General features: G+C 50.8%; 4 protein-coding genes across 4 annotated transcripts in view; 1 reads left to right on the top strand and 3 right to left on the bottom strand.

Annotated features, from left to right (window-relative positions):
- The first annotated feature begins 1122 nt into the window (after nucleotides 1–1122).
- SLC25A37 (solute carrier family 25 member 37) lies at nucleotides 1123–13290 on the top strand. The gene is made up of 4 exons (XM_074928476.1): nucleotides 1123–1332; nucleotides 8400–8628; nucleotides 10031–10087; nucleotides 11236–13290. Exons 1-4 carry the CDS (start codon nucleotides 1123–1125, stop codon nucleotides 11754–11756), a joined length of 1017 nt encoding a protein of 338 aa, XP_074784577.1. The 3' UTR covers nucleotides 11757–13290.
- A 14716-nt stretch (nucleotides 13291–28006) lies between these two features.
- On the bottom strand, nucleotides 28007–30871 carry NKX3-1 (NK3 homeobox 1). The gene is made up of 2 exons (XM_074928682.1): nucleotides 30523–30871; nucleotides 28007–28523 (listed from the first exon to the last, which is right to left on the bottom strand). Exons 1-2 carry the CDS (start codon nucleotides 30869–30871, stop codon nucleotides 28126–28128), a joined length of 747 nt encoding a protein of 248 aa, XP_074784783.1. The 3' UTR covers nucleotides 28007–28125.
- A 4681-nt stretch (nucleotides 30872–35552) lies between these two features.
- On the bottom strand, nucleotides 35553–37830 carry NKX2-6 (NK2 homeobox 6). Its single transcript, XM_074928350.1, has 2 exons — nucleotides 37707–37830; nucleotides 35553–36151 (listed from the first exon to the last, which is right to left on the bottom strand). The coding sequence occupies exons 1-2, from the start codon at nucleotides 37828–37830 to the stop codon at nucleotides 35553–35555; spliced, it is 723 nt and encodes a 240-aa protein (XP_074784451.1).
- Nucleotides 37831–54465: 16635 nt separating this feature from the next.
- The window catches only part of STC1 (stanniocalcin 1), a 9293-nt gene continuing 2810 nt past the window's right edge, over nucleotides 54466–60948 (bottom strand). Inside the window, 3 exon segments of the mRNA XM_074928666.1 lie at nucleotides 54466–56349; nucleotides 59586–59797; nucleotides 60798–60940. Coding sequence (XP_074784767.1) covers nucleotides 56079–56349; nucleotides 59586–59797; nucleotides 60798–60940 — 626 coding nt within the window. The 3' untranslated portion in view covers nucleotides 54466–56078.

Below are 60948 nucleotides of genomic sequence, written 5' to 3'. Positions count from 1 at the left end.
TTCCTCCCGCAGACAGCCCAGGGTTAACAGCTCTGCGGTGGAGCGGGGGGCGGCGGCGAGGTGGACGCTGTGGATTCCATCTTCCCAAAATGCCTTTGCAGGGAAGTTTGGGCAAAAAAAGCTTTCCTAAGCCTTCCCATGAGTTTTCTTCATCCCACGCCAAGGCTCAGGCCCGTGCAGGGGAGCTGAGGGCACCTGATCCTGCTGCCATGGCCCTGCCAGGCAGGGCGACAGGAGAGGGTGCAGGGGGCTGTGCGAGCCGAGGCACCCCCAAAACTAAGCACTATTACAGGCAACACCCCCCTGAGACAAAGCGGCAGCAGCGCGAGGCCTGAGCTGGCCCCGTGGCTCGCGTTTTGGGGAGCATTTGTGGCTTTTTGGGGACGGGCATTGCTTTGCTCCCCGCGCTGCCGCATTTTCCAGGAGAAATATCACTTTTGCTCGTGCCGTGCTCCAATTCCCACCTTCCCCTTCCCGGCCTCGCCCCACGGCACCCAGGGCTGGGTGCAGCCGGGGATGGGGGGGGGCACCTCGGGACACCCCCCCCCGCCCAAAGCTCCAGCAGCGCGGCCGTGCCCCACGCCGCGGTTCGCACCCCGAACTGCCGAGGGGGGCGGGAGGTGCCGCGGGGTGTCCCGGGGGGTGTTGGGGGGCTCGGTCACACGCGGGGTGGGGGTGCCTGCGCGGGGGCCGCGCTCACAAGCGGGGGAAGGAGGATGGGAAGCGGGACGGGGGGGGGGCACATTCTCTTCGCCCCCCGCCGCGGCCGGGGCCACCACTCGCCCGTCCGGCGCTCGCCGCTGCCCCCCCACCCCCGCCACCCTCAGCGCGCTGTCAGCCGGCCCGCCCCCACCGCCCAGAGCCAATCACACCCCTCCCCGCCTCACCGCTGCTCCTCGCCATTCGCCGTTAACACTGCCAATCTCCCTCCTGCGACGTTACGCGGCGGGCACGCCCCCTCCCGAGGCGGGCTCAGCGTCGCTCCGTGATTGGCGGGCGCGGGGCGGGGCGGGGCGGGGCGCGGGCGCGGCTTTAAAGCGGGGCCGGGGCGGCGCGCGAGCCCTGTGCGGACCCCCCCCGCGCCCCCCCCCCGCTCCCGCCTCCTCCGCCGTTACCGGGCGGATGGAGCTGAGCTGCGGAGTGGGGGGCAGCGCGGCGGCGCCCCCGGGGCCCGGCCCCCCGCCCGCCGCCGCCGCCCCCCCCGCGCCGCCCATGGAGGGCGAGGAGTACGAGAGCCTGCCCAGCGGCGCCTCGCTCGGCACCCACATGATGGCCGGGGCCGTGGCGGGCATCATGGAGCACACGGTCATGTACCCGGTGGACTCGGTCAAGGTGCGTGGCGGAGGGGGGCCGTGGGTTGGCCCCCCGGAACCCTCGGGGGCTGCCCCGGTGTGTGGCGGTGTCGGGGGGTGCGTGGGGGGGGGGCAAGTGGGGACGGGGTGTCGTGGGGAGAATGTGCGAGGGGTGTTGGGGTGCGCAGGGCTCCTGTTGAAGGGAGCAGGGTTGTACTGGGGTGTTGTGTGCTGGATGGGGGGGTGAGGAGCAGGGGGTGTCACCCCCAAGGTCTCCGATGGAAGCTGGAGCTGCGCACCCCCCCTGCCCGGAGCCGGCCCTGCAGCCCTTGGGGTGCCGTCCCGAGCACCCTCGGACCCGTCGAGCTTTGACACAACCCGCGGTGCCAAGGTGTGTGCGGGGCCTTGCCCCCTCCCGCTGCACCGCCCTGGTGCTGCTCCCCGGTCTGGGAGATGCCACCGCCGCCCTCCTGGCACGGGGCTGGAGCAGGAGCCCCCCCCCCCCCCTCCCCCACTCGGGGTGGGTTTTCTGGAATCCCACCAGGGAAAAGCTGGTGGGATGGGGTGATCCATCCCCCTACAGACCAGGATGGCTTCGAGCGGCGTGAACCTGACCTTCGGCGTCCCCCCAGCCTTGTGGGAGCCGTGGCTTTATCGTGGGTGGGGGCTTGCACGGCTGCGGATCTGCTGGGGGTGGTTGGGTGTCAGTGCAGAGGAGCCGCTCGAGGCCGGCGAGACCCTCGGTGCTGTCGGGTACGCACAGGGAGGGAAGACTTCAGGGGGGTAGGAAGTTTCACGAAGGGTATTTCCTCCCTCTCCTCTACCAGCATGCTGCTCTGGCAGCTTAAAAAAGAGAAAATAAAATTGCGAAAAGCCAAACTCCCTCCGTACTGTGTTGCCGGTGCTGACTCTCCATGGGAAGAGGCTGCAAGCTGATGCTCTAATTTCTTCTCTTTTCAATGCAGGGTTCCCTGAGAGAGTAGAAAGAGGAGAGGAAATGCCTTCACTTTGAGGCACTGGAGGTCTTGCCAGTGTGCAGCGATAAGCACTCAAAGGAAATATTCTGTGCTTTCCCTCTGGGTCTGTGCCAGCTGGACCGGGCTCAGAGGTTCGGGCTGCTCCGTGTCACGGGTCCGTGCCCACCCCGGTGCCTCCGTACCGGCTCCTTTCACAAACGAGCCTGGTGTTTTCTGCCAAGTCACAGTCAGAGCAGCCTGTCGTCACTCTGGACTTTATGGTGGTGTTTAAGAGGGCATTTCCTCTGCGGGGAAAAGGGAGAGGGAGAAAACGAAAGTTGTGCCTAGTTTCCCGGAGCGGGAGGCGCGTTGTAGGAAGTGTTGGTTGTGCTGGGCAGCAGATTCCCTGGTTGCTTCAGGGCCGGCAGCGCCTGTGCTGGGAGAGGGCTGGAGCAATGCCTTATGCTGGGAATAATCCAGCTCAGCAAACTGCCTCCAAGTGCTCAGAAGCTGATAAAATACTCCAGCTGTTGGCTGGCTGCGGGAGAACTCCGTTGGAGCTCAGACAAGGTCATCCCTGCGGGGTGGAGGCAGAGCGAAAATCCTGAGCTGCAGGGTTTGGGTGCTGCTCCTGCCATGGGTGCTTGCTGCTCCTTTGTGCCTGTTCTGTCCGTCTGTTTTTCCGCAGGAAAAGGTGAGAACTGAACCCAAAAGGGCCTTTTTTGTAACTGGAGTAACCAAACATTCATTAAGCTTGTAAGAGCAGCTGCATTTCACTTTACCAGGGAAAATGTGCCACCCTCCTCCTGCAGAAGAGCAGCAAAGCTCCTTCCTTACTCTCTCTCTCTGGATTATGGTTACTGGGAGCGGCATGGCTGAGCATGGCCCGTGGAGGAGGTGGGAGGTTGTGGATGCTGCAGAAAGAGGTGTTTCAGGTACCTGGCTGGATAGTGCTGTAAAGGAAATGTTTAGGTTTCAGCAAGTCATTTCCTCTGAAAGAGAAACTGAAAATGTTTTAATTTGGGGAATTGTTTGCTTCAGACACTTGCACAATTCCTGAGTTTGACGAGGTTGGGGTAGGGCAGGCTGTGATGCTGGTGCCCTGTTGAGGTGAGTCAAGGCGAGCAGTTGCCCTGTGGACCTCGGTGAAGGTCCTCGATATGCCTGTGAGACGGCTCAGAAAACACCCAGAGGTGCTGGTGGTGCTCGTGGTGTGACACACGCTGGGATGTGATGAGGGAGGGTGTCAATCCGTGATGCACGTGCCTGTGTGTGGCCTCCTACAGCACCTGCCAGTGATAACCGTGCTGCAGCTTCGGGCACTGCTGGGTGTACGTGTGTTTTGCAGCAGTGTTGCTGCTTCTTTAGAGGGGGAGAAGTGTTACAGGTTGTGTTTACCAGCTAAAGCTTCAGCGGGAAGCTTGTGATCATTGAGACTTGGTGTCTTTTCCTTCCCATCATTTTCCTTCTAATGGTAAAAACGCCCTTTACAGCCTGAACTGCGCATTGGCCTCTGTCTTACCCACTTAACCCTGTGGTTGTATTAAAACACTGGTGTGAACAGGCTTTTAGATGTGTGCTGATGGTGTTTCTCCTACTGCTTAGGCTTGTTTTATTTTGTAGCTGCTGAAAACACAGCTGTCCTGGCAAGCCTGATCAGTCTCCAAATTAATTTTAGAGATCAGCTTGTCAAGGACTTCTTGTGATGGCAGCAGAAGGGAGTTTATGGAGGACTTCCCTGGAGCCTCCTCCCACCTCTTGCTTAAGCCATTTGGTGGCATTTCTGCAAGGCTGCTGGAGCTGGTTTCCCAAGACAGGTAAAGTAACTGCCTTGGGGATGTGAAGAACAGTTGTTCTCACCTGGGAACTAATTCCTGATGTGAGACAGCTCAGGAACTGGAGATGTACTGGGCTTGAACTTCCCTTCCTTGCAGTGGGTGGTGGTTGCACTGATGACAAAGTCCTTGCTCCAGCCCTATGTTACTAACTCCTCCATGAAGACCTGAAGCACTCCTCACCAAGCACTGGTTTATGTAGACTTTGGGGTTAGGGATGCTTGCCTTGGCTTGGGTTTGGTGGTGGGAGGTTCTGCATCCACCCATCTCGACACAGGTCCAGGGGGAGCAGTTACTCGTGTTTCAGCTGATAGCGTTGGGGTGCTGGAAAGTCACGGCTAACCTGTTGGACTGACCCTGTGCTCCCCTCTCATGGGCCTTTGCAGACATGGGTGGGTACCACACCAAGCTGAGGAGCTGCTCTAGCTGAAAAACAGCCTAGCAAAAATAATAGGGAGTTTAGAGCTTGCTTGTGGGTCATGCCGTAGCGAAGCCTTCCCTGGCCAGCAAGATCTGACCCAGTCGCTGCATAAACGCTGCTTATTTCCTGGTAAAAGCATATTGTGTTCTCTGTGTCTTTTGTTAGCTGCAGAGAGACCAGTGTGGTTGTCTGTCACATGAACATGCAGGCTGAACTTTGAGAAAGCATGCTGTTGTTCACTTAAAAAAAAAAAGGTAAATTAGATCTGAGCTTGTTTGTACAGTGGCATGTCAAATCGGTGACCCTTTGCAAGAATATGCGAAACTAGAGACCTGAGTCTTGTTAGTAAAACAATTCTAGATAGAAAACTAGCCTGGACTATTCCTGTGCTCCAGGCAGCAGGAAGGCTGGGTCTGTAAAGACGGCGCTGGTCCACCAACATCAGGTAACCTGAGGAACCTGAAGCTGTGACTTTTGGTGTCGCTTCTTATGCCCAAGCTGAAACCAGGGCTACCAGGATGCTTGCGGTTGTCAATGCACTCTGGCCTTATGCAACAAGGATTAACCTAAGTAGGTGGAGAAGTATTTCTTGGCTGGTTTAACAGGGGGGTGAGGCTCCTGGAGGAGCTTGCTGGCTTCAAAGAGGTGGCAGGAGCTGGCCGCGGGTGAGGACTGCATAGCTCATAGCAAATGATCATTCTTCACACCACGATAAACTTATCCTGGACAAAACAGAGCTGAACTTGTTTTCAGCTCTCTGCCTCTTGCAGCAGCCACGCAGGAGATCTTGGGTTTGGTTACACCTTGGGCTGTTTGTCCTGTTTGTGTCCACAGCTTTAATGAAAGGTCCAAGCCTGCAGACCTGGCTGTGCTGGTGATGATGAAACTGCAGTGTGCACGGGTTAGGGGGGTACAACATACACTTATCGCCCGCTCTGGGGTACATGTGAGCTTTTGAATGTCTCTAGAGTGGGCCAGGTGATCATCAGAAAAAGAAACGTTGATATTTAATCATTCTCTTGTGAAAGCAACTGGATCCTCAGTAAGGGTGGAGGTACTCGAGGTTAGTTCTCAAGAGTGCAGCACCACATGCACATGCCAGGCTGACAGTTTATTGCTCTACAGGAGCACTTATCCCTGATTACCTTTCTGATGAGATGACACTGCTTGTGCGCTTAAATTATTCCGGCTGCTGCTTCGAAGGCATCCCAGCAATAGACTGGGCTGAGATCGAGATTTGGGGGTCAGTTCTGGAGTCTGAAGCAATGCCTTCAAGTTAAAACTAGCAGAGAAAAAAAAAAAAAAAAAACCCAGCACAAAACCACCAAACCAAAACCCCAGCTGGATGCTACCAGCCCGGCAGCGGTGGGTTGTGCTGAGTCATGCTGATGGTGGAGCTGCTGCTGGGATTTTCTCCAGGGCATCGTGAAATCCAGCCCCTCCCGATGAGCATCTGTGGGACAGGAAGGTGCAGAGACCCTTATGCCTGCTCAGCGAGGGCTGAGAGCCGCATTTCAAACCTGTTTTTATATTCCAAGATAATTCAGTGCAGTTGCTGCCTTAACAGGAGGATTTTTTTTCTGAGCCTTTGGGTTCATTTCCAGTGCTGTTCATAGGTTACATTGCATTTAGTGCTCTGAAACACGAAGTTTTGCTTGAGGCCACCAGATTCCCTGTTGTAGGGTGATGTCTTGTCATGACCACCAGCCAGTGCTTCAATGTCTGAAATTCAGCTAGCCTCTGAACTAAGTCACTCTGCAATTGTAATTCCTGTGCAAATTTTTTTTAGAACATTTACGTGCAGAAATTTGTTTGACTTAGCCTCATGTATCGGTTTGCTTTCATAGCTTGGTTTTATTATCCTGGGTTAAAGTCCTGAATTCAGCTCTGATCTCTTCCTTGGTCTCAGGAAATGTATGTGAAAGTTTCCTGTAACTAGAGCGGTTTTGGGAATCAAAGGTCCAAACCTGAAACACTTTGTTTGGCTTCATCTTGCCTGAAAGCTCAGCTGTAGTATTGCCTCCTGGCTAATTACTGAAGTGAATTGATAAGCTTGGAGGGATGTGTCCTAGGAGGAGGTGGGGAGGTGGCATCGGCAGCCCTTGCTCTTTCAAGGGCTCTTGAGTCTCTGCCAAGGACTGAGCCACTCGTGTTGCTTTGCCTGCAAGGGCAGTGCCGGTGTCTGCGTGTTGCCAGATCGTTTGGGGGAAACTGTTCTGAAGATGGGGTGTCCCAGGGGACAGGCTGAGGCATTCCTTCCTGTCAAACACGGATGACCTCTGAATTTGAGTTGTCAAGCTTCTCCAGTTTGATGGAGCCTGTTGCAGGTTGCTAAACACCCGTCTCCTGTGGCTGTGCCCTTCCTCGGGATCCTTCTGAGTTTGTGTTCCGAGGCATGAGGCCACCACTGAAGGCTGTACCCCTTCGGACTGGTTTTGGTGTGATGGGGTGTATCAGCTTGTTGCAGACCGGCAGGACTTGTGGGCTGCTCAGCAGGAGCGGCAGAGAGCCCTTTGCATCTCGATTTGCTTGGCCCTGCTGGGATGGTTGTAGGGGTTTAAGCTTTGCCAGTGTCTCCCCTGTTGCTGGTGGGAGGTGGCTGGGGTCTGTGCCCTGCAAACACCCAGCACAGGTTGGCATCGTCCTTGCAAGGGCTTTGAGCATTGCTGGTGTGTGATGGCATCAGTCTGCAGAAGCCTGAAACAACCTGGAAGTGGCATCACTTCAAGCACTGAAGCGTTTGAAGGTTTACTCTGGGCTGGAATCATGAAGGGGTGGCTCAAGGCAATTCCAGATCAATGATTATGTAGTTCTCGGTACTTTCATAAAAGGCTCCTTCTGTCATACACGTGTGACTGTCATATTGTTTCCAGCAGAAACTCAATATCGAATCTCTTCCCGAACAAAATTTTTCTTCTGTTTCACTTTTTTATTTAAAAATAACGATACAGAATCCTGGGGAATCTTTTTACGAACTATGAATCTGGAGTATTCTATCAGGATATTTATAGCCATGTCCATAAGCATGGTGATTATTCACCCTTATCTTATACTATTTGGTTGGACTAGATGATCTTCAGGGTCTTTTCCAACCTAGATGTTTCCATGATATTTCAGAAGCTACAATAAGTCATTTTTTCCCATGGTGCGTAATTGATGGCAGTGAGTTTAATAGGATGCTTTGGATGCCAGAAGCTTAGCCAGCTCCAAAAATCTGTGAAAGAAAAACCCATCAAGGACGGTGGAACAAAGACACAGGTGAAACCTCCAGGCTCAGGGCAGCAGGAGCTGGGAGGGAGATGGGCTGAGGATGGGGGGCAGTCACCACCCGGGTCTTCCTGTGCAGGAGAGCAGGGTGGCCTTTACCTACTGCTCCTTCTACGGGGGGGGTTTACTGTGGGTACCCCATTTTCTCAGCTCGCCCTTCTAGGAAACCCATTTCCCAATCGAGCGGACTGACGCTTCATGCCAAGTGTCACAAGCAGCTGAGCAACTGCAGGAGAAACAAGCTGGGGCAGAGAGCCGGGAGTGTTGTAAGCAGGAGGCAATTAAACACCTAACTGTATTTCTTCACTGAGTCTTTTGAACGACTGTGCTAGCTTAATTCCCTGTACTTTCAATGCATAAACAAGAGCAGAGGTTACACTTCCCTCCGCCGAGCGCTTGTCTGAGCAGCCCCGTAACGTTTTGGTGTTGCAATGGGAGCACAGACTTAATCTTACTGGTCTGGCAGGCGAAGCGTGGGTAAATAGTGCCATGGCCCCGGCGTGGGTGCAACCAGGGACTTAATTATTGCCCCTTTTAATAATCTTGGAAGTCTTGTAGCTCTTTGACTCGTGCTTGTTGCATTAGAGACGAGTAACTGAGGCTTCTCCCTTTGTGTGCTTTGTTGCAGACAAGGATGCAGAGCTTGCAGCCGGACCCCAAAGCCCAGTACAGGAGCGTGTACGAAGCTCTGAAGAAGATTGTCCTTACAGAGGGTTTCTGGAGACCTTTACGTGGGATTAATGTCACCATGCTGGGGGCTGGCCCTGCCCACGCAATGTATTTTGCCTGCTATGAAAAAATGAAAAAGTCTCTCAGTGATACTATCCAGCATGGAGGAAACAGCCACTTGGCCAATGGTATTTTTGGGGTTTGCACGCAAAAAAAACCCAAACCACTTGCAGTTAGCAGCGTGTGCCTTGCTTTGTGCACTTGGCCTGGCATCCTTCGCCCTGCCCTGCTCCTGGAGGAGCTGCTTTAGGCACCTGCATTCGGGCTGCCGCTGTAAATATCCGACTGGAGGCATGTGGGATGCAAATGTAACCTCAGGCTTGCCTGTCTCAGCACCCTCGGGGGAAGTTGGGTGGGCAGGTGCTTTGTGCTGGTCACCATGCTGCACTGGAACCTGTGCCCTGTCTTAGGACTAGTTAGAGGCTAGAGATGTCTGGCTGCAGAGTAGAGAAGCCCTTTTTGGCATTGTTGTGCACCCTCCAAGGTGATTTCTGCACTATTTAATCTCAAATTATTCTAGCCCAGGTAAAAGGTACATTGGACAAGAGGTGTTAAGATGCAGTGGCAGGCTCTTTCTGGTTTTATGTTGAAGGCATCATCTAAACCTCTTGAGGTTTGAAGTACAAGTTGTTCCAGATGTTGGAGCTCCAGCATGGTAAAGCGCATTCTGTGTGCTCACCCCTGTTAAAGATTTTTTGCTTCTACCAGGAAAGCTTTTGCTTTTAGGTCCAGTAATACCACTGTAACAGCAGAAACTCTCTAACTGAGCAGCCAGGGGTGTTACAAAAGGGTTTGTGCTGAAGACATTTCTGCCTGGTCCTTGAGGTGATGTGGTGGTAGGAATCTGCCATGGCAGTTACTTAACCAACTCAGTTAAGGGTATATAATATCCTGGCTTGATGCTTTTTGCTAGTAATACACTTCCTGTGTTTGCCTTTCAAGTAGCTACAGGCTTTCAGTACCAGTGGGAGAACCAAAGCTCTGTGTTAATGAGAAATGACCAGAAGTCATTTGGGCAAGAGAGAATTTGAGATGGAAACCTACATCAAAGGAGAAGGTGTGGCTGGAGAGGCCCATCCTAGAGCCAACTGCAGATCATTAATAGCTGGCTGGATGTTTGCAGAATCCGTGCCATTAGTGTTTAAAACGAGACTGAGTAAATGGATGAAAATGCCTAATTATGGATGTGCTGAGCCAGTTCTAAACATTGCTCATCTCTGTGTGGCGTGGGCTGGGCGAAGCCAGCGGTGTCTTAAACAAAACCTTGGGTTGTAGGGAATAGCGAAGGTGGTGGCTGCGGTCTGCTGAGCGGATCCTGGTTTCTGTCAGGCTGTTCTGGGTGGGTTTTTCTGCACTGGGAATGAGTTGCGTTGCTGGGCTGCAGCTCCCCAGGCAGCTGTACCTGGGTGCTTGGGGGGCTGCAGGCTGCCTGCGCCACCGGCTGCTGCCTCCGCCGTGGCAGTGCCTGAGCGAGCTCCTGGCTTCTGAATCTTTATTTTCTTTCCTGAAGGATGCTCTTGTGTTTTGCAGGTATAGCTGGGAGCGTGGCCACGCTACTCCACGACGCGGTGATGAATCCAGCTGAAGGTAACACCCTGTGCTGCTGGGGGAAGTGCTGCGCCCCGTTAGCCTGGGAAGGCACCAAGGACACCCTGTGCCATCTCAGCAGCCGATGCCCTTTGCTTTAGTGACTCTGCTCAGCTTTCATGAGCTCAGACAGGCCAGTGGAAAGGCATAAATTCTGCCTGCCTGTTTTCTCTTGCTTGCCAAGGGGTTGCACAGCATCTGTGTGACTCTCCAGGAAAACGTGTCACCTCGATGCTCTGCTAGTGCATCTTTGCTGAAGCGGCTTCCCTAAAACTTTGGGCCACCCAAACAAAACTGAACTTAGTCATGTTGTTAGACAAGTGCAGCAGCTGGTGGCACCATTGTGTGGCCCTCCCGGGTAGGTAGAGCCTGGCATTAAGAGGACTGACAGCAAAATGCAGCTAAAATGAAGACAATTATCTGGAGTGGCAGCTGTTCACTGTTTCTGTATTGCACTTCTGAGTTGGCCCAAAGACTTTTTTTTCTGAAGGAAAAAATGTCTCTAGTGTTTCAAATCCTTTTAATCATATCCTGATTAAATGAATTGGATTTAATTGGCCTTTTAAGTCAATGGAAATTGTTATATTCAGGGCTGGGGACTGTAGGTGGGGTGTGTTGCACTTCCCAGGTGATGTACAGTTATTTAATCACCTTTCTGCCCTTGTCCTCTTGGCATGTCAGGATTTCCACACAGCAGCTCCCCATCCTTACAGATGCACCTGTGGGTCCTTATCAGTCTGGTTTAATGCCTTTAGAACTAGGACTAAAGGTTCGTTAATTAAGCTTGAGGAGAGGAGTGGTTTAGCCCATGGAAGTGGAGGGCTGTTGGACCAAGGCTGAGCTCTAACCTGCTTGCCTCGCTTGTGACATTGAGTTTTTGGGGGACACTGGGCAGGTTGTGCTGCCTTTTGGTAAAAGCCTGTCGATAAACTCATCACTACAGAAACATCCATTTTATGTCGTAGCAGTTTGGACTTGGAAGGAGAGGTTGGCTGTGGGTGGTTGGGTCTGGGAGCAGAGTTTGGTCTGGGTGTTGTGACGACCAGGAAAGGTGTGTCTTAGCTAATAAGCTGTTGTATCCCCCTGTGTCTGTCCTGCCTGGTGCTGCCTGCCCTGCCTTCACCCCCTGCGGCCATCACCCGGACCAGTGGTGAAACAGCGGATGCAGATGTTCAACTCCCCCTACAAGTCCGTCCTGGCGTGCGTAAGGACAGTGCAGAAGACGGAGGGGTTCGGTGCCTTCTACCGCAGCTACACCACCCAGCTCACCATGAACGTCCCCTTCCAGGCCATTCACTTCATCACCTACGAATTCATGCAGGAGCAGATCAACCCACGCCGGGAGTATAACCCCCGCTCCCACATCGTCTCCGGCGCCGTCGCAGGGGCCGTGGCGGCTGCCGCCACCACGCCTCTGGATGTCTGCAAGACCCTGCTCAACACCCAAGAGAACATGGCCCTGAGCTCCGTGAACATCAGCGGGCACCTCTCGGGCATGATGAACGCCTTCAAGACTGTCTATCAGCTGGGGGGCATCTCGGGGTATTTCAGAGGGGTGCAGGCACGTGTCATCTACCAGATGCCTTCTACAGCCATCGCCTGGTCGGTGTATGAATTCTTCAAGTACTTTCTCACAAAGCACAAGCTGGAAAAAAGAACGTCCTTGTGAAGGACTTCCCGAGAGTGAATGCAAGGCTCCGTGTCCCCTCTGTGCGTGTCTGTGTGTGCCTGTGCCAGCTCTGGGTCTGTGCTAAGGAACGAGCCAGGTTTCTGGTGGGTTCACAGCTGACGTCCATTTCTCCCTCTGCAGGGATTAAAGTGGTCCTCAGTCACGTGTTCCCCTCCTTGCTTAAACAGTGACATAGTTTATAAAGACTTATAATAATATATATATTTAATAACTTTATTTTGGAGAAGTGAAATGGCTAACTGATATTTTTCTCTGAATAAGTTTGAAGATGTAGTTTACTCCTCACCAGAAGGCTTAGGTTATGCAGCCTAGGCTGGGTTTTTTTTTTTACATCAAAGAAGCGAAATATCCTATCACAGAACTTACTTTTTTTATAAATATAAAATAGATGGATAATGTTTATCCTTTATTTTTCTATGTAGGCATTTGGGTTGTTTTTAAATATTATTACAGCTAGATGCTAAGCTGTTTAAAAAGGGCTAAATTCTTCCATCCTGTGTAAGGAAGACACAAAAGCATTTATTTTTATAGCCAGATTGGCTTTAATTATACAGCATTTAGCCCCCGAGTGGTGACCCGGATTCTCATGTGGGTGTCAAGGTACTTGGTAACCCCTTGAGACTTGCTGGGATGGGGGGAGAAGGAATAGTGACACCACTTTGGGAAACTGTAGGACACCAAGGAAGGGCACCCCAAAATACCTGGTCACTTTGTGAGGGAGAGGGGGAAACTTATCAAGGCCATTTTTTTTTTTTTTACAAGGAGACTCTTAAGATAAAAAAAGTAGATTTTAAAGAATAGTATTTTTTTTTTTGCAAACACTTTTTTAAAAGGTACATTTCTATGGTGTGTGATAGCTGAACAGCTTTCATCCTCCCTTAATTTATTCATACTTCTTCACTAGGGCCCTGATCCCACTTACAGGAGCGACTGTGCACATCTCGATAGCTGGTGGGATCGAAGTGGGGTGCACAGATTTTTCTCTGCTCCCCGAGGGGGGGACCAGAGCTTCTGTTTACAGTTTGGCTACTGAGTCGCAAGGGTCTCATCCTGGCAGCACCAAACCAGCAGCAGGCAGTGAAAGTCTTCCCTGCAGAACCGAAGCCACCTCCCGGCCTGTGTTTGACAATAAGCTGCTGCTCATCTCTGTTGGGGAGGAAAAAAAAAAAAAATGTAGAGAGGTTCCTTGTGCCTTGGGATTGGTTTTACTGCTGCGGGATGCTGAGCTTTGTGGTGGCCAGCGAAGCTGTGCCTGCTTGGGGAGAGTGGGGGCCTTGTGTGTGCCCTGCTCCTCCTGGGAACAGCCTGCAGAATACAGGGTGTTCATCACTTACTTGGGTGATCAGTAGCTAATGAGGGGTTTTAGGGGCCTGGATGTGTAAATATAAGTTACAGGACACCAACTGGCAAATCTCCATCCTCTCTGGAACCTGCCCTGCCAGCAGCAGCCGATGTCTCGAGCTGGCACGGTCTCCTTACGGTGCAGCTTGTGGAGATGTGGCTTCAGCTTGTTGTCAGCCCTTGGGGGGGGGGGTGGGGGGGTGTCTGTGGGGGAGCCACGATGCGAGGGGCAGCTTTTGGGCTGGCACGTGTCACTGGAGGTGTCCTGTCAGCCAGGCACGTGGCGTAGGATGACACTAAGCAGAGCTGATCCTTCCCCTCCGTTACTGGGGGAAGGTGAATCAAAGAGCCCCTCTCTGGGCAGTGTTGCTTGTGCCTTGTGTAAATGAACCTTGCACCACTGGTAATGGTGAAATGAGCTTCTTGATGCCTTTTTGTCATTTAAACTGAACAAATCACTGTGTCAAACGCACCCTGTGTCTTAAAGGGTAAAAATTGTAACCTCAAGGCCAAAGGTCTCAGTGGTGCAGCTGGAGAAAGCACCCAGCGCTCTGCACGCAGAGATCCTCGAGGCTGGAGGTCTTTGAGCTCTCTGTTGGGCTTGGATTTTTATTTTTTTTTTCTATTGACTTGAGAAACTGGAGAGTTGCTAACAGGAACTGCACAAAATCTTTCCATCAGAGATGGGCATAAACAGATGATAATTTTTGGGTCACTTTAATATTAAAAAGAGGCAAACTGTAGCATAATGTGGAAGGTGACAGCTTTCAGTGTGACTTCAGTAGCTAGGAGTCATACTCAGCAAGCGTTTCCCAGTGCATCATCCTCCTCTTCTGGCTGCTTTAGCATTTCCAACTTCATTTTAGCTCTTCTGGGAGAATTTATCTCCCATTTGGAGTAACCTGTGAGTAGCTGGGACACAAAGGCTGGACTTGCCCAGGGTTGGAGCGATTGGGAGGGTGGTTGCGACATCCCTGGTCATTTTGGTCACCAGCCAGAAAAATGTGAGCATGTCCTGAGTTTTGAGCACATAAATAATTATCAACCAGGTTTTCTTAGGAACTTGCTCTGCCTTAAGCTGTGGGTGGGTGAGGAGCACTTTGTATGTTTATAGAGCTCTTTAACAGATTACCCCAGGTATCTGATAAAACCAGACTTCCCATTTTGCAGCTGGGACTGTGCCCAGTTGGTCTAATAATTGCAGAGGTCTCATATGTTTTAAAATGTTTCCTGCTGTGCGTAATGCTGGAGCCCCGGGTGAAAGCCCCTTCACCAGAGCCCCTCCTCATCTCTTCTAGGTTTGCATTTGAAAGTTTTGCTGCGAGTCTGAAGTTTTATTTTAACCTGGTATGTGAAACATGTACTGCTGCTTTGTCTGCAACAAACGCACATATTATTTAAGGGGGAGGATGAGTGACTTTGCAGTTTTCTTTTTTTTTTTTTTGCCTGCCTTGGAATTTAATGTGTTTCCTTAAATGTATATTTAACAATGCAGGAGTTCACTTGTGAAATGCTGCTACAGTTGTATCACTGGAGCTCAAGGAAATAAAATATTCTGATTTTTGTCCTTTTGGGCTCACGGCTGTGGTTTTCCTTAGCTGTGTAGTTGGTTATGGAGCTCCAGCTGGGGCTGAGCAGCAGGAGGGTGTCATGGCTCTGCCTGGTGGCAGCTGGGCAGGCTCATCTCTGGAGGAATGGTGCCTTCTAGTGTTGCCTGAACACTTGGCAGGCTCAGCACCTCGTCATCTGAGTCAGATAAAGCCCTTAGTCATCACACTGGAAGAAGAAAATACTTCTGGGAGGGGTTTTGCAGCCTGGCAGGAGCTGACATCTGTATCATGGGCTCGCACTCCTCTAGGAGCCGCTGAAGAGTTTTGAAACAGAGTCCTCTTGGCAGTGAACTGGCTTCTGAGATTTCCAAAGCAAACCCACAGACCGTGGCTTGTTCAGCAGCAAAGGAAATTCCCAAATTGGAATTTTTTTACCCCCCCTGGAAGACAGTGCATGGGGTGAAGGCCCTGGGGAAGCTGCTTGTTTGCTGAGGTTTCAGTAATATTTGCTGCATAATTTGTAGGGGAAAAACCCAGAAGATATTAAGCTGCTTTAGATCTTACCTTCACCTTCAATAAAAAGGAAAAAGACACATTCATTAGTACGGTTTCTGCAGGGCTCTGGTGCTGGGGGAGGAATGCTTCCCTTAAAGCTGGGCTGAGCAGCACCGGGTTAGGTGGGATTACTGAGCTGGCCTAGAGCCTGCGACTAACCTGTGCCCAGGGCAAATGAGACCCTCAGGGCTTGGCCAAGGTGGGCTCTAAAGCAAAAAAGTGCTTTTCAACCATGAAAACTCCAGCGTGGAGCAACCATTTCAGCTCTGGGTGGAGAAGGTTTCTGGCCCCGAGGTGGCTCCGTGCAGGGCTTTTGGTTTCTGGCTTTGTGTCTGACACGGGTAGCTTTGCTCTGGTCTGTTCAGGATCAGAAATCAACTGTTTTATTTGCCCTCTTGGCAGCTGCTGCGGGAGTTTGGGGTGTCTGCAAGCAGAGAGGCATCGCTGTGGGCTGGGGTGACCGTGCTGTGGGGTGGGGAGAGCCCCAGCAGCCTGTTCTGCAGCACAGACTTTGCTGAAGCGGGGACATGTGCATAAGCAGAAGGAGTTCCTCACGTCTTCTGGTGGTGTGGGGGCTTTTTGGGGGCCAAAGTTTGCTCTATCCAAAGTCTACCATATCTTATTTCTAAATTTGACTCTTTCCAACATTGTCTGGAGGGTCTGGGGTTCTTACAGGTCCTTTTCCTCCTTTTCCCTCCAATGAACCTGGGCAGAACTGCGTGATCCTTGTTCCCAATCTAGCATGAAACCAAAGTTGTCTTAAAAGAAACATTTCAGCTTGCCAAGCACTGTGCATCTCTGATTTAAAAAGGAGATTCTGAGACTCCTTGGGGTAAATCTCCAGCCTTAAAAACTCGGGGCTGGGTCTGAAGGATTATTTTGAGAGCAGCCTCGTGTAGTTTTGACAAGGGGTTCCAGCATGATTTGTTTCCTATCAGTTTGGTTTAGAAAACGGCAGGTTTGGAAGAGATGCTGGTCCCCCGGGTATGCGCCTTCCAGTGATGCAGGAGGCGTTGATGTCAGTCTGTTCCTGGTGCTGCAGTTAAGAGATGCACCTAAAATCCTGAACATGAACTTTTTTTGGGGTGCAGCCAGCCAGCAGCTCTGTCCCAGCCCCTCCTGGGCTGGCAAAGGGCAGCTCAGTTGGGAATAATAATGATAATTAGCAGGATTTAGCAGCAAACACCTACCTGGGGAGTTGGAGCTGGCTGCAAAGGGAAGCAGAAGAAAGATGCTGCTGTCCTTGGTCCACCCCAAAGGAAAAAGGACTTTCCCCTTTTCACCTATTTCTCTTTTTCTTTTCCTTGTTTGGTTTGGGGTTTTTTTGGTTTTTTTTGTTACTCTCAGTGAAAAATCAGGAAGGAGCAAGGCTCTGTTGATGTGCTGGGGTGGAGAGCAGGCTGCCTCGCCTGGCTGATGAACTTAAGAGACGAGATCAAAAGATAAAAGTGCTATTTATGCTCAGAAAAATGTTTTTGACAGGTTTATATTTCTGTTTGCATTGTAGAGTAAATATTTAAAACCGCCCCCTTCCCCCTGTGTAGTAGATGTGTGTAGTCCTGAAAGGTGAGGCAGGTAACACACTTCATACATACCTCTAAAACACTAAAAACTGTGTCTGTATGAAAGCTGGTGAGGACACTTAACATTTCTCCTTATCGTAGTCACCATTCAGCTCCGTCTTATTCCCAGTAATTCCCCAAGAAGTGAGAAATGCCCCTAATACAGGAGGGAATATAATTTTACAGCTAAATTGCTGATAACACCTATTCCCATCCATCCATATCTTCCCCATTAGACCCAGGAGGACTAAGGGATTTTTAACCCTGAATTACTCAGGGTTGTCAAAGCTCGGAGTTAAATCTACTCAAATAAAGGAAAAACACCCTGGAAAAAAACCAAAAACCTGTGAAAAGAGACTCTGTGCCCCTGCAAGATGCCCTGGGAGAAGCTTTCCTTGCCTGCCCGAGAGGGAGATGTGGCTGCAGCCCTTCGGCCCCGACATCCTTGAAGGCTTCAGGCTGCTCTCTCTCCATTTTCCTGCTGAGTAATTTAAATTTTTCTTATGTTTACTCTGGTTTTGGTTTGTCTAAAAGTCGTCTGACTTCATCAAATGTTTATTTTGTGCCGCGTCCTACTGGTGCTGCAAATAATAATGCGACGATGTGGCTGGTTATGGCGGGAAATAAAGAGATATTGTTTGTTAGGGAGCGTGAGGTGGCTGCAGAGCTGGGAATGCCTGGGCTCAGCCCCAGTTTTCCCAGCAGTAAAAGGCTGTGGTCAGGAGAAGGGGATGATTTGTCCCTGGATGGAAAGGCTGGCTGATGTTATTAGAAAGGCTGAAGGACGTCTGCTAAATGTCACGTCGATGCTTCTCTCTTCTCCATCCCTTGTGCTTTAAACCTCTGGCATCTCCTTTTCCAAGGAGGAAAAGGACCTTGTTGGTGGCCGTTAAGTGGGAATTGGGAATTCCTGCAGCCGAGCAGGACGGGACACGGGGGGCACACGGGTACCAAGAGCTGCAGCGGGAAGCAGCAGAGCAAGCAAAGCCCAAGGGCATCGCCCCGGCTCCTCCGTCACATCCAAACTTTTGGGACAACTTCCCAGGAGGAGGAATGAGCTGCTGGAGGTGCCACCCGTAGGCATGTGGCACTTGCCAAGAACAGTGACACTGATGTCCCCATCTCCCTCGGGGCTGGGTGGCGTTTTGCCCTGGGAACGCATCCGATTTTCTAATTGACACTAATGGTTTCTTTGGCACTAGTACAGGTTATTGTGTAAATATCTTTTGAAGGTATTTTAAAAATTATTTATCCAGTAGACCATAGCAACTCCTCAAACTTACAGGATGTCCTGCAGTGAGGATCTATAGGGGGGGGTGTTCGTTTCGCTCTGCTCAGCACTTGAGCGTATGTTGAAGTCTTGTGTTGGTACCAACAAATAAATTCCTTTCTGCTGTGCAGTCCCTGTTTTATAAACTTCCCAACTGGTATTATTCCTCGGGGTCTGTAAGTATACAAGACAAGCAGAAGAGAGGAAAAAAAATTAAGTACAACTGCAATATCTCAACGCTTGTGTGGGTGAAAGGAAAAAATAGTAACCGAGGGGTTTGCCAGAGGGTGGAAGGTTCACCCTGAGCATCACTGGTGAGTAGAGCGGGATGCAGGGGGAAAATGCTCCCTGGGAGACGTGTGTGGTGGTGATGGTGATGGCCACGTCCCCGGGATAGTGTCTGAGGATGCTGTCAGGGGGGAACCTTCTGTCAGAGACGTTGGGGACAGCGATGGGTGCAAGGGCTACGTGCCCCGTGGGATGCAGGTGCTCTCCCCTGTGCACCCAAAGCCCCGGCGTTTGGATTTTTATTTAAGTCACTTCATTAATCCAGGATCTAGGCTGTGTTTGTTCACCGCATATGATTATTATCTTTGTTTCTCTTCAAATATTGTTTCTGCTTTAAAGAGTAATGAACATAAAGGCAAATATCTCACCTTTTCCCTCTTGAAATTTCATTAAGCTGCGTGTTTACCTTGGATGACAAGATGCAGCCCACAGAATGAAAGATTTTCCGGCCTCACCTTAACCCGCTATCTTATTCTGCCACAACTGTCCACAAAGGGAATAAAAACATTTTTATTTATCCACAAGATTTAATTCCTTTTAAAAGACAAGGGATCCATTTGTAGAACAGGTAAGTGTTTTCCGCGGAGCTCTGCAGGTGTAAAGCTGTTGTGAAGTGTTGCAGTGTGACCAAACCCCAGCTGGGGATGGCTGGGGAGGAGTTGAATGTAAATCCAGCCCCAAATAGTGACAGGTTTGGGCCATGAGCCTTTTGGTCCTGGAATTAAGCAGGTCCCCTCCTCCCAATATGCACTATACATCCCCAGTGCAGCATCTTCACCTTTGTTTCACTTACTGCCTGTTTTACTGCCATCACAAAGGCCCCAATATCAGTAGTTTTGGTGGGAGGAGAAAAGCCAGGCTTTCCCCCTGTTTTCACCTGCTGCAGTTTGCACAGCAGAAGTGTGTTTGTTGCTGTCTGGAGGTAACTGAACTCTCCCCAAACTCTCAAAGATGCGGGTCTGAGACGCCCAGCCCAGCCCAGCCACAACCACTGATCAATCCAATCCTCCAAGTGCATTAATCACCTTCATTTAAATCATTCTATTATTTTATTTGCTTTAAAGCTTTTCCCCCTGCGATGTTTTTAGCGAGTGGTACGAGAAGAGTGCAGCGATCGGTGCCCCCAGGGCCGCCTTGCAAAGGAGATGAACAGTCTCCTGGTGAAAGAGAGTGTGGTAGATAAATACCGCAGTAATTCCTCGGTTCACCAACGCAAACAGAGGATGAGGAGGTGGATGTGCCATCGGCACACAGCAAAAAGCTGCTCAGCAGGGAGGGGTGAAATATTGGTCGTTTGCTAAATGATGCCCAGAGGTTGTTTGGGCTGGGAATGGGAAGGTTGTGGAGAGCAAAGGGTGACCCCGTCTCTTGCCAGCTGCAAAAGCTGGGTGAAAGTTGAGTAGGTCTTGGTGTCACAAATAAAATTAGTTCCTTGGTCCCTCTTCTGAAGCCTGAGAGCTCCAGACCCTGGCTGAGATGATGCCCTGGTACTCTGTTTGCTGTCTGGTGTCCAGGTGTGGGGCTACCTTGAGTCTTGCAAAGGCATCTTGAAGTCTCCCCAGGTCCTGCTCCAGGATTTTTGCCCCAAAATTCTCCATTTGTCCATTAGTTGGCATGAAAAACCTCCAATGTCTCCACATGGCCTGTGGGGATGGGGACAAAGCCTGGCTCTGGGAAGTTTTGCTGCTGGCCTTAGAGGTGACCAGCCTTGCTAACGTTAGGCTGAGCAGCTGGCTCTTGAATTGAGATGGGAAATGACCTGAATCATTCTGGATTTGGCACCTCTTCATGCTCATGTCATCAAATACATCATGTTTTTGGGGAGCAGGGAACTGAGCCCCATGGTGGTTTTATATGGATGCTCAAGGCTTCCTGGGAACCTGCCGCAGGAGCAGAGCAGGATCAGTGCTGGCCTGTGAGCTTGTCTCCATTCCTCCTTTTTTAAAGGGCAAAAGGTCACCTTTTAGGGGGGAGCACAGTCAATGCAGGTAGCAGCTCACTGGGGAACAGCATGGATACCCAGACTAAACCACTGGTATTTGGGAAAAACTCAGTTTCATCATGGAAACTTGCCTGGGAGCTGAGCGAGCTGCATCCCCCTGCCTCGTACGTGACAATACCTCGCAGCAAACAAACCCGATAGACTCTGGCAGAGCTCCCGGCCGCTGCAGCGCTCAGAGTCTAGAAAAAGGATTAATATTATCTAGCTGGTACAAAGGGAACCCACGGTCTTGCTTCAGACCCGGCTGGGGGGGAACCATCTGCACATGTTTGAGGGGAACATTTGGTGTTTGCTGCAGCCTCGGGGCTGCTCGGTCCTCCGGCAGCCCCGTGCCTGGGCTGGGGAGGGAGCTTTGCCCTGGCCCCGACTGAGCAGCACAGCCGCTGGGACGCTGTTTGTAAAGCATTTGCTCATCCTTCTGCAGAGGAAGTTATTCTGGGTGTACCCCAGAGTTCCTCCGTCCTGTGTAAACCCTGCAAATCTCCACCCCAGAAGCCCCGGCCCTGCCATCCCCCATGAGAAAGTGGCTCCAAATGAATAATCGCTTCACTAGAGCTCAACCGGTGCGTTTTCCCAGTTAACCCAGCCATTTATTCGCAGGGGAGTGGCGAGGAGCCCTGGGTGCCCCCACCCAAGCTCTGTTTGCAGAGAGACTTGTGCTAATCCCTCTGCTTTCCGGTGCGGCGCGAGCAGGACCCCGTTGTGCCGCCTGGGCTGGGCAATTCACCGGTGGAAAAGTACCGTGGGAAGCTTTGCTGAAGAGCCAATATCCCTCCTTTTGCCTCCTTGGTAACAGGCTCTTCAGGACAGGGTCCCTTTCTCCTTCTCTGCCCTGGTCCAGCCTTGCCAGGCTCGGGCGATCCAAACTGTTGGACACAGAGGATGTAAAAATAAACTGCGTTGGAAACTCAGTCTTAAAAGCTGGGAATATCTCTCTGGGAGGCTCAGGCTGGGCAGCCAAGGCTGGATGAGGGTGTGCATGGCCAAGGGGACACTGGCCTCGCTCTGAGGTTATACCACCTCATGTCTGAAAAAAACTGCTTTTCTGGAAATCTGCTTGCCCCGAAAGGTTCTGGATGAAAAGAAGAGCTGGGGAGACTGTTCATGGCAGATACCTCTTGGAAACTCAAACCCTAGTGCTGGAAAGAGCCCTAAGTGGGAACAAAATCTGGCAAAACCACCAGCTACAGCGCTGTGAGCATCCTCCCTCACTGACTCTGCAGAGATTCCCCCCCCTGCTCCGGCACCATCCAGTGGGAATGTCACGCTGCAGCTGGAGCCTCCCTCATGGCCTTGCCCTCCCCAACAGCCTTCAGAGCAGAGGGAAAAGCCAACTCCCCCATGCAGCACGCCTGGAGCCAGAGCCCAGATGCTTCAGCTCCCTTCCGTGCCCCTCAACCTCCCCCCAGACCTGGAAAGGGCATCCAGGGGGTCCACGATGAGGCGGCGGCGAGGTGGCCACAGGTGGCTGTCGTGGATGAAAGTATTAACACGGTAATGATTTAGCAGGAAATCTAGATTTATTAATAACTAACAGCACTTGATCATTACAAAATAATTCAGAAAATGTTATAAACATAACGCCTTATTTACAGATTCTAAGATGACACGATTCACACCAACTTAATTTATGATATCTTAAATCCATACGTATGTACACGCACATACACGAACACAAAACGTACAAACACAGAGACAAAAGTATTTGGATCCGGCAGAATGAGATTAGAAGTATTTGGATCCAGTAGAATGAAGTATGTACCCACACACACCAGTCAGCAGAGCAAGTGGGCGAAAGAGAAGCGAGCTCCAAGGAAAATCTCCCTCCTCTCAAGTTTAGAGCAAATACTCCCAAGGCCTTGGCATTCCTCAACGGTTGATAATTGAGACTCAAGCGGGTTGACTTCACCCCGGCCTTCCCTCAGCTCTGGCAGCAGAAACACCTTAAGGGTTTTGATCCCTGAGAGGCTCCCAGCTCCGGGGAGATGCTGGTCACAGGCCACTGCGATCCAGGAGAGCTCAAAGGGTCTCCCTGGTGGTCCCAGTTTATGGGGTCCAAGCTAACTGACTTTTCTCAGACCCCTTTTGCTCACGCCCAGGTCGAACAATTAAGTATTCTGGTGCCTTCCAGCGCTTGCACAAGAACTCGATGAATGTGCAGCTCTGTTATCGTTCCCGTTCGACCCCGTCGCAGGCAGAGGTGTGCCAGGCCGGTGGGAGGGGATGGGCTGCTATAACCATTTCTGAGCAATCTGGAGGGCAGGAGCCAGGCTCCTTAAGGGAAGGGGCACCTTAACGTTATGTCCCTACACCTACACCTCGAGGGAGGTGGGTGGGATCACACCCTGCACCAAGCAGCCCAACAGAGCCAAGGGGAGGGGGAGAATTGCGCCACCACAGTGACACATGTGCCCCTCTTACCCCCCTCAAATCTCCTATTTTGGGCTGGGGGATAAAGCAACGAGCCTGAGTCCATCTGCTCAGACACCCAGTACCTGGATCCAAAAGTCTTTTTCTTTGCCCCGTTTCCTTTTTCTCCCAAGACCAGAGCATTTCAACACAAAACCCACCCATACATGCTTCGCTCCTGACTCCTTTTCCTGTAAAAATGCTTGTCTTATCTCTTGACTTTCCCTTCTGTGAGTGGAGCACCATAAATTACCACAGGCAGACGGCTTTGGAAGCACTTCCAGGGCTATTTCTCTCCTCCTTCAGCTGCTCTTAATAAATGGTGCCCAGACCATAACAGAAGAAAGAGGAGGAATGTGCCTTGGATTTTTGTGAGAGGCAGCGAAGGAGTTTCCCATGGGAACGCCAATCTGCAAAGCTGCGTTTTGCCACATCTCCAAAGTACTACTTTTTTTTTTCAGGTTTTTTTCTGCCCTTTTCTTTCCCCATCCACTGTCCATCACGGTGAAAATCTGCCCTGATGACTGTGCCACTTGGCTTCTCCCTGCCCCCCCCCCTTTGGCATCGCTGCTGCCAGGATGGCTCCAGGTGGGAGGAAGCACCAAGTGGTCCAGCACCTCGACACGGCCGTGGGGCTCCCGGCCTAGAAAGAGATGGAGTGTACCTGTGGATCTGCAATAGGAACAGTAAATATTGAAAATCCTCACGGATTTTTATGTTTTATGGCTTAGCTTGCTTCTCTCCTTGGGAAGCATCCACACATCCCAAAAGACACATCCTAGTGCTCGTTGATGAAAGGTTTTTTGCAACCGGTACCAAAACTGGGGGGAAACACTGGTCTGCTGCAGCCTGGCACTTTGGGTGTCTTTGCATTTTCCATCCCCCGTTTAGCTCCATGTAGCGAACTTGTTCCCACTGCTCTGGTTTGCAAATGTTGTGTAGGTCAAGTTGAAGATTTTTCTTGGCTCCAGTCCTGCGAGTCCTTGCCAAGTATGTGGTTTATTGCATGCAAATGTTAGTCAACAGTTACATTATCCAAAGGCAGCCTTTTTTCTTTTTTTTTTTTTTTTTCTTTTTTAGCTTTAAATAAATGATTTGGCACAAACAAGTGTAAATGTTATGTCAGCATTAGACACTATTTAATCTTGATGGATGTGTTAGCGGCGGAGCGTGACACTAATTGACAGACATTAAATTATGCTTTCTGTTTCTAGTTGGGTACAAACAGAAGTTCTGCTTCGTTAAGGCTGATTAAAACTCCGCATATCCACAGTTAGGGTGGGATTTTTCTATTCTGTATTAATCAAGGGGATATTTATCACCGGGAAAGCCTGCCATGTCGGTCCCCTTGTTGTGATTAATGCTTTAACACTCTCGGATGATTTGGTTATCCAAACGGCACAGCCCTTTTATTTATTTTTTGTCCTCGTGCTTTGGAAAAAAAGAGAAAAAAAAAAAAAAGGAAAAACCAACTGGAAGTCTATCTTCTGCCCGTAAAGAAACCGCTTGGGGGTTGCAGAGAAAAGGGTTGGGAGGGCAGCACTCGCCACAGGGGTGAGTCAGCCAAGATGTTTCTCCACGGCAGAGCCCACGAAGGAGCCCGAGCTGCTGCCTGCATCCCTGCCTCCACACAGCACCCACGTCAGAGCCAGAACCTGCTTTGGCAGATGCCCCCGCTGTAAAAAACCTGCACTTCACCGTGCGTGTGTTGCAGCGAACTTTGGCGTGCAGCAGCTTTTTGGCCTGGGTTATGGAGATCCCGTAAGCAGGACGATGCTGCTGGCAGGATCAGTGCAGGGGGAGGAGAGCCGACTGGTCCTGGCTGCAGGAGCTGCTGCTTGTCACCACCAGTGACAAACGGTCACCCACGGACGGGAGCTTGCTGTTCCCTTCCACGACGTTGCTGGGTGAAGGTGGTGGAGCCTGGCGAGCTGCATCTGCCCGAGGATTTGGCTGCTGAGGATCCAGCACCAGCCTCCTAAGGCAACAGGAGCTCCCTGAGATCTCATTTTGCCATCTTAATGCCTGCTTTGGCTTTTTTTTTTTTTAGATTTATTTTTTATTTTAAAGCTACTGAAATACAAAATTAAGCTGGGATTAATGGTATTTCAGTTCATTTGCCATTTGGGAAAAGTTGCTGCTGCCAAGAGCAGAGGCGAGGGAGGGTGTGTAGGGGCAGGCTGGGACCCAAGGTCAGTCCCTCTCCGCCTCTGTACAAGGGGGGAAACGCTCACGCCGACAGCTCCCAGGATGAATTCTTCTTCTTAAGGTCCTGTGGAGCCCGACGCTGCCCCTGATTGTGCCGATGTGCTTGTAGGACTGGAAATCAGGGGCAGAAATAAAAGCTGGGACCAGTGATTGTAACACAAAACCGTGGAGACCATTGGGATTGTGTTTAAATTGTGGGATTACGAGTAATTTGGGGGTGAGAAAGAAAGAACTTTGCTATGTAAACTCCTACTTTTGGGCAATAGTCACCTGTTTCATGCTCATCAGATGGTAAATGGGATTAGAGGATGCTCAGTGGTGCTCTGTACCTGGCTGGGTGAGTGGTGGAGCAGCATTGGGTGTGGAGTACCTAGAAATAGTGGGGAGCGATGATTTACCACCTGCAAAACCTCGTGAGCTGGTGCTGGTGACAATTCTTTGCACAAAACTCACGCGAGTGCAGCATCTGCACCAGTCCTCGTGAGACACCGGTGCTGGTGGGGCAGCCGTGGTCATACGTGGCAGGAACAGGGATTAAAAGAAAATCCGAACCCAGAGCAAAAACCCACAGAGGCAGCTTGTTTTTAATAAAGACTCTGCGCTCTTTATTCCAAAGGACAATGCACATCAGATAAAACGGTATCCAAAAGTACGTACAAAAATAGCGACTATTTGCACTGGATTTGCTTTATACCTGCCAAGTTAAGTATGAGCGCTCAGGTGTTGAAGCAACAAGATGTTTCGGTGGTTGTAAACCGTCAGCAGGCAAACAAAAGCAGCTGTGACACAAAGATTTTCTCAGAGGAGCATCGCACCCATCCCTGCTGCTCTTCCGCTGCCTGTGCAGAGGACACACACCGTGATCCCTGTTCAGGGGCAGCTCCGGGATGCTCAGAGCTGCTAATCCAGAATATTTAGTGCAAATATTGTGTCTCTGCATTGATTTAAGCAGCGTCCCGAGGGTCGGGCTGAGCCCGTGGGATTTCAGCAGGACTTTCTCCCCATGGAGCTGTCATCAGGAAGGGTGCGTACCCTGCGGGGGCTTGGCCTTGAAGCCATAAGGGTTTGGTTTTTTTTGGTTTTTTTTTTTTGTTCCAAGCAGCAGATAAGCAAAGTGCAAAGTGGATAAGCGGAAGGACTTGGCTTTGAAACATATTGCGACAGCGCAGGGGACTGAGCAGCAGCTGTGGGAGAACGGGCTGGGGGATACGCAGCATCCCAGAGCAGGGGCTGGAGGAAAAATGTTATCTCAAGGTATTAGGGGTTACTTTCAGATAATTAGAAAGCAACTGATTGTCCTCCAGATTGAGCAAGCAGCAAGAGAAAACCAGAATCTACCACAAAGGGTTTCAGTTTGCACGTCCTCCTCTCCCTGTCCTCCCTTCCGCTGATTTTTTTCTTCATCCACGTACCCTCAGCAGCTTCGTCTTCGCTGTGAGCTGGCAAGATCTGGCTCTGTTGGCAAGGCGAAAGATCAGTTTCCAAATAATCTTGTTAAACGAATCTAAGCAGTTTCTTAGCATTATTTAATTGTCTGCTTTTCCCTGCTGCAGGAGGGAATCGGACCACTGTGCTTTTTAATTCTCTTTCAGAAAGAACAGGCACCACAGGAACATTTCTAGAGGTTCACAGGGAAGAAACCTCCTTGTAACTTTTGTTTCGGAAGATTAAATTTGTTCCAGCACAGCTATGCCGATTTACACTAGCTGAGAAAAAGCAGCTTATATATTTCCTCTCTTGGAAATTTAATTCATTTCTACACTTTGTCCCACGGACTTAGTGGCATCTAAAGTTTTAAGACTGATTAGTTGAAAAAAAAAAAACCAAAACAAAAAACAACAACAAAACCCCTTTGCTACTCTGCTAGTGCAAATAGTTGTCATCTCACTAAAAAAAAAAAAAGTGATTTTTTTAGTAAAGCTGTCATCCTCTTGCTGCCCTGATGCCTCGGCGCTGGGAACTGGACTGGTTTCCCTCGCAAACAGGGATTTTGCTGCTTTCAAAGCTGACGGGAGTGTTGAACACTTTGAGCTGCTGCTATTTTAAACAGCTTATATGGGAATGTTCAAACAGCCTCAACACCCGGATATGCAAAACTCATCTGTCATTGCACCATTGTCCGTGTTCCCGAGGCTTTCTGCTTTGGCTGTTGGGGCAGCGGCAGCGGCGGTTGGCATCTCCGCCGTCGAGGGACGGGTTTGGGAGGGGGGAGGCTGGCGCAGCTCCAGCCCTCGCTCCGATCCCAGCAAACCTGGTCCCCAGCTGCAGCTCCGCGGCCGTCGGGCGCTGCGGGTTCCTGTCCCTCGCGGCAGAAAGGGCTGGAATTCTCCCCAAAAGCCTGGGTAGAGGCTGCGGTGCTGCCCGACGGCCCACAGAAATCTTGAGGGGCTCTGAGTCCCCTCTGGCACCATCAGCAATCAGGGTGTCAGTGACAGAAATGCAAATTTTTTTTCCTTTATTTTTTTTTTTAAGCCTAATTTTTAGATCATACAACAACAGGTGGCCCAAGTGGCCAGCTGGTGCCAGCCCAGGAGCAGCAGTTTGCTTTTTGCTCACTGAATCTCAGCAAATCTTGGGGGGCTCTGAGTCCCCTCTGGCACCATCAGCAATTAGGGTGTCAGTGACCGAAATGCAAATTTTTTTTTCTTTAATTTTTTTTCAAGCCTAATTTTTAGATCATACAGCAACAGGTGGCCCAAGTGGCCGAGCTGAGGCCATACTGGTGCCAGCCCAGAATCAGCAGTTTGCTTTTTGCCCTCTGGATCACAGCAAGGATAAAGGTTTCGGGGGGAGGGGGGTGCACAGGAGATTTAGGAGGGGCAGAGAGGGGTGATTGCTGTCTCCAGGCCTGGCCCATCCCTTTCTGTCCCTGAAAGAGCCTGCAATATTTTACAGCTGCAGATAGACCCCAGAGCAGCGCTACCAAGCATGCTGAATTACAGGCTTTTAAAATCTTAGTGTTTTTTTTTTTTCTTTTTTAAGGATTTTAATTTATTTTTTTTCTTACTGTTGGTGATGAGAGAGGCTTGTGCGGCAATTAGGAGATGCTGATCATTGCTGCGGATGGGGTCTCCCTCCCCTAATTAGCACTAGAAAGAGCGACGCAGTATTAAAAAAAAAAAAAAAAAAGAGAGAAAAGGATGCTTTCTGCCTAAAAAAGCATTTACCACCAGGAGGGACTCCAGCCGTTCAAGTAGTAGAGGTAAGGCAGGTGCTGCCAGCCCGCCCGCAGTGCCAGCAGCGACGCTCCGGGCAGCGCAGCCGCTTTCTGCCCGGGCAGGCGCGTGTCCAGTCCGCTGATTTCGGAAGCGACCTGTTTCCTCTTGGTTTTGTATCTCCTGTTCTGGAACCAGATTTTCACCTGGGTCTCGGTGAGCTGGAGGTTTTTGGCCAGGTGGGCTCGCTCGGGGGCCGACAGGTATTTTTGGTGGCTGAATTTACGCTCCAGTTCGATGACCTGGGTGTGGGAGAAAGCCGCCCGCGAGCGCTTCGCCTGCTTGGGGGGGCACTGGGTGATGGGCAGGTGTTGAAGGGGGGGGTCACACTCGGACAGGTAGGCATCTGCAGGAGGAAAGAACTGAGAATTACCCACTTGGAAATTGCCCAAACCACTTGCTTTTTCCCTCTCGGAGAGCAAAATATTCAGATTAACTTGGAAATATTTTCATTTAATGGAGTGAACGCTGTCTTAAAGCCATATAAAGGAGTTTTTTCTTCCTAAATCACGCTTCCTTAATTCATACAAGGATGCATTCAATACAAACACACATTCAAGGGACTAAAATATTACAGAAAGGGCTATTTTGCACTGCTGGTGGAGGTCTGCCTAAAACCTCAAGATACTTGTCGTGACGTACATTGAGATTTTTATTGCAGAATTCATTCTGTTTGGCACTTCTTTGAAACATCCTCTCTGCTGTGCCTATGGGAAAATCCTGATGCCCGAAAACCCCGGGTTTATACCCTCAAGCTACAGAGGATAGCTCAGAAATGGGAAATTGGTGCAGCTAGAAAAATATTACTTAAATATGAATATAGACTGCAGTTAGAAAATATTGAAAATAAAGTAATTCCTCTCATTTCTCTTTCACGACTCCAGGGCAATGCCAAGAAATTTTGGGGCAGATTTTTAAACCTTCAGGCCTGGCATTACAGATATAGCTGCAGACCTGGCCTCGGATCACAGGTCTGAAGCAGCATCTCAGCGTTTCCCTCCGACTTCTCTCTCGTGGCACAGTTGTGTCGCCTGAGCTGTGCCTGACCCAGGAAGGTGCTGAGCTCCCTGGGGAGTGTCACCTATAACTGTTCAAACTTCTCAAGTCAATTTATTCATGCCAGTCAGTTCCTTTTTGTGTGTTACCCACCTTGGGATGAAATAGGGCAATTTTTTTTATTTTTTATTTTTTTTTAAACCTTTAGCTATTTCTCAGTATATTTTCTTATGATGTGAACATAATGCTCAGGACAGAAACAACGGGCTTAACTCCCAGCTTGTGTAAATCGTGGTTGTCCCACTGCAATCCCTGCAGCTGTGCTGATTTACACCAGCCACTTTCTGAGAGATTTGGGACGGTTTTTAATGATTTTCCTAATAATCAGCCCGGTGGTTGTTTCTGAACTTGCTTTTATGTCGAAGCTTCTTTTAATAGAGTTGAAACATAAAGCCAAAATTCCCCTGGCAAGGGCTCTCTTAGCAAGCAAGAGCTGGTCACTAGAGAGTTCAAAATTGCTTTTTTGGCTGTTGCAGCTCAGCCCAGGACGGTTTGGGTAAGGAGAGGCTGAATGTCCCCCCCACACACACACACAGACCCAGCCGTGCTTGTGCTGCTGCAACGTGAGAGGCACCAGCCAAAAAAATTTCCTTCTGAGTGTGATTTTCAGTATGTTGCGTCTGCAGTGGAACCTGATGGGCTGCAGGGAGTTCAGCAATCGCGGGCTGCGAGGGGATGCTGCGCCAAGAGGAGCGGCATCGGTAGGGATAAACCGTGCGAGGCACAGCGGTGCAGGCGGGAGCACACGGTGAAATCAGGGCTGAGCAGGCGGGGGAGCTGAACCCTGCTGCAAACTGCATAAATTCAACACGGGGATTTTTCAAAATATCCCCGGACCGGAGGCACCGATGAGCTCGGCTGCGGCGGCATCGCCGCGCTGACGGCCGAAGGATTGGCCCAGGCTGCCTGTCTGAGCTGGCAGCCCTAAGGTCCTCCCCTTGCTGGAGACCTGTGTTAAAAGGGAACTTTATTTCCCAAGATATTGCAGAAATCCATCGACTGTTTGTTTTTTTGTTTGGGTTTTGGTTTTTTTTTTAATGGTGTTTTAGGCAGATTCAGTCCTTTGAGTTATTTGAGGCGCCTGGTGAAAGGTTTACATGCAGTTGCTATTTCTCTTACTTTCCCACTGCTAAACACAGATACTCCCTGGTATTTAAAACACGGGCTATTTGGCTCTGGGGTGCTTGAGGCAGCCCAGTCTGGATCCTGCCCCTTGGCTGACCCAAGCATAGACATTGCTGCTCCATTCCCCCGCCAGCGGGCTCAGCCAGGAGCTTCCACCCCCTTACCTGTGTCCGCCTCGTGGGGTGTCCCTCGGCCTTGGGATGCTCCTGGGGAACGAGGGCTCCTGGGGGGGTGCACTGGGGCAGCCCCCAGGGCCGAGCTGCCCTTGCTCCCCTCCACCGGGGTCACCCCAGGCTCCCCGTCCTCCGGGCTGCCAAACCCTCCGCTCTTGCCCCGCTCCGGCCGCGCTCCCCGCTCTGCCCCATCCCAGAGGATGTCTTGGATGAGGAATGATGTCCGGGGCCTGGAGGAGATGGGCCTGCTCTGCTGGGCTGCTGTTGGGGTCCAGCTCATCCCTGCTGGGGTGCTGCTGGGTGATCTCGCCTTCCTTGCGTGGAGCACCCCGGCACTCATCCTCCTCTTCCTCTCCCTGCCCAGAGGCACGCTGTCTTCCCACCCTCCCGGCTCTGCATTTATCCGGCAGGCAGCCAAGCCTCCCCGGGCCTGATTGGAGATCCCTGGCAGGAGTCTACGCCCTTCGGTTGTGTCTTGGCTCCCGCGGGTTTTCTGGCTGTTTGCTTCTCCCTCTTGCTCAGGACGCCCTTCCCCACAGATCCACGGGGTCACAGCCAAGCCTCAGCCTCCTCCTTTGCCCCTCTGTTACTCCTTCGCTGGCAAATCACCCCCGAGCTTTCGCAACGAGGGAAGGATGCCCAAGTGAGTTCATCCTTTTGGGGGTCAAAATGCTCCCAGGGTGGGGGTTTTGGCCAGAGAAGGGGGGAGCAGCATTGCTGCCTCGGAAGGATGCTCTGCAAAGGGACATTCCGCATCCCCGGCCCCAGCCCCAGCGAGCTGGTGCTCTGCTTGCTCCTGGTTATGGAAATTATTTATGTCCAGGGGTTAATCCCTAGAGATCTCTGGGGAAATGGTGTTTTCAGGGGAAAAAAAAACTAAAGAAAATTAAAGGATTGGCGCTTTTTTTCTGTATTTTGGGGGCTTTGAGGGTTTTCTTCAAAAACTTCCACTTTGATGCGCTTTCAGTGTGTTGAAAACCGGGGAAAGTGTCAAAGACATTTTCATCAGCTTTGCAAAGCTGCTCTAACAAAGGCTTTAAAATGAAAGTTAAGTTATAACAGACAGGGAGAGCGGCTCCAGAGGCAAATGTTTGCACAGAAAGGGGCAGAGAGTTCACATGAAAATTTAAGCCTAAACCTCAGACTAATTCCTTGACCAGCTGTGGAATGGGACAGCATTGTTCCTTGATACACCATCCTGCAAGGCCCCGTGTTCACAGGCACCCAAAAGGAGCAAAACCTTCCCAATTCCAAGAAAAAACACCAGTCGAGCGCTCTGTTATGACAGATTTTTATTTTATTTTTTTTTAAATGAGTATCTACTTTATTTGTAGTTGCTCTTCTAGGGTTTCTGTTTGGAAAACAACTCCCCGCTCGCCACACCAACAGCTGAGAACCACCACCACCACCACCCCCCCAGATGTGGGCAGCACATGATTAAAAAATCACCTTGCCCCATCATAAGGCAAAGCAATCTGCTGGGGAAGCCCCCGTGGGAGCAGGATTTGGCTCCGTGGGTGCAGATGAGCAGCATCCCTGGGAACTGCCGGCACCCTCTGAGTGATGGAGATGTATATAGATATAGATATATTTATACACACATTGACCCCCTATCGCCCTGTTGTCTGCAAACTCCCTTTGCTGTTGGACTAACGTAGCACGGATCATCTCTTCCATTCCTAAAGCCTTCACTCCCACCCAGCCCCTCATCCTCAGCCAAAAAGCCCAGGCATGTTTTTTTTTAAAAAAAAACTTTAAAAAGGGAAAACAACAGATTTTCTGGAAACCCCTTGAGGACTTTGTTGATTTTATAGGAGGGTGTTTGGTTTCGGCAGCCCGAAGCCCAGAGCAGGTTGCGCAGATTGCCCCAAACCCTGATTTTAACCTGCCCCTTTTTCTCATTCTTTCACCTACTGACGCTCCTGGCTTAGAAATTGTCCCCCTCTGTTCACTGCGTGCTTGGAAAACTTCAGCAGCTTCAATAATTCAGCCTCATTATCCTCCTACAGTCTGACCAAGGGAATTTGGAAAGATTTATGAAGCGGTTGGAGCCCAAGAGTGTTATTGCAGCCGTGCCCTGGTTCCGAGAGCACACCAGGAGCTGGCAAGGTGCTCCTGCGGCCGTGGAGGGTGGGGGGCTGCCCCACGGCTCCCTGCCCACCCGCTCCAGTGCTTAATTGGGATCCCACTGTGTGGCCCAGGGGGGGTTGAGATGGATGGGGAACCCCGACAGGACCAGGGCTTGCCCAAAGGCACGTTGCCCAAAGGCACGTTGACTGTGAGCCCAGCTCGGTGCAGGGATGCTCGCCGGGGCCAGGCAGTCGTGCTGCTCCCCAGGAGCGCTCTCTGCTGAATTTGGGAGCCAGTTTTCCCGCTGCAGAGACCCTGCCCCTGCTGATTTTAGGCTGCCCCTGCTGCTGTCAGAGATCAGCACACCCAGGGACTCAGCGTGTTGTGCATCCACAACTATTTTGGGCTCTAGCACAAATACTTGAACATAAGACGCAGCAGAAGAGTTTCTGTCCCCAGAAGCTGGGCAGTTCCCTTCCTTCCAGGGGGATCATTTCTTTTCAGTTAAGAATTTTCCTGCAAGTAGAGCTGAGCTGTTACACCTCTGCTTTGCAGCCACAGCTTTGCCGTAACCATTAGTGAGATGTCTTGGTGGCGTCTGTCTGCTCGACCCCTCTGTCCGTACGTCTGTCCTGGGCAGCCTCGTCACACGGCTCTTTTGTGGCCAGCTCTCTTTTCCCTTCATTTCTGGTGCCACAGTCTTGACTCGCCCGGTGAAAATAACTCATAGCTGATGAGAAGTGGGTAATTTGGCCCAGGAGAGGAGTTCTGTTCTGGGAGAAGGCTTTGGGGGAACATGGGCTGGTTTGTGTGCGGGTCTGCATTTGGGAAATCTCATTTTTTGGAGTGGTTAGTGTAGTGGGTAATTTTGGATTTGGCTGGGAAACAGGGGAGGTTTAAAGCCACAGCCCTGGCGTGTGCTGCAGAGGGACAGGTGACAGAGGGGATCTGTCAATCACCGCTGTTTTAAGGGTATCCCAATCCCAGAACATAGGAATGGACATAAATGATGCCTTCAGCACCCATGATTCCCATTTTCAGTCTTTTTTTTCTGAGCTGGGGAGGGTAGCAAGTTCCTGCTTGGATGCCTGTGTTTATTTGGGAGGGACTTTCACGTGATTTCCCTCATTTGATTGCTGAACCTCAGAGGAAAAACCCCTGGTGTTGCTAAGACTTGCAGGTGAGCCCATGCACTGGGGATGCCGCTGTCTGCCGGGGCTTTCCCCGATGCCGGCAGCATTTCCCAGTGCAAGAACCCAGTCCAGTCCCTTGGCAGCTCCAAAACCGGGACAGAGACCCAAGATTTTGGGAGATATCCCTGAGTGAGTGTGGATGGAGGAAGGGGAGGAGAAGGGGGAGCACCCAGCATGGCTGTCACCTTACCCAGTCATTTCCAGGGTCTCAGTGGGTCTGCATGGCTCGGCCTGGCAGGATAACGAGCCAGCTGTCTCGCCGAGAAGGTTTTTCTGGTTTGATTTGGATGTCAGGGCTGTCCCGTTTGGGAAGCCGGAGTGATGGGGCTGAGTGAGAGTAGAGATAAAAGCTTAATTGCCTCCTGCAAGTCTCTTTTCGTCAAACACTGGGAGGATAAGAAGCTGTCGGGAAAGGAGTGGGGAGGAGGGGGCAGCAGCTCGCTGGGGAGGGGAGATTTTGCCTGTCCCGTGAGGTAGGAGCTGTGTGCAGGTTGCTCTCTGGCTCCATCACTGGGACATCTCAGCATCGTAGTGGAAAGATCTCTGTTAAACCAATGTTTTTGCATCAGGAATTGACCTTTTTCCCCCTCCCTGATATGAGTAAACCCTGCACTGGGGGTCGTGGGCAGGTGGACGAGTGGGTCGGTCTAACGAGGCCTCAGTGGGTTTATTCTCTGAGTGTGAGGCTGTGGGTTTGTGTTGCCTGTTCGGGAAGTGGCTGTGTCCCCCTTTGATCACCCCGGGACACTGCAATGACACCCAGGTCTCCTGCATTTCATAAAAATATATATAAATATATTAAAAACCCATATATACAGTCCTTTGATCCAGGGAGGCACTTGATGTAATTCAGGCAACACCAACCCACCATGTGATCCTGTAACTACGGGGCTGCCCCTCGCAGCTGCCCCACCGGGTACCTGCAATCCCATTTTACCGATAAGGAAACGGCCACAGAGAGCTAAAAACACCAAAAACTGCCAAGAGTTAGAGACGGGGTTAAACCTTGGGAGCTCCACAAGCTTGGACTACAAGGCAATTATCTTTCTGCGTTAATTATTAGTATTAAGATTGATTTTGTTTGGTTGTGGTGTTTTTTTTTTTTTCTTTGGGTCAGATTTTGATGCTCAGATGCGAGTTATGGATAGGTAAAGTGAAAATACTAAGTGAGGAATGGCGAGAGAGTAAAAACACACAGTTTCATCGATTTGTTTTTATTTGCAAATAATAATAATAATAATAAAGACAGAAATTAACACCTGTGCTGGGAGATGTTAAGAAATATAAATCAGAAATGTCTCTCAAAAGATTAAGGGAACTCAAAACATTAAATAGTGTTCATAAAAAAACTGAACGCACAGCGATGTGCAGAGACCCTGTTTTCCAGTTGTCCTTAGGAAGAAAACCAGAGTTCACACCCTCCTGATGGCTTCCGCTGGCTTCCTGGGAGATCAAACCCTCTGGGAGCAGGAAGGGACAGACTCTGAAACTTTTGTGTTTAAATAAATAAATGCCCTTCGCCATGGGGTCCCCGAAGTCGCGGTGCTGGAGTGGCAGCGTCCCCCTCTCTCCTGACCTGTCTCTGCAGAGACGTGACCCCACGAGCTGCCTGGAGGGGACGGGTGCCCCGGGCACGTCCCGCTGTCCGGGGTGTCTGAACCCTTTGGATTTGGTTCCCATCCCGACGAAGGCCGCGCTCTGGAGCAGAGGGGGGGCTTTTCTCAGCGCTTTTCAGGTGGTCCTGAGCCCCGTGGCCCCCTACCAAGCCCTGCTGCCCGCTGGCACGGTGGCTTGCAGGCCCGTGGGCTGGTGCTGAGCCACGCTGGCCGTGCCCAGGCTCACGTTCACGGCGGGGCTGGTGGAGGTGGTGCTGGGGGGCACCCCGCTGTACCCCCCGCCGTAGCTCGCACCGTACGGGCTGCTGCCGTAGGCGCTGTAGTAGGAGCTATAGGGGTAAGGGCTGGCGGTGATGCTGTAGGGGGCTGGGTAAGGCCGGGAGCCCCCGAGACAGGGTTTGCCATCCCTGACCAGCACGGGCACGGCCACCCTCCGCGGGGGCAGCGGGTGGGCAGCCAGCTCCAGGGATTTATCCTGCCGTTGCCTCTTGCACTTGTACCTCCGGTTTTGGAACCAGATTTTCACCTGCGTGGAGGTGAGCTTGAGCACGTTGGCCAGGTGTTCCCTTTCCGGAGCCGAGAGGTATTTCTGTTGCTTAAATCGCTGCTCCAGTTCAAACACTTGAGCTTGGGAGAATAAAACCCGGGGTTTTCGCCGCTGTCGCTGCTTGGGGTGGTGGCAGGGGTCGGCTTTCTTCTCGTCCACCTCAAAGGGGTGGGCAGGGAAACATTTTCCTGCAGCAAGAGAAACCCGAAGCGAAGTGAGACCCAAGGGTCTGTCCCCAGGGAAAGTGTTTCCCAAGGAGGGACCGAATCGGGAATGGGCCCCCTTGGGAATAAGATGAAGTAGGGTTTGAGAGTTCATAAATTTAATATGATCTTTCCTGTGATGTTTAATGAGAATTCAAGAAAATTCCCTTTTTTTTTTTTTTTTTTTTTTCTTTTTTTTTTGCATGGAATGAGATTGTTACATGGATTTTGGATACTGCCTCCTTTCAGTCCCACCTGTGCTGCTGCTGGGCAGCCCTAGCCCGGAGGGACCCAGGGGAACTGGGGTCCACTGCACGTTTGAGTACCCCAAAACACAAATCCCCTTCCCCCCCGCCGTCCTGCTCCGGAGGGATGGAAGCGATCGCAGTCAGAGCTCTGCAGGATTTACCTCCGGCACCTGAGGAAAGGGGAATCCTGCAGCTCTCAATCTAAGCAAAACCAGAAAAACAAAGGGGCTGGGAACGAAGGAGGAAAACTTGTTAGATCTGAGAGAAGATGCGAAGTTGATTGTTCGGGGTTTTTTGCGTGGTTTTTTTTTTTTTTTTTTTTTGGTTGGTTGGTTGGGTTTTTTTAATTTGCTGGATTTTTGTGTGGCGGGCGAGTTAGCTGGGGGTCCTGCACCGCGGTCACTCCTCGGCTGGTGGGATGCTCTGGGGAGACCTGACAGCTACAGCTGGGGTGTAGGGAATTAGAGGGGGGTCTGTGTGGAAATGGGGGTGCTGGGGGCTCCGTCTGCGTATATGAAGCCGGCAAGGAGCTCTCCCCGGGCTCCTCTCACCCTCCCCGGGCTCCTCTCACCCTCCCCGGGCTCCTCTCACCCTCCCTGGGCTCCTCTCACCCTCCCCAGCTCTCCGGCTCCCCGTCCCAGTGTCCCCCCGTCCTCAGGCTCTGGTTCTACTGGTTTCCCCGTTTCTCCTCTCTGCAGCCACCGAGCAAAGGAAACTTTGTGGGATTTTAGCCGCCGGGAAAAGGGGGCCCCGTCCGATCCCCCCTCGGCGGCCGCTCCGGAGCAGCATCCCCGCAGCCGGCCCCGCACCCCCGGGCCCGGTCCCGTTTAAGGAGCATCGAAACGTGGGGTTGTGTCATCGGAAACGGTGGCGATTTGTGCCTTTCGGCTGAAAAAAAACCCAAACCAGCGATATCTACCCCCCCATCCCCCGGGCCCAGTTTCGTTTCCCCGAGGGCCACCGGAGCGGCGGGGGAGAACGGGGCGGGATGCGCGGCTGCGCCGGGGCTTGTCGGGCTGCCTGGAAAATGCCTCAAACAACCCCCCAAAAAGCAAACCCTGGGGGAAAAGATAATTTAAAAGATGGGGGGGACAGAAAAAAAAAAAAGAAAAAAAAAAGAGAAAACCCGCCATGACCCGCAGCGGGGAACATCGGCGGGATCGTGGCTGGAGGGGGCGAAGGTGCAACGGGCGGCTCCGCTGCCCTCGGGTTTCCAGCCCGGGGGAAAGAAAGAGGCTCCGCGGGGCCCCCCCCGGCCCCGCCACCCCCCGGCCCCGCGGGTCACTTACGCGGCGGCGGTGGCTCGTCCTCCCCCCCGGGGCTGCGGGCAGCCCGGGGGCCGGGGATGGCGCGGGGTCCCCCGGCAGCTCCCGGCCGCTCCAGGTTGAGGATGTCTTTCACCGAGAAGGGGGTGGGCAGCATCTTCCAGGGCCGGGGGTTTGGGGGTGAGGTTTGTTCGGGGGGTGGGTGAGGAGGGGGGGGCCCGTCGGATTCGCGGTGCCCGCAGCCGGGCTGTGCGCTCCGGGCCCCGCTCCCCTCCTCTGACCCTCCCGCTGCCGCCGGGCCAGGCACCACCCCCGGCCCCCGCCGCCGGGCCGGGCTCGGGGGGGGGTCCCCGGGGGTTGGGGGGAGCCGGGGGAGGCGGGTCGGTCCCCGGGGGTGGGGAGGGGGCTCTGGCTGCCACCCGGGATGCTCCAGCTCCCCGGACACAGGCTCCCTATGAGCTCCCCCCCCTTCAGCTCCCGAGGAAGGAGCCAGACCCCTTCCCCTCTGTATTTCCAAAACAAGGGGGAAAGAGAAGGGGGGGGGGGGGATTTGGGCTGAGCTGCAATAAAACAAATAAAACAAATCAAGTCGATTTTAACTCCATTAAGGTCACATTAGCGAGCGGCTTTGGGAGATAAGGGCTGATAAGGGGTGCAGACCACCTAGCTCCTGCGGGCTGGGGTGGGGGGGGGGGGAGATGCTCTGAGAGCCCCCACCAACATGGGCTGCCCTCCAACAGCACCACTGGGCCCCAGTTTCCTCCCAGTCTGTCCCAGTGCTGCCCTGGTTGGTGGGCACGGAGCCTGCAGATTCCCCCCACCAGGGCATGGAGTGGGACCAGGGCCCCCCACATGAGTTTGGGGAGCAGGGCCGGGTCCTGGCAGCTCCGTGGGGCAGTGGGGAGGCAGTGGGGAGCCCCACCAGCCGTGGGGTGATGCTGGGCCTTATCTGAGCCCAGTGACCGGCTATTTCAATTAAAATTCCTGGCCGGCCTCAGGGGCTGGTGTTTGCTGATAGCCCTGACAGAGCAGAGCTAGTTTTTGTCTGGGCTGGGTCGGTATCTCCCGCACCACCGAAATAGCCAAACCGGACTGTTAGGGGAGGCTGAATAAATAAACTATCCAAATGCAGGCAAGGAAGTGAGGGGCTGGAGCAGGAGGGAAAATAAATACAGTGGCTTGAGGAGAAAAGTGCTCACAGCCCCACAGGTCAGGCCTTGTTTCTGCGTGACGTGCGGGTTCATTCCCGGCCCCTGGAGTCTGTGTGTTCAGCTCTGTGTGTTATTCCTGCCCGCGGGACAGCCCTGCACACTGTGCCTGATTTTCCGGCGTCAAGTGGGAATTATGAGCGAACACTCGGTGAGAAACTCTGAGCTCACTTTCCCCGGGAGGGTGGCAGAGTGTGTGGCGATGCCTTTGCAGGCCCCGGGCGCAGCTCCCCGTCAGCGTCTGCTAAATCCCTTTGGTGGGTAAAGCCCAGGCCCGGATCAAGGGCTTTCTGTGGGGCTGCCCCCTCCTAGAGAGCGCTCGCTCTCCTCTGAGATGCCTCAAGTGGTGCCAGCCCCTCCTGCGGGCCTGATCCTGCTCCCTCTACACTTGGTAGAAGCGTGAATTTTTCAGTGTGACTGTTACACGCTGAAAGGATACCTGGAGGTGCTTTTTTTGGCCTTTTTTGGCCTATTGAACTTGCTGCCCAGACCCCAAAATTTCTAATCCTGCACAGGACCGGTGCTGCAGCTCACGTAAACCAGCTCCTCGAGCTGGAGCCTCCGGCCCGTGCTGGACCCACAGTGGCTGTGTGCTCCCTGCAACCCTTTGCCATGGTCCCCACAGACCAGTTTAGCTCCTGCAAACCCATTCTCCAAGGCCAGGGCTGAGCCCCATTCGCAAAGCCCCTTCCCAGTCCCCGGCTGGATTCATTGCCACGTCTAAACGTCTTGTTTGGGACTCGAAACACCAAAAGGCGAGAGCAAACAGACAGTAACATTACACCTTGGCTTGTTGATGGTGGGAGGCAGCCGGCGCCAAGGTAAAATGCTTGGCTGGGATCGAGACGAGCAGGAAGGAATTGGGGTAAGTAGCTTTATCCGCCCCTAATGACTCGGTGCGGCCGAGATTAATGGAGAGGCTGGAGTTCAGCTCTCAGGACGTGCGGAGAGACACGGCACTGGGTGGGTCAAATTGGGGGAGAGTGAGGGAAAAGGGATTTTAACACAGGGCAGCTGGCAGCCGGGCAGGATTAATGCCCCACAACCACCGTGGGGCTGTGCTGGTGGCTCCGTGTGCCCCCACGACGGGCATCCAGCCCTCCCTTGCCTGCCGAGCAGCCAGAGGCTTGGATGAGGAGTGTAAATCATCTCTGTAGGTGCTGCCCTGCCAAAACCTGCTGCTGAGCCTGCTCAGCCCCGGCCTCGCTCCCTGCCCCGTGCCCGGGATCTTTCCCAGTGCTGTGGCCACTGGCACTGGTGGGGGCTCAGGCCCTTCCCACGGTGCTGGGGATGGACCGTGGCTCTCGGCTGCTGCCTTTTGGCAGCGAGAGGCCACGGGGGGATTTCTGGGAAGAAGACTAAGAGGATCTATCACAAGCGATCATAAATCATCGGCTTCTTTTTGACTGGCAAGTTAATTTTATTACAACCCTCCAGGGACATTACTCCTCTTTTTAACTAGGTTAGATGAAATCAGGAGAAAGCTGCTTCCAGCCGCCATCGGGCGTTTAAACGGGAGGATTTCTATGGCAGCAGCTCAACTGCAGCTCCCAAAGTATCTGATTTCTGGCAGCTATCGCTGGGACGCATCAGGATCCCGATGAGATGTCGGAGAAGCATCCGAGGGCCTGGAAACCTGATTCTGCCTGCTGGGAGTGCCAAGGGGCAGCCAGCCCTCCCAGGGCACTCCTGCACTTTTGTTTTTAAAGTGATCAGAGCGAGGGAATAATGGGAATATTGACTATTGGGAATAATGGGGATATAATGGGAATAAAGGGAATAACGAGTGAGGTGGATGCACGGCGGGGTTGCAAGTATGTATAGACATTTCTAAGGAGTTTGAAAATATTTTGATGCAGCTGAAATTAAACTTAAAAGGTTTTTTTTATATCCTCTTCTTTTTCCCAGCTACTTTCTGTCCGTTTTCATCAGTGAAATAAAACAAAAAGCAGAGAAAATGGAAGTGATGGCAGAGAGCGGGCTGCAGGCGGGTGAGGGAAAGCAGATTCCCTCTACGAGGTTTTCTAATAAACACTGGGGGGGAAAGGCAGAAAAATGTGCTGCTTTTCAGAATCCGTGGGATAAAAATAACTTTGAAACTTTAGCAAGTTTTCACAGAGAAACTGCTTTCTGCCCGGCTCTGGGATGAAGGCCACGTCTCTGCTGGGCTGGCAGAGGCAGGCAGCGGGTGCAGGCAGGGTGCAGGCAGGGTGCAGGCAGGGTGCGGGCAGGGGGTCTTGATGTGCTGAACACAAGCAGCACGGGCGCAAGGCTGAAACGCCCAAATTGGGGCAGGCTGTCAGCTCCCGTCCTCTATTTATTTATTTTTTCCCCGTTTTAGTCAGCCCTTGCCCTTGAGACAAGCCAGCACTTCCCCAGCGCTCTGCTCCGCTCCTGGCGGCTTTGGGCTGGGTTTAAATCACCATTTAAATCGATTATTTCTGGATTTCTGGGAACCTGTTGAAATCAGGGGAATTATATGAAGAGGGGGGGGGTTTCTCAGCTGCTGCTACAGCAATATCTGCTAGCGGGAGAGGTTTTCTGTGCCAGGAGGACTTTAGGATTGGCTTAAACTAAACCTGTGCAGCAGCGCCCTGGCTCAAATCATTAGGCAGCAGTGCCCTCTGCTTGGACAGCGGAGATGTGCAGCTTTGCTTCCCCAAACTCCAAAGCTGAGCACTGGAAAGTGGGGAGGGGGGGGGGAATTCCCCCCGTGCTCCTTCACCCAGGAGCCGAGGAGTGGGTCAGCCGTGGGGCAGGAATTACAGAATCATTCAGGTTGGAAAAGACCTTGGGATGACGGAGTCCAACCCCCAGCCCTGAGGTTTGGGGATTTTCCGCGTCACGCTCGGGAGATGAAAATACTGGTTGGTGTTAAAAGTGCTCTCGCCACATTTTTGGGCTGGGGAGTTATTTTTAAAAAGGGATTATTTTGGTGAAATAATGAATAATTCAGTGTGCCCCCAGTGCTGGCAGATGGAAAAAAATGTGCGCTCGCAAAATTATTGTGGGTTCTTGTCTGTCACTTTTTCTAACGGGGCAGCTGTGGGGAGCACCCTCCAACAAATCTCGGGGCTACCTGCTCCTTCCCTCGTGCATTTCTGTGACGAAGTGTGCGAGCCTCTGCCTTGCAGCGGGCAGACAACTGTCTGCATCTGTGCGTGTTCCAGCAGCGATGGGCCGGGCTGTGCTGGGGCAGCACCTGGGCTGAGGATGCTGAGCAAGGGCAGAGTCTCCCCGGCGGAGGATTCGCAACCTCTGGGCTGCCCCTTCCCAGCATTTGGACTTGGCAGTGTCAGATGATGGTTGTACTTGATGATCTTAAAGGTCTTTTCCAACCTCAATGATTCTCTGATTCTATATCTGGATGTTTTGGTCAGACCCTTCCTGCTTCCACCCTCTTTCCCTTCAAAAACCAGGTCTGGATGCAGGTGGGCTGCAGCCCTTCCCCACCCTCCCCTGCTGCTGGGGCCGTAGGGAGGATGACCAAGGAGCATAATTTTCTCATCTTTGGGTTTTTTGGGATTTAGCCCAATTTCCGTGGATGCTTTCAAATCAGGGCTGGGCAGGAGGTGGTGGCGGGAGCAAGCTGAGAGGAGGAGGCACTGGGGGGCTGCTGGGGGGGAAGGATGGGTGCGGGCAGGCCAAGTGGGTGCTGGGTGGTGGGTGCTGTGGTGTGGCGGGTTTACGGACCCATCGGCCTTCCGTCGGCAGGTGGCACAAGAGCCGTGGCTGAGCGCCTTGGGCAGGGAGCAGAGCTGCTGGGAAAACATAACTGGGAAAAAAAAAGAAAAAAAAAAAAAACAACCCAGAAGTGCATCACCCTGCAGCTGAGCAGCAAGGGTAGAGTCGGAGGCATTGCAGGAGGCCGATGCTGGGCCCTTCCAGCCTCCTCCACAGCTCCCAGTGAGTCCCAGCAGGAGCCCAGTCCATCATCCCTCCCGCCGGCAGCTCTGTGAAGGTTGGAGCATCCCAAACTCATCCCTGGGCTTCCCGCAGCTGCATCCTTCTGCTTCGCCGGGCAGCGAGGCTGTGCAGCTCCTGGCTGGGTTATTCAGGAGGGAGCTGAGGGGTTGGTCAGGAGGGAGCTGAGGGGTTATTTAAGAGCAGGGGCCTGAGGGGGCTTGTGAGCACAGTGGCAAGCCAAAAAAACCCCTGGCTATGGCAAGGAAAATAGAGATGAGACGTGATGGGAAATGTATGGGGTGTTTGGGATGAGAATGCTCCTTGGGGAAGGGGGAATTTGGTCCGTGTCTCTTCGATGCTCAGCTGCACTGCTGAGGTGTGCCCCCCCCGCCGCTTCCAGCCACAAAAGTGGGGTGCAGAATCCTCCATCCCCCTCCGAGCCGCAGCGGAGAGCTGTTTGGAAAAGGTTTGCAGGATTGGGGGAAAGCTGAGCTCGTTTATGCTCCAGCCTTCCAATTTCACCTCCCCAAACCCCAAACCTCAACATCCTCACTTAAAAAAAGGGGGTTCCTCCTTCACCCCACGCTCCCCATACGTCCCCGTCGCAAGCTGCCCCGCAGTTTGCAAGGATCAAGCGCTGCACAAGTGTTCTTTATTATTGGTTTTGACAGGCTCGGTTAAGTGGGTGGACGGGGCCTGGCAGACGTGCTTGGGTTTGCTTTCTGCTTTGGAACAACTGCGGGGCTCACCACATCTGTTGGGTTTGTGTTTTGTTTTGTTTTGCTTTTTTTTTTTTTTTTTTTTTTTAATGGGAGACATTTATTTAGATTGAAGAAAGATCGCTTGGATGCTGGGCCAAAAACGTAACTTAAAATATCTGGACTAAATGAGCTCCTAAAATAAGGAGAATTGCTTAATTTTTTTTTTTTTTTTTTCTTCTCTGATGTCATCTGTGGATGCCACACGCTGAAATCCTAGGCGTGATAATATTTAAATAAAATGCAGCCTCAAATAATTCACAGGGCGGGGGGAAATGCATCATGTGTTATCAGCTAATACATGTCATAGATTTCCTATTTGTCCATCTACCCACCCTTAAACCATATAAACTGGCTGTGAGCAACTTCCTGAGCTGGAGTGAAATACGTGCTGAAGCAATCGGAGGTCAACCCGAGCAGCCCATTTGGTGCTTGTGTTTGTGGTGTCCTCTCTGGAATTTAATTTAAAAAAGAAAAAAAAAGAAAAAAAAAAAAAAAAAAAGGTGATTAATGATACAGCCACCAGCTCTGAGGGCGAGCAGTGTAATTTTCCGCTTTCAGCTAAAAGGCTGCCAAAAGGAAGAGCCTCCTTACAAACACACGTGTGTGAATTGTGCGTGTTGAGGGTTAGAAACTCCTCGGCGGGTCTTGGCCTGACGGCTGGGAGAGTCAGAGTGTCCCGTGAGCCCAGTCCCAGACCTGCCCCGTGTCCCCCCGTCCCGGCTGCTGGGCTGTGGCCGTCCCCACGCTCCTCGTGCGGGCACAATCCCCCCGCGTGTGCGCCCGTCCAGCCTTGCTGCCTCTATTTGCACGACGAGTAACATCCCACTCCAGTGGGATTTGCTCTCATCTATTTTCACGTCACGGCAATAAATTTTGCCCTGGTTTGGCCTTTAAAAGTAACGGCACGCCGCAGGCATCTATTTCTAACGACCACAGGCATCTGCTGCCCGCGGCGCGAGCATCACCCCTGCAGCTCCGCTGTGCTCGGGGCCAGAAGCACCACGTTGGTGCCCTTGCTGCTGGATTTGCTGCCTGCTCCAGCCCAAACCCTCACCCTTTTGCTCTAGGGGTCGTACGGACACTCACCAGTTTTATATCGAGCTGGGATTTACAGGGTACCCGCTCCCGTCTGGGTGCAGTGTTTAGCAGAAGCCTGCGCTGCGTTAGAGGGTTTTATTTTCAGGCTGGGAGCAGCACAGCTAAAGTTTCACTCCATTATTCAGCTCAGAGGGGGATGAGGTTACGGAGCAGGGGAACGGCGATGCTGCGGGGACCGCACGGCTCCTGCCAGGGGGTACCCAGGGCATCCTCCTCCTACCTGCCTGCAATGAACGGGGCAGGCAGGGGAGAAGCTGCCTCTGCCTGCTCACCCCGGCCTCGGAGCGGGTCTGGCCACGGTGGCCAGATGTGGCGATCGGCAGCTGCAGCTGGTTTCTACAACCGCCAGTTTCATAATATTTATTTTTTGCCTTTCACAGTTTTCTCGGGCTGTTGTTGCGCTCGGGAACCATTTAGTTGGCTTAAACGTGGCCCGGGAGCCGGCGCTGGCTGGAGGAAAGACCGAGATCTCGTGTTATTTCCCTTCACACCATTAAACCAGCCGGCAGACGTGGCCGTGGGCCACTGTTCCATCTCACCGGGCTGTCCCAAGGCTTGTGGCCCCACTGCGGAGCGGGGGGGGTGCATGGAGGGGTTGTTGACCCTGGGTATAACCCTACTGCCCCACGGGGATGTATTTACTCTGCTCAGCACTAGTTTAAGCATTTCACTGTGTTGTCCCCCAAACCAGCTCTGCCAATGGCTTTTATTGAGAGGTCGCTGCTCTAAGCTGGACCAAGGTGGCAGCTGGGGGGGGGGCGGTGCACCCCTTCCCATCTCCACAAATCTGCCACCACCCTGCTTTTGGGCTGAAGCAGGGAGGGAGCTGTGTCCTCTGGCCCACGCCGGAGGGAGAGCTGAGATTGAGCAAGCAGGGTGACAAAATGGCACCTTCCAGGGCCAGCACACGGGTGCGGGGGCACGTGGGCTCAGGGGGTGCGAGAGAAGAGGAGTGGGTAGCTTGGCTCACTTAAAAGGCTTTTAAATATACAACAAAGTTTCTTTACATTATTTAAAAGCCTCTTTAAAGAGCAGCTGCCTCCTATTAATACCGCTCGGGCTGATAATCTTTGCTTGGATCTATCTTTAGAGAGCTGCCAGCATAAATGGGAGCTGGAGGTGCAGCGCGGGGGTGACGTCAGGCTGCGCGACGGCTCCGGGGGTGGCCGGACCAGCTGAAAATACAACGGAGCCTCCCGGGAGGGGGAGAGCGGCGAGGAAAGCAAATAATACCCCTGGCTTTTGGGGTGGGTTTGGAGAAACCAGTCTTAGGGTTGCCCGTGTTTGCTCTGAAATGTGTCTTTTTGTGACTTCGGGAGCAGTTGAAGACGGCGGGGCTGTGCTCCCCAGCTGGACTGGGGATGCGGATCACCACGCGCTGTGTCAGCTCAGCTGGGAAATGGTTTAAGATCAGCTTGGGGTAAAGTGTGAAAACGAGCCTTGATTTTTTTGCTGCCCAGTGCAATCTCCGTAGCAGTATTGGGAAACAGGCTGCGTTAGAGGCGGCTGCGCTGGGGTGTCAGCGACTGAACAAACCACGCAAGAGTTTGCAGAGATGAGGCTCTGCCCTGAATCAGCCCCTGCTCCTCTCTGCCTTGAGTCCGGGCTGGAATCGAGACAATTCCCCGTTTTCAGGTGCCGTCCTTTGACGCAAGCACGGCTTCAAAGGGGACCCTGAATAATCCTGCTCTCCGGCGTCAGCGCCGTGGGGGGAAGAGGGTGAGCGGGATCAAAACTCTTTGACTTGCTTTTATTTCCTTTGCTTTCTTAATCGCTTCCTGACAGCCCCGGAGCTGCATGAGAAATCCTCCGGAGTGATGCTGTGCAAGGGCTGACGCAGCTTTCGCCCCGTTCCCAGCAGGGCAGCCAGGAGGGGTTTTGGTAGGGATTAACACTGAGTTTCAGCTTTGCCCTTTGCCATGATGCCTGAATCCCAAACTTCTGGAGATTTTATCAATAATTGTCTTAAAATCAAATCGCATCTGAGCTGGGAGCTCCACATGTGTCGCTGGAAGAGCATCTCCATGTTTTCCTTCCTGTTGATTGCTTAAACCAAATCCATCCTTAGTTTGGCTCAGACTTATCCCAGGGGTGAACAGGATTTTCTGGGAGCTCAAATCTCAGCTGAGATTGGGACGTTGAAGGTGGCCATAAGCTGGGACAGTTGGCTGACTTCTTTTAAGGCACTTAGGGGCAACGAACGTGGCTAATCCTTCACTCGGCGTGCAGGAAACTTATTACCGCATTAAAACAACATTTACAACCTCAGTAAGGACCTGCTGCCTGCGTGACAAGCAGCCAGAGCACATCAGAGCTCTCTGAGCACCCATGGAATTTAGAAAAAAACCCACTCTATTATTCATTCATTCGCTCATTCATTCATATCGTGCCCATCAGCTGAATATCAGGGGATGGCCAGAGCTCGGCCACACAGTGGTATGCATGCTGCTCCCGCTGGCCTTTTGGTCAGTGTCTGCTTAACAAATTGTTGGAAATTCAGGTTATAGGGAAGATTTTGCTCTCTCTATGGCAAATGAGCTTTTTCTAGCATTTTGAGTATCAGAGCAGAGGGTTATTTGCTCTTTTGGTGGCAGATGAAACCTTCAGCTGCTGCAAAATCGAGGAGGAGATGGTAAAGCTGAGCCGGGCACCAACGTGTGCAGGGCTTCTACGACACTAACGTGACTCTTTTAGCTGTGCTTGGATGTGAAATTTGGGAAATGTCGCAGCCAGATGCTCCTGGCAACTCAGTTGCACATAAATGGGACGTGGGTGGCGGCTGTGGCTCGCTGCGATGGAGAAGGGCTGATGTTTGGGGTGGGATGGTCTCAGCTGGTGTCGATCTGCTTTTCCAGCCTTGCTGAATACCCGTGAGCTCCAAACGGGGCTTTGCCAAAGTGTCCTGAGTGGCTCCAAAAGGGGATGCTGGGAAAATGCTGAGTATTTGTGGAAAATTCCTCTGGGTGCTGATCTGCCCTGGAGCCCCGAGGGGCCCCGAGGCTTCACACAAAATGTCCCTCGTACTTGACTCTGATTAGTGACTAACGATGGGGTGAGCGTCAAGCTCCGTGAACTCCAAATACACCCCTAGGAAGAATAAAGCTGCACAATGCTGGGAGCAGAGCAGAACGCCTTTCCACACCAGAGGAAAAACCAATATTGTCCTTCTGGTAATCTCATTTTTTCGGCCAGAACGTACCACTCCCCATCCTTAAGGGAAGTTTGCTCCCTGACCTGGGAATCCAGCTCCGGGGCTGGTGCATCTCCTCGGGGGCCCCCGTGGGTGGATCTGCCCCGAGCCCTTTCCTCTGATGCAGCGATAAAACATCTGCCCTCTCCAACTCCATCAATCAAAGCTCTAACGGTGTCAGTGGGGCTCGGGTGTCCGTCCCCGCCAGCCCCCGCGTGAGTGACGAGGAGGAAAACGCTCGTGTGTCGTTGGGACTCTCTTGACTCACCGATGGCAGCTCCACCTAACCAGTCACGCACTTTTCCGTGAGCCACCGGGACTCTCAGCCTCCTCCTTCCTTCTTCCTGAGCACACTGTCTTTGCCCAAAGGAAGGAAAGGTTTACCTCGGGCAGGAAAGATTCACAGCCACATGGCAGGAGCGTGTCCTGTCCAGCCAGGAGCTGGCGGGCGAAGGGGAAGGTTGTTGGTGCGGGGAGTTGAGTGATGCTGGTGTTAACTTGTGCATGAGAGCACTGGAGTGAGCCAACGTGGTGGAGGAATGATAAACCCAAGAAAAATTCTGTATTCTTATTCTTCAGATTAGTTTAATTTTTTTTAATTTTCATGCTTGCGGCTTCTCTGTGAGTGTACCCTACGGGGGCCGTACTCTTCACTGTGGCTGTAGGAATAAAGGCATTTAGGAAAAGATCAAAGGGCCCTTTTCCAGATAATTAGCCACAAATGTGAACTCGAATCCCACAGACGGACACCTCGTTCCCATGAAAATCATGACCAGCAAATAAAAGTGATTCTAAGAAACACATGTGAAACAGTTAAGCAAACAACGGCCCAGAAAGATTTTTTTAAGTCCTGAAAAAACTTCTAGGATTAATTATCAGCACAGTAATAAAAATAAATAGCTGGACTGTTTCTGCTGCTTCGGACTGTCTAAATTCCCCAGTTGAGAGCAAAGTCATGCTAGGGTTTGGGCACGACTTGGTTGGAGATGGCTGATGATTTTATTGAGCCCGACTGACTACTCCAAGCCAAACAGCACATCGAGAGAAGAGCAGGGATTTATTTTCACAGCACAAAACACTCCAAGCCTGTAGATGAAAAATAACCTTGAGAGAAATTCAAAGGAACCAACTGGAATTTTCTCCCAGCTTGAGAATACAGGGAACGCAGTTTCCGTAAAATTTTTCTCTTTAAATCATCGTTATGACCCGCTCAGTTTTGTGTGCCTGGACCCCCAGCATCACTCCTGGGCAGGGGAAAGGCTGGAAGGGGAAAATGGGAAGGTGCAAGTAAGAGGGATCATCCTTTGCAGCTACAGTCTGGGCTATCCCAGCATTTCAGTCTGCTTAAAAATAAAAACCATGGAAGGAAAAAAAAAAAAAAAAAAAGAGAAAAAAATCCTGTCTGTGTGAAAATAATTACCTTTCCCCCCCCCCCCCCCCCCCTCCATGAGCTCATACAGGTTTTACTAGTTTTTCCAGCTGTTGTCTGGAATAAAACTCCCATGTCTCTTGCAGGTATTTTCTGCCTAAGGTTCTCCATCCCCTTGCAATGTGGATCCCTCTCCATCGCCAAGATCAGGGGGTTCACAGCAAAAACTACCCCGATGTTATCCAGCTTGGCCTTTTCAAGAAGGAACCCAGCCTTTGAAAATGCAGGTTTATATACCGTGAGCCAGGTGAGGAGGAGTTGTCTCTTTGGAAAACGCTAATTTATTGAAAGAAAGTGATTTTTGTCAGCGCTTTATGCTGTTGAGCAATATTGTCTGTGAACTTTCAGTACATGCTGAGTATCCCTCCCTCTGACCAGGCCTTGGGGAAGAGAAGGATTTCAAGCAGTGTTACACCCCCCTAAAAATCCATCAGTGTAATTTTGGCAATTGCTTTACACTGAAATATATAAAAATCTCAATTGCCTTTGCACAGCTCGGTGTCCTGCAACTGCGGGTTCCCTGGTTTATATGCTAAAGTCTGCATCATTTCACGTTTTTTCTGCCTTTTCCTTTCGCCTCTCGCCCATCGAACCTCGTGTGATGGGAACGACCACTGCAGAGTCAATTTGTTTGTACTTTATTATATTTTTAGCCTTGTAGTTCACTTTTTTTAAAAAAAAACTTCTTTCATAGTCCCGGTCTCACTGGCTGAATCATGATGGCAAAGACAATGTCCTTTATTATATTGTGGAAGGGTGTTGTTTTTTTGGTTTTTTTTTTTTTTTTCTGCTTTTTATTTTTCTAAGTTCACGGGAGGCAGGAAGTGAAGCCTGTTCCCAAATTTCACTCCGTCATTCTGCCCAGTGTCATTTGAAGTGCCAAAGATCACACTCCTTCGCTCCTACTCTCGCTCTTTCTCTTTCTCCTCCCTTGCTCAGAACAGCGAAGCAAGCAGGAAGGGTGAGGACCGGGAAAATCTGAAATGATTTTCCCCTTGTTTTGTAATGAAACTTTTTTTTTTTTTTAAAAAAAGGACAAGACAAGAACATCAGTCAATCATGTACTTTGGGCCTTGGCCAAATCAAATTAACTCCTGGTCTGTTTGTTCCATTTGAAGATGATAACCAGGACTTTAACACACTCCGAGCAATCCGTCGTCATCGCGCTGAGATTTCCTTTTCTAGGGCTGTTTTCTGCACAGTCTTTCCACCACGGTGGCGGTTTTGATTAGCCCCCTGCTGCTGCCATTTTTTTTAAAAAAAATCAAACCCCTAGTTGCTAGCACTGGTCTAAACGTGTAATTTATTTTCTAACTCTTGAGAAGTTGTGACACTTCAGAAATATTGTCACAGTTGGAGACACCAGGTAAAAATTTCCCATGAAATTTCCAATAATACTAACAGCAATAACAACAATAACATTATCAACAATACTAATAGTAATGATTAACAATAATAATAATAGTAGTAGTAGTAATAGTAATGATAACCCCAAACCCCTCCAGTCAGCCTGGTTAACATCTTTTTTTGTTCTTTTTAAAATAACTTCACTTAAGTCATGCTTCCTGCTTTATACACTGTGTAAATGAATTGCTGATATTTTAATCTATAGGATACAGAAACCCCACCGTGAGGCTGGTGTTGAATTTGGGAGGAGAAAGGGAAACTTGTATTATAATGCTCCGATTTCCACTGGAGCACAGTTGATCTTCGAACCGTTCTGGTGCCATTTAGTCTTTTCATTTTGTGGTTGAGTTTCAGCACTCAGGGGAGCTAAGGGGAGAAAAAAAAGCCCAACCCAGAATTAACAGGGTTTCAAACAGAATTTGTTGTGTAGAATTATTATAGAAATGTCCAGATTTCGAAGTGATTCCATGAGCTGGGGTGCGGTGCTTTGGGCCGGCAAAATTCTCAAATTCTCTAAGAGCAATTTCAATTTTGGGATGTGATTTGCTGACGAGGAAGCCGTACAGGCTGAGATTTATGAAGATTTCATATGAATAGTACATTGTATTGACAGTAATTATTTTATAGTGGTTATTAATTACAAAATAGCAGTGAAAGTCAGTTTTTGGAAGCGTGGCCTCTGTACTATATCCAAGACGTTCTTTTTGCAAGAGCACAAATGGTAACTGGCTTTGTTTCGAGCCGTGTATAATTCACTGTTTAGCCCTAAATTTTTTTGTCATTTCTCATTGGATGCTGTTCCCTTTGCTGCCTTGACTCCCAGAAAGTGGGTGGGGGGTGTTATTTAGCAGCGGGTGATTTGTGGGTAGGAGATGTGGGGATTCCAAATAATGGAAAAACAAAGGTCAAACCCAGAGGGTCGCCCCCATTTCCAAGTCCTTGGCATGTCGGGTGGCCCAGTGGCACTTGCATATAGATGGGAACTGGGTTTGTGTTCCCTTGTAAACGCAGGGAAAAAAAATGATAAATGCTGATTTTGTAAGTTCCCGTATCTTGCTATGAACTTCGCTTTTGACTAAACAGTGATTTCAACAAGAGGAAAATTTTAATAGCCTTTTTTGAAAGTAATTTCCAAGTTGCTGGACAAAACAAGAAGGAAGAAGAGATTTTGTTTTAATCCAATCGTATTGCTAATACTTATTCTTTGGTTCTCTTGGACAAGTCTTACTCTAATGTGATGGGGGAAATGTTTTTTTAAACTTTGCAGTAGCTTTTGGAGCAATAACTCTGAATTAGTCTGCCCGTCTTCCTCTGATGAGTATTAAACTTTTTTTGATCTTCCACTGGAAATTAGAGATTTCCTGAATGAAGTGTAAGCGCTCATTTACATGTACATCAAAGTCAAAATCAAGGTATTTTCTCTTTCCTGCAATGGTGTTACAGACACATTCATTAAAAAATGGTTCTGCCTTAATTTTGTTATGGGGCTAGATAAGATAAAATCCACAAGGCCAGGCCACTGCCAAAGAGAAGCACGACAAGAGCTTTATGAGCACCGGGATTTACAGCTCCTCTCGCACACTGCGGGGCCCAGGATTGGAGGTTTTGGTCAGACAAAACGTATCCAGAGGATTATTCTAGTGATACTCGGGCACGGTGGCCTAGAAAGGCCACTCCGGAATCTTTTACTCTTCCCTCAACCCCTTTGTCCTATTTTTTCAGCACCAGACACCAAAGACTGCGAGATGAACCTCTGGCTTCACACAACCTGCACCCCAGATATTTCTCATCCAGAACAAACTGGATCCACAAAAGGCTCGATGCTCAGTCAAATGGAAGTGCAACAACGTCTTCTTGGGTGGTACCATGGTCACAGAAGGTTCAATGAAAGAGTCAGACACTAAAAACCCTTAAATTTGACATTTTATTTCATTTGCAGAAGAAAATCCAACATAGGCCTCATTATGTTATGCATCTTTAATTATAAAAATAAGCAAAGAAAATAACTTGCATCTTTCTCATTACTATGATATGTTTCAAATAACCTTTATATGAACACACTGAGCTTTAAAAATGTAATTTAAACAATAAATAATGACATATACCAGATATGCTCACTGTTTATTCCAGTACTCAGCAAAAAACAAAAAACAAAAAAAACCCAAACTCTCTCCCCCTTCTAAGTATCTTTAAATTATAAATACATAATGCAAATTTATAATGGCACAAAACATCTAAAGTGCAAACAAATCACAATGAGAATCATGCAAACGTTTCTAGATAAGCCCCTCCCCGCCCCCGAGAGAAATCATTTTGCAGTGAACGCGAGATTAAAAAAATAAAGCATTAGAGATTAAATAAAACATGAAATAGCTGGACTTAATATTGAGAATCATTTCCCATCTCCAGGGGGATGTCTCCCACCTAAGTCAAACCACCTAAATCAGGCACCTTCCCAGTTGAGGGGAAGCACCTCTCCCATCTCCGTGTCCCCCTCCCCTGATAAGAGAGAGCTTTAAGTGACCAGCTTAGGCTAGATGGCAAAAGTTAGGCAAGGTGAACCCCAGGCCTTTCGATGTGATGGATGCGTGCTCGCGGCTTCCTTCCTACTTCAGCATAGGGAAAAAAAGTGACCTATGGAAGCAGCTCAAAAATGTCGTGGTGTGGTTGAGGCTCTCTCCGACGCGGGGCACGCGGCGAGCGCCCGACAGCAGTGCCGCTGCGGAGAGGCAGAGCTTTGGGTTGCACAGGGGATGTTCACCTGTGATACCAGAGCAAATCGAATCGGGGTAGGGGGGGGAATTATTTTCCCAGTCATCTTCCCACTCGCATTAAGGGGACAAAAAGTTTAAATTCCTACTGGAAAAAGGAATTATGACAACCCAAAAAGATCGGGTTTGGGGTAATCTAACCCTCCTCCCCGGCCCCAGATCAACTCTATAAACCTTCTTTGGGTTTTCATAGAAATGGGATGCACAAAGCAACAGAGAAGCCACCTGCCCCGAGGAGCATCTCGATGGAAAATTGTGGCTGTAGATACTCTCAGTGAGCTCTGCCCGTGCGAGCCCACGGGGGCCTTGGGTAGCCAGAGCCAGAGCTGGGCTCTGCAGCACCACCACAGCCACCCGGGAAGTTGTTTGGACGCTGCTTCGAGTTGGGTAAAGACCTTTTTTTGTAACTACTTCCCCAAACAGCAACACGCACTTGATGCACAAACCCCACCAGGTTCCCCACCCAGCAACGCCCGGCTCCTGCCAGCACGGCGCGAGGTGTGATGCTGGAGGGTGGAGAGTCGCACGTGCACGTTCTGGGATCAGTTCCTAAGCGTAAGTCAAACTTTTAGGGTCAGGATATTAAAGGGGCCTTTGGTTTTCACCTTGCAAAACTTGTGTTGGACTCTATATACCTGACTGTGATTTAAGAATGAGCAATATTGCATCTTGCTTGCCCTGGACAGCACGCTTCAGAGTATTAAAAAAAAATAAAGTAACAACCCTCTACCGTCAGCAACATTTTTTGCTGCTTACAATTTTATGACAGCACTTTTGGGCTACATTTAATGAAGACAGCAATATTAGAAATGCTGCCACTGCATCTGGTTTCAATATATTAGCAGCAAGTTATTGTTTAAAGGCTTTGTGGTTTTAAAAAAGAAAAAAAAAAAAAAAGAAGTTATATTGCTTTAGATTTTGAAAAGAAAAAAAATAGATCCCTCCTTTATTAGCTCTCTAACTAGTTGAGCAAGAGTCATCCACTCTGCAGACGGACTCTAACGGGATAGATTTGGAGCGTGGAACTGGCCTCGTTGATCGCATGCCATAGTGTGGCTTTTTTTGGCTCGCCGCAGCCCGGCCGGGCTACTGTGCAGAGCCGGCGTTGGGGGGAGGCCCCCGGCTACTGCCACGGGCCCGGTGGCTCCGCTCCTGCGCGCAGAGGCGGCCCAAGAGGTGGACGGGAGGAAAGGCAGACCCGGGAGCGTTAACGCGTGTGTCCTCTCAAAGGCAGGCGCAGCGCTCCACGCGTGAAGCTGAAGAGAACGGAAGGATTTCTCCTGCCCTTCCCCAGAAATCAACTTTCTAAGGGAAGCTTTACCCTGCGGCAGCTATGAGATCCTCGAGCAGCTTTTCGTCAGCCACCCGATTAATTCCCCAAATAGCTCTCCAGCAGCACTCGTGCCTTGGGTATAACTACATCTCCCAGCAGCTCTGTGGAGATAGGACTCGCCAGTCTGAACTCTTTATTTTTTTTTTTCCCCCTTCCATTTTAACTACGAGAAGAGAGGCTTGTTTCTGGCCCTGTGATTTCTGTCCTAAACATCTTCTCTCTTCCATTATAAAAAGGCCACAGAGTAGAACGTGAACTCTTGAGTATGACAGAGATACTGTTTCCAGGAAAAAAGAAATAGCTAACTTACAAAACTAAGTTTATGCAATAAAGTTATTATATTCTGCTTCTTTTAAGCAGACTCTCGTGGAATTTATGTACAGTACATGACAGATTTTAAAACTATTTATACCACAGTTAGAGCAAGAGCTTTAATACTCTAGTCTTAAGACAGGGTTTGTTTTTGTTAGATTTCTTTTAAAGCTTTAGACAGTTAAATACAGTACATAGATGTTAGCTTTTAAATACAATGCAAGATTATGTAACCTTCTGACTAGCTTCAACCATAGACTGGCACCTCTTTTAATCATTTCCGTAGTACAAAATGTTCCTTTCCTGATTTGGTGTGTGTCGGGGGGAGGGGGGGGGGGGGGGGGGGGAGTTTTAACTCATTTTGCACTGTGGTGCCAGGTCACGGTAACTAGAATCATCCACAGCTAGCGAGTTTGGTAAATCCATGGGTTAACAGAGCTGTATTGGAAGGATTAGGACTGTATGACACTAAGAGACCAGGAATATGACATTCATATTCGTCCATGGCCAGCACAGATTCATAACACGAATTCCATTGACATCTTTAGGATGTGCAATAGTTATTAGTGCATCTATCGTCGCCTACCAGCTTACTACAAGAGAGAATAAGCTATTCTCCTTGGTGCCAAATCTTCAGACTTCAATGGTGTTAGCGCTACAGTACATTTAGAGTTTGGTTGTCTGAAGGCCTGACTACTGTCCGGTTCTATTTAAGACTAAGATCGTTTGGGATATCTTTTTGTGGGGAAGAAAAGAGATGGAGACATTTTGACGGCGGGAAAGCTGAGACACTGAACACAGATCCATGCAAAAGTTTTGTTCGAGAGGAATAGAAAATATTAATGACTAAATCTAAAACCAGTTCCTAGTTGTTATTAAAACTAGCTACAGTACACTTGGTTTGGGTGCGTTACTCTTCTAGAAAAGAGAGACGTCAGCTTTGGTAGTGCTTAGCATCCCTTACACACCCATTGTGGCTGCCCCGAGGAGTTACGCGCTTTCGGCAGAGCTGCGCTTCGCGTGGGCCGGGACGGGCCCCTCACCTCGGAGGTTCCTGAAGTAGAGCTTTAGCTTCTGCGGCTCGGTGATCCGTCTCCTGGTGAAATCGGCCCGCGGGTGGCCTTGGGCGCAGTGATCTGTCTGCAGCAGGTGGAAGAGGCTTGCCATGTTGGGCCCGATCTTCTCCATCAAGCTGTCCTTGATGGTGCTGACAGTCTCCTCATCACACTCCAGTAAGCTTCTCACCAGCTTGTTGTAATACCTGCATGAGAGTTACCATCCGTTATTCCAAGGCATCTCCCAACAAGATGAAAGAAAGAAGGTAAGAGCTGATCTCAAGCCAGGAGACCACTCCCAGCGACAAAATGACGAGAATCAGAATTTTTTAAGTCATTTGGGGTGTGTTTGAAATTGATCTGACAGTGCACAACACGCATATTCTCACTGCATCTAACAAACACCCCGGACCTGGACATGCTGTGCCCATGACATGCAGAAGGAACACAACCTGTCAAACTTCTGATTCAGTTGTCCTAAATGAGCAGCTGCTCCAGCCCTGAATGGTGAGGCCATAAGCACAAGTGGTTTTGGTGGATCGGGAAGAAGGTGAGAGTGAGGAGCTAAGACGATGGAGTAATTGGCTTAAGTGTGTGTTTTACTCTCTGTTAAATAACGTGAGTTTCTAGAGCTTTAGGAAGAAAAATAATTGTGTCTTTTTAATAGACAGATACTGCCTGCCACCAGAGAGGATACAGGCTAAAGAGACCACTGGGTGGTACCACCCTCCCCAGGAGTGTGTCCATCCCCGTGGCGCCGTTCCCCTCCGTCCCTCTCCCTTCCCCACCGTGCACAGCCTTTAGCAAGGGACCAGGAGAGGGAGAAGCAAAGTTCGGGCCAAGCCGGAGCCTGACAGATGTCTGTATTCCCTGGGGACAGATCTTTAGGACATACAATCAGTTGTCACTTCCAACAAGCTGACCATGCATTAAATCACCAGTGAGGACCTTATGCTTTGCCCTGTTGCCTGCCTGCCTCCTCTACAGCCTGCTGTTCCCATCTCGCCTCCCCGGAGCACGCGTTCCTTGCTCAAGGAGGGAGCCAGGAAATTGTGCTGATCTGTTTCCCCGGCGCTGCTTGAGCCGAGCCGAGCACAGTGCTCAAAGGAACAACCCTCGGCGGGGCCGAGGCAGAATCAGCACAGCCCTGAGCACACGGCTGGCCCGGGCAGGGAGAGCAAAGCTGGCAAACGGGACCTCGCTGCGGGAGACAACACCTTCCTAGGGAGAGAAAGTCGGGAAAAGAGGAGCAGTCCCATATTTGCTAGGCTACTTCTGCCTGAAAGGACGTCGGGGAACTTATTTTAAGCCTTTAAGGTCACCGTGACATTTTTCCACAGGAGCAGAGAAGAGAATAACCTGCAGGTGGAGGAGGGGAAGGAAGAGGGAAATGAGAGTTCGCATTCAAACTCCTTTCCTAACTCTCAGCTCTGGCCTTTAGCAGCCAGTGGAGGTCAGGTGAGGTTAAAGTTTCTGCTGCACCCGAAGTACAAAAGGACCAGGCTTTGGCACGGCGGAGCACAGTGCAAGCACAGCTCGGCTGGGCTAACATTAAGGTCTGAAGCGTGCACAGGAGTTGATGATGAATAAATCTGTGCGAGCCATGCGTGATGCTGAAATCAGTCCCAGCCTGACGGGACAGGAGGAAGAGATCCTGTCCGCCTTCCTCCGTTGCGCTGCCCACCCCTCCTTCATCCAAACACAGCTTGGGGGTTCCCATCGCTGGAGCTGCAATCAAACAGCTCGCTAGTGCCTTCCAGTAGCTCGACTGCAAGCAAAGGCAACACGGCTTTCCTCTCCTCCCGCTCCTGCCATGAGATTAAATCACAGGAAGATGCTATGACCTTTAACTACTTCCTCTCAGTGTCCCAGGCCAAGTGGCACATTCTTACTCTGTGGCTATGTTGGGACAGGGGCTGGGAAAGCAGGATGCTTTAGGAGACCTCAATGTAAACTATTAGCTGGGAAATCCTGCTGCTTTTGTTACTCAACATGTCATAATATCCTTTGGCTTCGACGAGGGTTGGCGGCTGTGGGGGAGGAGTTCCCTCCGCCTCGGGAGACAGCGGCTCCGGTTCAGGCTCTGGAGAGGAACATCCCCAACACGTATAACACTGCCGCCACTGTCACTGCACCCCCCTTCACCCCAGTGCCCCTACAGCCCCGCCAAGGGCTGCTGAACTCTACAGTCCGTCGTGTTAACCCAAACTCCTCTTCCAGGCTGTAAAACACGGATGTCACAGCTCTGCCTGCTCCTCGTCCCAGCCCGCGGGGGAATGCTGAAGCAAACCTCCTCCAAATCTGCTTGGGGGAAGAGGGGAAAGACACACAAGTATAATTTTCGTCTTCCCACAAGTATAATTTTCTGGATATAATATCTACAGTAGAGTTTTCTATAATAAATTTACGCTGGTCAGAGATGGAACATCTGCGTGTCACTTACATACCTCTCTGGAAGCTTAAGATGCTTCTAGAGGAGGTCAAACAGCCACCCCAGAGGGTGGCATTCGCCACAGCCAGCCAACATGTTAAACCGCAGCTTGGTCTGTTTGCACTCAAATTCTAGAGCATATTTACTCAAACCGTTCAAAAAGATCCCTTTTATCCCAATCACAAGACTCAGCACTGATTGTTCCAGGATTTAGAAGAAGAAATCCCTGCCCTTGCAGCGTGACTGTGCAGACTGCAGTAGCTCCCTGAAGCCTCTCTCTGTCCCTTGTCCTTGGAGGATGGGGACAGGGCAGGTCTGTGCTCAGATAAGGTGCCAGAGAGCAGCGTGACGTGCCCGTTTCTGCAGGCAGCCTTGGCTATCAAGAAGGAACAGGGGTGAAGACAACCCTCAAGAGCCCCTTAAGAACACCAGACTGTCCCTAGAAATACGAACTACTGGATGGTGGCAGGTTAGGGTTATAGAGGAGCACGTTTGCTGCTTCCCTTTAAGCTTTCCTAGTTCCTCACATTGCCACGGTAAGTCAGAGGGCAAAGCCTCATTTCCTAGTGACGTAGAAACCCAGGGAAGGGGGATGACTCCAGTCGGAAGAAGTGAATGAAACTGCAATAGGTTGAGAAGTTCTTAGGCACTCAGTATACCAGAGCTGCGATATTAATTGAACTGGTTTGGTATTTAAAGGCTCTGTTTACCATTATACTGCATTCAAACTAAAAGAACTAACATTTAAACAAACTCCAGGCTTTGAAGTAATGTACCTCTAGTTAATTTTACGATTCTCCCCTGGAGATATTTATAAGTATATTTACCAAAAAGAGAGTCAGAAGAATGCTGGTAAAACTTAACAAGGATTTGAAAAGGCAGAGAGCTTTACATAGGCTAAGCTGCTTTAGGACTTGTAAGAAGCTAGTCAACTCGGTCCCTCTCATTTACTTTCTCCGTGCCTCACATTTTTGCATTTGATGCGTTTCAGCTGAGGAAAGCTCCACGTACCGGTTTGAGAACTGATTTGGAAGCTGGACGACCTCCGTGATGGCTTCAGGATTTCGTTTCGCAATGCCGCACATGTCCAGTTTGCTGTAGCACTCCTCCTGCACTTCGGAGATCATTCTTTGGAACGTGGAGCACCTCCGGATGGCAAGGAACACCTTGGACGTAACCCCATTTGCAATGCATTTCAAGCTTTCTTTCACAAAAGCTTTTCCCTGGAAACAGAAGAAAAAAAAAAACCAAAACGTAAAACTGCAACAGATTTCATCGAAAGGGATGTATTAACGGATACTCCGCGGTGGCTGGCTGCTCTTAATTACCCTTGTTGCGATTACAGACCTGCTGGAGGTCCCTCACCAAGCACGGCAGGGAACTGGACCCTCAATGCTCGCAATTATTGCACAGTTATCATTCGCAGCAGTTTCGGTTGGGATGAACACAGTCCAGAGAGAACAGCGAGCTCCTGTTCCCAAAAGATTTAGGCAATGGAAGTCTTCGTGTGATGGGCCAACTCTGCCCTCCGGGAGGGGCCCGGACCTCTCGCTGCATACCAGCGATTTAACGCATCTGGCTCACCAGACCTCAAGATGCTTTAAGAGCTTTTAAGTTTGTCCTTGGGAGCGGGAGCACAGGGAACATGAGGGTGTGCGCATTTTGGGAAGAAAATACGAAGGAAAAGGGCCCTTGGCAGAGCCGCAGTCCGCTGATATTATCCTATTTATTCTGCTGTGAGCGACTGCAGCTCCGGAGAGGCTGATCTGGCTGTGCATTCCCAGGCCTGAAGACTTCCAATTCAAATCCCAGCCCTGTGCCAGGTCACACAGTCAGAAGACTTACTTTGTTAGAAGAACGTTTATATTTCCTCCTGAAGAGGAAACTTAGCTCTCCGCCCCACAAAACACTCCTTGCCAAGTCCTCACACATAGCATACAGTATGTGGAAAATGTACGGTAGAAAACAGTCCTGAGGATGCATTTGTAGCCAAAAACCAAAATCATGGTTCAGAGGAGTAGCTAAGCAGCAGGAAGGGCTGTAAGAAAGGAAGGGTTAAGCCTGCACAGACCCCATCTCCACGAGGATGGAGAAATTAAGGCATCCACTCAGCACGTGCTTTAGTGTCGCAGGACTTGTAAAAGCACTTTATTGAATCGGGGCATGAAAAGGGAGCTCTAACGGCGAGGGATTATTCTCGTCCCCTTTATACTCGTAACGTACCTGAGTGTCAAATTTAGCAGCACTGTAGAGGAAGGACTTGCAGATGTCGTACATGCCATCCGTGTCGCACGTGGAGTTCTCCAGGCAGGCGAAGGCCCCGCAGCCCACCTGGAGGGCACTGTTGAGGCACCGAACCACCTCGGCTGCAGAG

This window comes from Athene noctua, chromosome 28 (assembly GCF_965140245.1).
Source record: "Athene noctua chromosome 28, bAthNoc1.hap1.1, whole genome shotgun sequence".
NCBI classification, from domain to species: Eukaryota; Metazoa; Chordata; class Aves; order Strigiformes; family Strigidae; genus Athene; species Athene noctua.
The sequence above is the reverse complement of the archived record's forward strand: the minus strand, read 5'-3'. Positions and strand labels throughout refer to the sequence as shown.

What these genes read in the sequence shown, in the direction of transcription:
- SLC25A37 (XM_074928476.1), top strand. Translation starts at nt 1,123, where the DNA reads ATGGAGCTGAGCTGCGGAGTGGGGGGCAGCGCGGCGGCGCCCCCGGGG. An exon ending in ACCCGGTGGACTCGGTCAAG is followed by an intron (nt 1,333 to 8,399) that starts GTGCGTGGCGGA and finishes GCTTTGTTGCAG; the next exon opens with ACAAGGATGCAGAGCTTGCA. An exon ending in AAACAGCCACTTGGCCAATG is followed by an intron (nt 8,629 to 10,030) that starts GTATTTTTGGGG and finishes TGTGTTTTGCAG; the next exon opens with GTATAGCTGGGAGCGTGGCC.
- NKX3-1 (XM_074928682.1), bottom strand. Translation starts at nt 30,871, where the DNA reads ATGAGTGCCGGGGTGCTCCACGCAAGGAAGGCGAGATCACCCAGCAGC. An exon ending in ACCCCACGAGGCGGACACAG is followed by an intron (nt 28,524 to 30,522) that starts GTAAGGGGGTGG and finishes TTCCTCCTGCAG; the next exon opens with ATGCCTACCTGTCCGAGTGT.
- NKX2-6 (XM_074928350.1), bottom strand. Translation starts at nt 37,830, where the DNA reads ATGCTGCCCACCCCCTTCTCGGTGAAAGACATCCTCAACCTGGAGCGG. An exon ending in CGGGGGGGAGGACGAGCCAC is followed by an intron (nt 36,152 to 37,706) that starts CGCCGCCGCGTA and finishes GGGTTTCTCTTG; the next exon opens with CTGCAGGAAAATGTTTCCCT.